This window comes from Theobroma cacao, chromosome 4, assembly GCF_053813885.1.
Source record: "Theobroma cacao isolate CCN51 chromosome 4, ASM5381388v1, whole genome shotgun sequence".
Lineage (NCBI taxonomy): Eukaryota > Viridiplantae > Streptophyta > Magnoliopsida > Malvales > Malvaceae > Theobroma > Theobroma cacao.
Genome location: NC_142642.1, coordinates 8,772,378 through 8,844,466, shown reverse-complemented (window position 1 = coordinate 8,844,466; position 72,089 = coordinate 8,772,378). Strand labels below are relative to the sequence as shown.

The following is a 72,089-nucleotide window of genomic DNA, read 5'->3' as shown; positions in this document are numbered from 1 at the left end:
CCCCCGTAAAAGTGAAAAATTACATTTTTGTCCAAAAAACTGAAAAATTGCCCATAGACATATTTTTCATCCCTTATACTCATACCATTCTCCAATTTGTCAAATTTGATCTAAATTCTCTCAAAATCTCAAATTTTGTCCGCGGGTGGTGAAATTACGATTTTGCCCCTACACTCCAGAAATCACCAGAATTAAACTTTTTCACTTCCTATCACTAAATTATACTCCAAATAGTTAATCTTGGTCAAAAATTTCACTCCATGATCAAATTATTATCTTAGGTGCTAAAATGACGATTTTGCCCCTAAACATCCAAATTTCCAATTTTACCCTAAATGAACCCTCGAACTCCGAACAATCATTTTTTTAGTCATTCCTAGACTATAAAATATTAAATTTTATCCTACAATTTCTATTTGAACTAGTTCGAGGTTAAATCAACTCAAGTGTACCGTTAGGTACGATACCGGGTTTCGTCTTTTCTTATGTGCTTTCCTAGCATAATAACATGCTACTCAGTGCATGTATGTCATGACATGTATTTATAGGGTCGGATTTTACAGGTATGTTTAAGATTATATGTCCTAAAGGAAAAGAGTAGGATTGTGAAACTGTGGGATGTAATTGAACTAAAGTATGGTTGTAAATATTGTGTTTGGAAACTTTAAAATATGGTTAAATTTAAGTGATTTGGAATGGTTAGGTGGTAGTTAAATTAACAATGTGCTTGAGTGTTTGGAACCGGTTATGCATGGTTGCATGAGATTATTATTGATAAAAGTTTGTGAGTTTCTTAACCATGTCTTGTGGGGTATGAATGTTGATGGGATGGAGGCACAAAGTGCCCTGATATTAGGTGAAGATAATTGACATAATATACATCACTAGAAGTGATGGTGAAAATAGGGAAAGAATAAATTCTTAAGCTTTGAAATAATGATGGGAGCATAAGGAGGATGATTAAGATGGACAAATTTTATGATCATTTTAAGTTGAAATTGTTGAATTACATGAGTTGCAAGATGATAAGGACAATAAGTTGTGAATATTAAAGGAATCGTGGAACACTAGAAATGATGAATAATTATGTGTGGTAGTGTGTAATTGAAAATTTCTTGTGCCATATGAAAAGGATGTTTTAAGTGAGACTTGTTTGATTAATCACTATGCTAAGAGATAAAATAAGCTTAAAAGGGTTAACTGAACCTAGTGTATGTGATAAGTAAAGGAATACAAACGGATAGGAAATTGTGATAAGGGCTTAAAGAGAAGCCATATGGTTGAGAAAGATTGACTTAATAATTTTAAAGGTAAGAGAACTTCCTTGTGGAAGAAATTTTTTACAGCTGCACTGCTGTAGTACCAACTATCCGGTGCCATGACGCTAAGAATATCTCATGTATTAGATGCATGAGCAAGGTGTGGAAAGTATGGAAAATAAATATACAAGTTAAATTCAGGTCGTTGACCTTGGTATTGAATGTTGTTATGTGGAGATTTAAACGATTAAGTGAACGATACATGACTTGAAAGTTTTCCTTATTGATTTATATATCATGGCATGTAAGAAAAAAGGGAGTTAGAAAGTTACTAAGATATTCTGCAATGTGATGAACTATGAGGAATATTGAGTGGACTAAAGATGCACTCAAAGATATAAAGAAACACTAATACCAATTGAGGAAATTGAGAATGAAGGAAATTGGGGTTGGCATAACAACATAATGAACTTATAGTATCGTTGGGAAGATATACAATTTTATTATGATATAGTCGAAGAGAAAGAGACTGGTGATAAGACAAGGTTAATTATGTGGCGTATTAAAATCTAAGAATATAATCTGAGGTATGAACAAAAGTAAATACTATTAAATTTCTTGGAGGATGAGTACATGCTTACAGATCAAATTGTTTAAAGGACTAATGAGTAAATAAGTGACCAAGAAATCGAAACTGCATAAGAAGTTTTAAAAGGACTATGACCAATTATATGTGCCAAGGATGATGACTGATATTACTTCGGTGTATTTTATATGCACATTGATATAACGTGGTAGTTGGAACTTGCTACCAAGCCTAATGATTAAACCATGGGTTATGTAGTTATAGACTGAGAGATATAAGTTGAGGTGGACATTCATAAAGTAATACTCAAGAAGAATTTGCTATGAATCTTATAGAAATAAGTTTTGAATTGTGTAGTTACAAGAGGAAAGAAGCAAGTTGGAAATGGATAATTGTAGTGATATTGAGAAGCACTTAGGTATAATCTTGTTTCGCATTCTGCAATCATGGGTACTAATCGAACAGTGGTTAACATTACTTAAGTATAATTCCCATGTCCAATAAGGAAATGTGGAACTTAAAATTTTCAAGGTTTAAAGGATAAAGCATAAGTTATGAGGTTACTTGGTGTGAGATTGAAATTGGATATTGGCGATGATGTCGAAGGATATTTAAGTAAAATCTATATTAAGTTTTTATAAATATCAAAGTTGACTGTGTAGACACTAAAGAAAAGTACTGGTATATTGAAGCAAAGGAATAGTATAAGATGATTGAAGGTAATCTCGATAATGAAGTTGGTGAATGAGAATCCTCTAGTGTGGAAATTGGAATTCAAAAATGCAAGAGGTGCACACAACTCCAATGAATCTAAATCTTAAATGACTAACTAATATCGAAATGAATAAAGACATATATGATGGAAGTACAGAAGGTAAATGAGAAACGAAGGTGACTTTTAGGAATTGTTATATTGCTTAAGATGCAATGATGTATTAAAGAAAATGAACTGAAGGGTCAATAAGATTGTAAAGCATACTTGGATACCAAAATATAATTGAATGAAAATATTTTTTAGTGATGAAATGTGGATAATGACACTGTGATATAATGATACATGGTATAATGAAACTTATACATATGATCGAAAATGATAAGAAAGGATTTAAGCATGTAAATTATGTGAAATTATGCATAGGCATAATGTGGGTTCATATGGATTACATGAGAAATGACCTATGGTAAGATGTAAGATGGATGAAACCTTAACTGTCCAAGAAGTAATTTGGAAATTGATTATGATCTAATGTTCGTGGACTAAATATAATCTTTAGAAGTGAACTAGAAGGATAAACTAAAAATGTCAGAATTGAGAAAAAGTAAAAAGGAAATCCAATCCGAATATAGTTGACAAAGACTTCTATATATGGTGATGAATATTGACACATAAATGAATATATGTATGTAGATGTGGAATTGCATGTGCAACCGATGGAAGTGAAGAATTATTTTTAGTAATTTGAGTTTCGAACACAATATGTCTAACAAGTTGTGTAAATGGTACAATGACAAAAGATATCATAAGAAAAATTTACCTATATGGGTATAAAGAGAATTCCGGAACATTAGTCAAGATGGAATCATATGATTGAGATGCAAGAATTAATGAAGTGCTATTTCATAATTACATTAAATTCTTTATGCGGTGATAGAGCTATGGATGGAGAATAAATTACGATAATATTATAATGCGAGAATTTGATGGGATTGAGTAAGGAAGATGAAACGTAATTTTGTCCAGGATGGTCAAAAAGTTCTAAGTCATAATGATGAGGATATATTTTAAGACATGAAAGACAAAAATTAATGAAAAGAATTTAATGGTGAATGAAAGAAGTACAATTAAAGATAAAGATTGACAAGTGAATTGTTTTTCCATACAATTTGAACTATATTAAATTAAGAATGAGGTAGAAGTGTGAATCTGTGAATGTGTAATTAACGAAAATATGGAGAAGAATGAAGTTGCATAAGTGCAAGATAAATAGGAAGTATATGGGGATAATTGAAGGCTTTAATTTTCCCCAACATTGACAAAACGTACAAGAACGAATATGGCATGTTTATAATGTTGTAAGCTATCTAATATGGTACAGGAATGAAGTGAATGAATGAATGTTGAGAAGTTAGAAAAGGGAACGAAGTAATAAAATGGTGATTAGGTATGCGTAAGTAAGTATAATATGTGATCGAAATTGGAATTATTGAGATAGAGTTATGGTTCAAATTTAATGATGAAGATAAAGACATGCTCGACATCTTAATAATAACCAATAATGATTGTGGGAGGTACCACCAATTTGATTCTAATAGATGATAATTGTCACGACCCGAAACTCCCATCGAGCCCGTGACAACCGTCGCGACGTCTCAATCAATGTTCATTACCTGGAATGTCAACCGGAACCCCGCAAGGCTTTAATATCAGCTTCTCATTTCCCCTGTGGGTAACTGTTGCCAAATACCACATTCTAAAAGATTTTAAACTGTTTCTAACCTAAACAAATAAAATAATAATTTTCGTCTCACAAGGGTATTTTCGTCATTTATCCCAAAAATCTCAAAATCAGTTAAAAATATAGTATGTAAGTGGAAAACACATATTTCATAATCAAAAATAATTTTGGATGTCCAAAACATTCGTTTAAAATGAAATTATGATTGTTAGAATAAAATAAAATATTAAATAAAATATTCAATTTTCACATTAAACAATATTTTAACACTACATAAATAATTTTTACAACATAAAAGTAAAATAAATTCCTACATACCGTAATGCAGATAACCAAAGTATAGAATTTAATTTACAGTGACACGTGGGCCCACAAATAACCAAAAGTATCAAAAGAAATGAACCTACAATTTTTAGATGTGGCAAGTTCAACTATAATCCTCGCTGATATCAGTTATCTACAATCTATTCTGAGCTTGATATGGGTGGAAAGGAGGGTGTGAGATTATAAAATCTCAGTCAGTAAACAAACATCACTCAAAATATCTAAAGTCGAGTAAAAGGAGACTATTAAAACATTTCATCAAACTATAATTTATCATCTTTCAACTTATTTCAACCAAATGAAATTAATTTATTTAAAGCAAGTAATCAGTATGGCTTATGAATTTCTTAAAAAGCCTGGCTCATGCAAAAAATTGTTATCATACTTAGTTATCTAGGATACCTTGGCCGAGGGCTATCCCAACTGAGTCCGCAAAGGCTATTAGAAAGTCATGTTTTTCTTCTGAAAACATAGCCGTTCCTTAACGTTGGCCGAGTTTCCTTTCACGTGGTGGTTTGGCGTGAAGTGAACTCTAAAAGTTATACCTCGGGAGTTACCCTACTCGCCTTTCCAACTGATGTAAAAATATAACAGGATTCCGTACCCTTCTAATAGGCTAGTTCACAGAACCCAGCCCACTGCAGCAGGTCAAAACCACCATACAATAAAATTTTGATAGCATGACAGGGCTAATATATTACTACCCAGCCTGCAAGGCTAAAATAAAGCAATCCATACAATTCATAAAAAACACAGCCCAGCCAGTCATGCCAATACAATAACATAAGCCATTAATTCAATTTTAAATTTACAACATATCGTGGTCTCGAATTACTCTATTTTCAAAATCGTTATTTCGTTTCAAGACAATTTATAAAATATTTTCATTTAAACTCTTTTTTTAAAAAAAAAACATAAAAATTTACCATTTGAGCTTATTTTCATAAAATTCACCAAAACTGAATAAAAACATACTTTAGATAATTAAAATGATGGTAAGGTTACTCACTGTTTCCAAAAACTAAATTCGGGTACTCTAACTATTACTCCTTGGGTGCGATTTCTTTGCCCTTGCTAGAGGATTCGCCACCTTGACAAATTGCACAATTAAAAGGTTTACTACTTTGGTACTAAACCAAAATAAACTAATTTATACTACTAATGCATGATACGAAGTGCAAAATGTCTAAATTTTGCCTAAACGCGGTGTTAGCCTATTTCGATCTTTTACCCGATAAATCGATATACGCGTCCGTTTAAACTCCAAATTAACTTTTTTCAATTTCTATACCTCAATTGCACCCAAATTGACTTAATGTCCCTCAGTGTGGTGCAAATTATCAATCCCAATAGTAAATTACAAAAATACCCCTAGTGGGTAAAAATTCGTATTTTTGCTCAGAAAATTCCCATTATTTTTCTAGGCTTATAATTCATCATTATTCATCATAATTCCTCAAATCAACATCAAGATCAGCAGCCAATATTCCCGTAGAAAATTCGGCATAATGGGTTTCAATGGGAGAAAATTATATCTCTAGCTTATTTTTGCTATATTTCAATATAACCCAACTAAAATCACTTAATTCAATTAAAATCAACCAAAACTCAAGCTCAAAACTCATCCATGGAGGTTTGGCCAGCATGGGTGTCCATACCCACTTTCTAATTTTGCATGGAAATGAGAAAAAATGCATGGGTAGTGAAAATCCCAAGGAAAATCAATGAAATTTACCTTTTTAATGCTTGATTTCTCTTGATTTTCCCCAAAATTTTCAGCTAGGGTTCTTATTTTTTTCCCCTTTTCTGTCCTGGTTTGGACGGCTTGAAGAAGATGAGAATTCTAGAATTTTTTACCTTTTTAAAGGCTAAAATAATATAATATTATTTTATTCATATTTTTTGTTTTATTAATTCCTTAAATTCTAGCCATCCATTTGTTTCCAAATTTTCACCATACACTTGTCCCACATATCCATAGCTTAGATAAAATTCTCAGACTTATCCAAAGTCTTGGTGGAGTAATTTTTTTAAAATTTACACTTTTGCCCCCGTAAAAGTGAAAAATTACATTTTTACCCCAAAAACTGAAAAATTGCCCATAGACATATTTTTCATCCCTTATACTCATATCATTCTCCAATTTGTCAAATTTTATCTAAATTCTCTCAAAATCTCAAATTTTATCCGAGGGTGGTAAAATTACGATTTTACCCTTACACTCTAGAAATCACCGAAATTAAACTTTTTCACTGCCAAACCCTCAAATTATACTCCAATAAGTCAAATGGGGCCAAAAAATCTTTTCTAAAAATTCTTATTGTGTCCCTAGGTGGCAAATGACCATTTTACCCCTAGATAGAGAAAATTTCGATTTGACTCCAAATTGATCCTCGAACTCCAAATCACCATATTAAATCATTCTGGGACTTTAATATTCTTAATTTCATTATAAATTCTCTATTTGATTAAGTTCGAGGCTTAAATTAACTTAATTGTACCATTTGGTACATTGTCGTCTTTTAACGATTTTTCTTTCGGGGCCTTCCAAGTATGCAAGCATATTGTCAATCATATGAATGACATGGCAAGTATTTTATAAGGTCGGGCTTGACAACACTACCCCCCTTAAAATAAAATTTTGACCTCAAAACTTCATGTACTGAACTTAGAGAAAATGTGGGCGTATTGTTTTCTCATCTAATGCTTGACTTCTTATGTCTTCCCCTTTGTAGGGAATTTCGATTTGTTCACCTCATTTACCTCCAATTCAACTCGAGTACTTCACTTATGTCTATTATTATCCTTTAAAATCATATCAACAATAACCTTCACAATTATGATATCTTATATCGAGACACCAAGCATGCTTCTATTACTATCATTAAAACTTGAAGCATAGCTCCATCCCAATCATATCGATTTCGGTCGCATTTTATACCTATTTAGGTATACCAATCACTATCTTATTACTTCATTCCATATTAAATTTCTCAACTTTCATTCAATCATTCCATCCTCATAAACTATTGTGTAGTTTACAATATCATTAGCACGCCATACTCATTCCTGTACATATCCTCAGTGTTCGGGAAAATTAATGGCTTTAATTATTTCCACATACTTCATGTTTACTTTGCATTTAGGAAATTTCAATCTTCTTAATCCTATTAATCCATCTCATAAGGCTTAATCGTACTATAGATTATATTCCCTTAACTATTTCTCCAAAATTCCTTAAGTCACCATAAATCATCTTCTGATAAGATTCTTAATCGTTACATTATCTATACAACTCATCAAATATATTGAGTTTAAATCTTGAACCACTAAAACCATTATTCATTTTAGTTGGGTACATCACTACTCCACACATACATATACATGTACATTCAAATGTCTATATTCCTCATTATGTATACGGGTCTCTGTTTTCAAATGCCTTCAGACTAATTTCTCTTTGTTCATTCCCATCCATAATCAAGATTCAATAGAATAATCTTCATAATTTATACAAATTCTCATCATGCCTGTGCATAGTTCCTCATCATTTATATACTTATATTCTCTTCTTATCGTTTCCAATTATATGCTTAAGTTTCCTTGTACTGTATATCATTGCATCACAATGTCATCTCCATTGAATTATAATCTATTATGTGTGTATGTTTTATAATCCCATTGGTATCTCAAAGATTTATCTTGACTTGATCATTGCATCTTATGCAATACTACAATTCCTAAAAGTCATCCTTATTCCTCGATTATCCTTCATGTCTCCTATATATATTGTATCCTTATTGCATTCCGATATTGATTTGTCACTTAAAACTCAGATTCATTTGAATCATGTATGCCTCAAGCATTTTCGAATTCCAATTCCCATAATATATTAAGAAAGTTTCATTATCTGACTTCATTATCAAGGTTAACTTCTATCATCCTTTATTCCACTCTTTCATATGAATATAACATCATTCTTCCTTAACTAATTTACAAATTATACTTGAAATTATAAGACTTGAAACTAAATTCTCCTTAAGTACTTTTTAATGTTAATACTTATACCACTCTCAGCTTATAGCTTCCTTTTTATAACTACATAATTTAGTGCTTGCTTTCACAAGATCCATGACAAGACTTCTCTTGAGTATTTCCTTAGGGATATTTATTTTAAATTTATGTCTCACAACATATGATCATTTAACCCGTAACTTAGCCATTTGGCTCCTTAGCAAGTTTCAAAGTCACGCATCTTATGCTCATCATGTATAACTTATAATTCTTTCTCAAGGGCGTTTAAACGTTCTTGAAACACTTAATCACTTATTTACTCTTTTATACACCAAGTATATCATTTCCGTAAAGGCATGCCCAACTACTCATGCTTCAATTTATCTCTATGGGTTTCTAGCATGTCACCTAGTTTACTTGTGTTGTTACTAGTCCTTTCCTTTCAACAAGGTCAAGACAAGATCAGTATATTCTCATAACAATATTCTATATAAACTCATTTGCTATATCATTATTGAAATCTTTATTTACATTTTCCTCACTTGGTATTGACATCTCTTATTAGTATCTCATACATTCACCTAACCTTTCGCTCGCTTCCTCTTTAGTCTTTAACAAGACTTAATCTCTTGTCTTCTTTAATTCTTAAGATTTGACTTCAGTTATCATATTATTCATCTTAACACTCCACATGTTAATTTATTTTTATGTAGCCATCTCAAAAATTCTCTAACTTTTCTTTCTCTTACATGCCAATATATATAAGGCAATAAAAAAAAACTCTGCAATTTCACTCATCATCTTTATCTTAATACTTCCCAATGCACTTAAGACTCCAAACAACAAAGCTTAGCATGAAAACCAATTACCGTTCTTCAACTCGTGAGTTTCATCTTCATGCCACTCTCAATTTGCTCTTGCTTTCTAGCCATTAGGGGTTCTTAACGTGACAGCGTTTGATAATCAGTACTGTGGCGCTGCAATGATTTGAATTCACTTTATCTTAGCAACTCTTCCACCTTTAAAGCTACTACCTCAATTATTCACAATCGTGTGGCTTCCCTCTGAGTCTATACCACAATTAGCAAGACTAACTTTCTATCACAAGTGTACGATCAAAACATTGATTTAACGTATTTATTTTGCCACTAACATTCATATATCTTTACCATAACATTTAATACAAGTTTGCTTATGTAAAGCCCGACCTTATAAAATACTATTCATGACATACATGTGATGATAGCATGATTGCATGCTAGGAGAGTCCCGAAAAATTTACAAAAGTCGGTATTGTACCTAGAGGTACAACAAAGTTTATTTAATCCTCGAACTAGATCAAATAGGAATTTTAAGGTGAGATTAAGAGTTTCACAGTTCATGGATGACTTAAAATGGTAATTTGGAGTTTGAGGATCAATTTGGAGTCAAATCGGAATTTTCACTAACTAGGGGCAAAATGGTCATTTGCCACCTGGGGACAAAATGAGAATTTTAGAAAAGATTGTTTTGACCCCATTTGACTTATTAGAGTATAATTTGACTTATTGAAGTATGATTTGAGGTTTAGAAGTGAAAAATTTTAATTTTAGTATAATTTGAAGTATAGGGGTAAAATGGTAATTTTGCCACCTCAGGGGCAAAATTGTAATTTTCCACCACCAGGATATTTTTTCCAGCACATGGTCTTCCTTGTCTTCATCTTTGACCCTTGACTAAACATGTGGTGGAAATAAAATGTTTAAATTTTTAAAATTTTAAAAACGGGCCAATGACAAGATGCCATGTGTCATGCCTTTATTAATTTATTATTTTCCTTTTTAAAAGGCACAAAATCAGCCCATCTTCCACCCCATGGCCGGCCAAACCAGCAAGAAGAGAGAGAAAACAAAAACAAAACCCTAGAGAGAGAAAATCAAAGAAAAAGTGCGAATTTTCAAGGAAATTAAGTGAAAAAGGTGAGTTTTTTCTATTAAGCTTGAGTTTTCTTATTCCCAAGCATTTCTCTTTATTTTCAATGATTAAATTACATGTTTTCATGATGAATTCAATTCTGAAAAAATGGGTTAGGAGAGAGAAAGTTGTTGGATTTATTTGATTTTAATTTATGTTAGTGTTTTTAGTTAGTTTAGCATATTTAGAAACAAAACAACAAGAAAAGAATTTATTTTCTCCCCCAACCATTAATGGCTGAATTTACCATGTAATGAGTGAGGATGAGTTTGATTTTATTCTAGGAGAATTGGTTAAGGAATGATGAATTATGAGCCTAGAAAAATAATGGGAATTTTCGGAGCAAAAATACGAATTTTTACCCACTAGGGGTATTTTCGTAATTTGTTGTTGGGACTGATAATTTGCACCACACTGAGGGACATTAAGTTAATTTGTGTGCAATTGAGGTATAGAAACTGAAAAGAATTAAATTGGAGTTTAAACGGACCCGTTAGGAATTTAATCGGGTGATAAGATGAATTAGGCCAATACCGGGTTTAAATAGTTACCAGTGCATTTTTGCATTCCATATCATGCATTGGTAATCTAAATTAGTTTAATTTTGATTTAGTACCAACTTGGTGAAACTCTCGATTTTGTATTGTGTCAAGGTGGTGAGTCCTCCGATAAAGGCAAGGAAATTGCATCCGATGACCAGTAGACAGAGTGCTTCGAAAGTCTGCATTCTAGACATTGTGAGTAAACTTACTGTCATTTTAATTATCTAGGGTGGTTTTTAAATGCTTTCATGAATTCTATGGAAAAAGGAATTTAAAAAGATAAATTTTCATGTTTTATGAATAAATGAGTTTCAATGAAATTAAATTATAAATTGTTTTGAAATTAATAGTGATTTTGAAAAATAGAGTACACGGAGACTGTTAATTGTGACAATTTGATTGTTTAAATTAACTGGCTTATGATAAATCGAGCATGATTGGCTAGTTGGCAATTGTATTGAAATGCGAATTGTTTGGTTACCTTGGAAAACTACGAATTACAAAATTGCCATATCATGTTATTGAGTTTTATTATATGGTGGATTATATATTAATTAATCACTGCAGTATGGGGTTTCTGTGGACCAGCCTTTTAGAGGGGCACGGTAAACCCCATTATATTCTTACCTCGAACGGAGAGGCGCGTAGGGTATCTCCTGGGGTAAAGTTTAGGGTTCACTTCACGCTAAACCACCACGTGAGGGGGAACTCAGCCAACGCCAAGGAACGGCTATGTTTTCAAAACAAAAACATGATTTATGTGAAATGTGAATTTTAATAGCCTTGGCGGTCTCGGTAGGATGCCTCGGCCAAGGTGTCCCCGAGAATGGATTTATGGCACAAGCCTAGATTTTTATGAGATTCATAAGCCTCTTTACGTGTTTTGAACAAACTGTGTTCTAATGCTATAACCCAGTTTATGATGATTTACTTTATTGTCTCCATGTACTCAACTCTAGATGTTTATGATGATGTTTGTTTACTCATTGGGATTTTATAATCTCACCACCCTCCTTTCCACCCATTTCAGGTTCAGTATAGACTGTAGATAGCTGATCTCATTGAGGACTACAGTGGGATCTGCATTTTCCAAACCGTAGGTTCACAGTCCTCTTTACTTTTGTTTATTCGGGGGCACTCTTGTTATTGTAAATTAAATTAAATATTTTGGCTTACTGTATTTAAGTATGTATAAATTTATTTAACTTTTACGTTATAAAAATTATTCACGTATAACTCTGTAAATATTGTTTTATAAGAAAATAGAATATTTTACTTAATATTTCTTTTATTTTCTTATTATATTCAAATAACCATAATTTCGTTTTAAATGAAGATTTTAGACTTTTAAACTCATTTTGAATATGAATTATGTGTTTTGTACTTGTATATTACGTTTTAGCCAATTTTAAAATTTTTGAGAAAAATGACCAAAATACCCTTATGAGACGAAAAATTAATATTTTATTTGTTTAAAGTTGGAAACAGCTTAAAATATTTTAGAACACGATATTTGACAATGGTTGCTCACAAGGGAACAGAGAAACTGATAGTAAAGCCTTGCGGGGTTTCGGGTTGACATTCCGGGCAATAAGTGTCTATCGGGACACCGCGGCGGTTGTCACGGGCTCGAGGGGAGTACCGGGTTGTGACAATTCGATTGGTATCAGAGCTTTTGGTTTTCAAGATCAAAGGTTTTAGTTTTAAAGTTGTTTTAAATATTTACAATATCAGTGTGGCCCCGGATTAAGTTAAGTTAGGTTAGGTTGAATAGAATGCATGCATTTGCATATAGAGCCTAAGGTTACCTAAACTTGCTCGTATTTTTTTTATAGATTATAATGCCTCCTCGACGCGGACGCCCACCTCTCACTAGATCGGTTGGGAGGGGAAGAGGTCGTTCCCAACGTCATCAGCCAGATACAGTAGAGGAGGAATCAGCTGCATCTACCATTCGGGCAGCACCTGCTGCTGAGCAGGCCGATAGTCCTCCACATCCTCCATCTCCTCAGCCACCTACTGGTATTCCCGCCATGCCTACTGAGGCAGCACAAGCATTGGCAGCTTTCTTTGCAGCAATAGCTGGTCAAGCTCAGACTGGTCAAGTTCCACCTGTAGTGCCTCCAGCTACTCCTTTAGTTCCACCACCAATACAGGATGTATCCATTTCCAAGAAGCTGAAGGAGGCTAGGCAATTGGGTTGTGTATCTTTCACTGGTGAGTTGGATGCCACTGTGGCAAAGGACTGGATTAATCAGGTGTCCGAGACTCTTTCTAATATCGGATTAGATGATGACATGAAGCTGATGGTGGCTACGAGATTATTAGAGAATAGGGCTCGTACTTGGTGGAATTCGGTGAAGTCCCGTTCCGCTACTCCTCAGACATGGTCCGATTTTCTCAGGGAATTCGATGGTTAGTATTTCACTTATTTCCATCAAAAAGAAAAGAAGAGAGAATTTCTGAGTTTGAAACAGGGAAATCTAACTGTAGAGGAGTACGAGACTCGTTTTAACGAGTTGATGTTATATGTGCCGGATCTGGTGAAATCTGAGCAGGATCAGGCCAGCTATTTCGAGGAAGGGCTCCGTAATGAGATCAGAGAGCGAATGACAGTGATTGGTAGGGAGCCACATAAGGAGGTGGTACAGATGGCTTTACGGGCTGAGAAGCTCGCGACTGAGAATAGAAGGATTCGGACTGAGTTTGCAAAAATGAGGAATCCTGGTATGTCTTCTAGTCAGCCAGTAAAAAGAGGTAAGGACTCAGCGACTTCAAGGAGCACTACTTCTGTTTTCGTGACATCTCCTCGACCTCCATTTCCACCATCACAGCAGACACCTTCGAGGTTTAGCAGATCTGCTATGACTGGTTCTGGGAAGAGTCTCGGAGGTTCTGACAGATGCAGAAATTGTGGGAATTATCATAGTGGGCTATGTAGAGGGCCAACAAGATGTTTCCAATGTGGACAGATGGGTCACATTAGGAGTAATTGCCCACAGTTAGGACGAGCCACTGTAGCTGCATCATCTCCACCAGCTAGCACAGATATACAGAGGAGAGATTCTTCTGGGTTACCACCGAGACAGGGAGTAGCCATACGGTCTGGTGTGGAGAGTAATACCCCGTCACATCCGCCTTCGAGACCACAGACTCGTACCGCGACAAGAGTTTTTACTGTGACAGAAGATGAGGCACGAGTCCGACTTGGAGCAGTGACAGGTACTATGTCTTTATTTGATAAAGATGCTTATGTTTTGATAGATTCTGGCTCAGATAGATCTTATGTGAGTACGACATTTGCATCAATTACTGATAGAAACCTGTCACCATTAGAGGAAGAAATTGTAGTGCATACCCGTCTAGGAGAACAGTTGATTAGAAATACTTGTTATAGAGACTGTGGGGTAAGGGTAGGTGAGGAAGAATTTAGGGGTGACTTAATTCCTCTAGAGATCTTGGATTTTGATTTAATATTAGGTATGGACTGGTTAACTGCACATCGGGCGAACGTGGATTGTTTCCGAAAAGAAGTTGTTCTTCGGAATTCGGAGGGAGCAGAGATTGTGTTTGTAGGAGAACGTCGAGTATTACCATCTTGTGTAATCTCGGCCATCAAAGCTTCAAAATTAGTGCAAAAAGGGTATCCGACTTATTTGGCATACGTGATCGATACTTCAAAAGGGAACCTAAGTTAGAGGATGTCCCAATAGTAAGTGAGTTTCTTGATGTATTTCCTGATGATTTACCGGAAATACCTCCTAATCGAGAGCTTGAGTTCCCTATTGATTTACTTCCGAGTACCGCACCTATTTCTATTCCTCCATATAGAATCGCTCCAGCAGAGTTGAAGGAAGTAAAAGCCCAGTTGCAAGATTTGGTGGATAAAGGTTTCATTCGCCCTAGCATTTCTCCTTGGGGAGCACCAGTCCTATTTGTAAAGAAGAAAGATGGCACTCTTCGATTGTGTATTGATTACCGTCAGCTGAACCGAGTGACCATCAAGAATAAATACCCTTTACCCTGGATAGATGATCTTTTTGATCAATTACGAGGTGCTATGGTATTCTCTAAGATTGATTTGAGATCTGGGTACTATCAGTTGAGGATTAAGGAGCAAGATGTACCTAAGACTGCCTTCAGGACGCGTTATGGGCATTATGAGTTTCTGGTGATGCCGTTTGGTTTGACTAATGCCCCGACAGTTTTTATGGATCTTATGAATAGGGTGTTCCATCCATACTTGGATAAGTTTGTGATAGTATTCATCGATGACATCCTGGTTTATTCGAAGAATGATGATGAACATGTTGCCCATTTGCGCATTGTGTTGCAAACTTTGCGCGAGAGACAACTCTATGCCAAGTTCTCTAAATGTGAATTCTGGTTGAAGGAAGTGGTTTTCTTGGGACATGTGGTGTCCGGAGCTGGAATTTATGTCGATCCCAAGAAGATTGAGGCAATCTTGCAATGGGAGCAACCGAGAACGGTAACTGAGATTCGTAGTTTCCTTGGCTTAGCCGGTTATTACCGGAGATTTGTTCAGGGATTTTCTTTGATAGTAGCTCCTCTGACTCGTTTGACTCGTAAAGGAGTTAAGTATGGGTGGGATGATGTTTGTGAGAATCGATTTCAGGAGCTAAAGAACAGGTTAACCTCTGCTCCCGTTTTAACACTTCCTGTTAGTGGAAAAGAATTTGTGGTATACAACGATGCATCTAAGTTGGGATTAGGGTGTGTGTTGATGCAGGATGAGAAAGTAATAGCTTATGCTTCCCGACAGTTGAAGAGGCACGAGACGAATTACCCTACTCATGACTTGGAGTTAGCAGCAGTAGTATTCGCATTGAAGATTTGGAGACATTATTTATATGGTGAGCGTTGTCGGATTTTTTCTGATCATAAAAGTTTGAAGTATTTGCTCACCCAGAAAGAGCTTAACTTGAGACAGAGACGATGGTTGGAGTTGATTAAGGATTATGACTTAGTGATTGATTATCATCCGGGAAAAGCAAATGTTGTAGCGGATGCTTTAAGTCGTAAATCCTCATCGTCGTTAGCAACACTTCGGAGTTCTTATTTTCCGATGTTACTTGAGATGAAATCTCTAGGGATCTAGTTGAATAATGGTGAGGATGGAACCCTACTTGCTAGTTTCGTCGTGAGACCTTCATTGTTGAATCAGATCAGAGAATTGCAGAAATCTGATGATTGGTTGAAACAGGAAGTTCAAAAGCTGCAAGATGGAAAAGCTAGTGAGTTTAGACTCAGCGATGATGGTACTTTGATGTTTAGAGACCGAATTTGTGTCCCTAAGGATGATCAGTTGAGACGAGCTATTTTGGAGGAAGCTCATTCTTCCGCCTACGCTTTACATCCCGGAAGCACCAAGATGTATCGGACTATTAAAGAAAGTTATTGGTGGCCGGGTACGAAACGAGACATAGCAGAGTTTGTAGCGAAATGTCTCACATGCCAACAGATCAAGGCGGAGCATCAAAAACCGTCAGGTACTCTTCAACCTTTATCGATTCCTGAATGGAAGTGGGAGCATGTGACTATGGACTTTGTATTGGGTTTGCCGCGGACACAAAGTGGGAAGGATGCTATTTGGGTGATTGTGGATAGATTGACTAAGTCCGCCCATTTCTTGGCTATCCATAGCACGTATTCTATTGAGAGGCTGACAAGACTTTATATAGATGAGATTGTGAGATTACACGGAGTCCCAGTTTCTATTGTGTCAGATCGAGACCCTCGATTCACTTCTCGATTTTGGCCGAAATTTCAGGAAGCTCTTGGAACTAAATTGAGATTTAGTACTGCCTTTCATCCACTGACAGATGGTCAATCTGAGAGAACTATTCAGACCTTGGAGGATATGTTACGGGCTTGTGTCATTGACTTTATTGGGAGTTGGGACAAACACTTGCCATTGGTGGAGTTTGCTTGTAATAACAGTTTTCAGTCTAGTATTGGGATGGCACCATACGAGGCTTTGTATGGAAGGAAATGCCGAACTCCGCTCTGTTGGGATGAAGTAGGTGAGAGGAAATTGGTGAATGTGGAATTGATTGATTTGACAAACGATAAGGTCAAAGTTATCCGAGAGCGATTAAAGACAGCTCAAGATAGGCAGAAGAATTATTCGGATAAACGAAGGAAAGATTTGGAGTTTGAAGTCGACGATAAAGTTTTTCTTAAAGTTTCTCCTTGGAAAGGTAATAATTTGAAATTTCCAAGTATTAAATCTTATTTGATTATACTATTGTGATAATTTGTGGTATTTATTGGATGATGAAAGGTGTGATTCGATTCGCGAAGAGGGGAAAGCTCAATCCAAGATACATTGGACCTTTTCGTATCATTGAAAGGATTGGGCCAGTGGCTTACAGACTTGAATTACCCCCAGAGTTAGATCGAATTCATAATGTCTTCCATGTCTCGATGTTGAAAAAGTATGTTCCCGATCCCTCTCACATTTTAGAGACACCTCCCATTGAGTTGCATGAGGATTTGAAGTTCGAGGTGCAGCCTGTACGTATTCTAGATCGAAAGGATCGAGTGCTAAGGAACAAGAGCATTCCAATGGTGAAAGTATTGTGGAAGAATGCTCGAATGGAGGAGATGACGTGGGAAGTCGAGAGCCAGATGAGAAACCAATATCCACATCTTTTATTCGAATCAGGTAAGTGAAATTTTGAGGTCAAAATTTTATTTTAAGGGGGGTAGTGCTGTAAAGCCCGACCTTATAAAATACTATTCATGACATACATGTGATGATAGCATGATTGCATGCTAGGAGAGTCCCGAAAAATTTACAAAAGTCGGTATTGTACCTAGAGGTACAACAAAGTTTATTTAATCCTCGAACTAGATCAAATAGGAATTTTAAGGTGAGATTAAGAGTTTCACAATTCATGGAAGACTTAAAATGGTAATTTGGAGTTTGAGGATCAATTTGGAGTCAAATCGGAATTTTCACTAACTAGGGGCAAAATGGTCATTTGCCACCTGGGGACAAAATGAGAATTTTAGAAAAGATTTTTTTGACCCCATTTGACTTATTAGAGTATAATTTGACTTATTGAAGTATGATTTGAGGTTTAGAAGTGAAAAATTTTAATTTTAGTATAATTTGGAGTATAGGGGTAAAATGGTAATTTTGCCACCTCAGGGGCAAAATTGTAATTTTCCACCACCAGGATATTTTTTCCAGCACATGGTCTTCCTTGTCTTTATCTTTGACCCTTGACTAAACATGTGGTGGAGATAAAATGTTTAAATTTTTAAAATTTTAAAAACGGGCCAATGACAAGATGCCATGTGTCATGCCTTTATTAATTTATTATTTTCCTTTTTAAAAGGCACAAAATCAGCCCATCTTCCACCCCATGGCCGGCCAAACCAGCAAGAAGAGAGAGAAAACAAAAACAAAACCCTAGAGAGAGAAAATCAAAGAAAAAGTGTGAATTTTCAAGGAAATTAAGTGAAAAATGTGAGTTTTTTCTATTAAGCTTGAGTTTTCTTATTCCCAAGCATTTCTCTTTATTTTCCATGATTAAATTACATGTTTTCATGATGAATTCAATTCTGAAAAAATGGGTTAGGAGAGAGAAAGTTGTTGGATTTATTTGATTTTAATTTATGTTAGTGTTTTTAGTTAGTTTAGCATATTTAGAAACAAAACAACAAGAAAAGAATTTATTTTCTCCCCCAACCATTAATGGCTGAATTTACCATGTAGTGAGTGAGGATGAGTTTGATTTTATTCTAGGAGAATTGGTTAAGGAATGATGAATTATGAGCCTAGAAAAATAATGGGAATTTTCGGAGCAAAAATACGAATTTTTACCCACTAGGGGTATTTTCGTAATTTGTTGTTGGGACTGATAATTTGCACCACACTGAGGGACATTAAGTTAATTTGGGTGCAATTGAGGTATAGAAACTGAAAACAATTAAATTGGAGTTTAAACGGACCCGTTAAGAATTTAATCGGGTGATAAGACGAATTAGGCCAATACCGGGTTTAAATAGTTACCAGTGCATTTTTGCATTCCATATCATGCATTGGTAATCTAAATTAGTTTAATTTTGATTTAGTACCAACTTGGTGAAACTCTCGATTTTGTATTGTGTCAAGGTGGTGAGTCGTCCGATAAAGGCAAGGAAATTGCATCCGAGGACCAGTAGACAGAGTGCTTCGAAAGTCTGCATTCTAGACATTGTGAGTAAACTTACTGTCATTTTAATTATCTAGGGTGGTTTTAAATGCTTTCATGAATTCTATGGAAAAAAGAATTTAAAAAGATAAATTTTCATGTTTTATGAATAAATGAGTTTCAATGAAATTAAATTATAAATTGTTTTGAAATTAATAGTGATTTTGAAAAATAGAGTACACAGAGACTGTTAATTGTGGCAATTTGATTGTTTAAATTAACTGGCTTATGATAAATCGAGCATGATTGGCTAGTTGGCAATTTTATTGAAATGCGAATTGTTTGGTTACCTTGAAAAACTACGAATTACAAAATTACCATATCATGTTATTGAGTTTTATTATATGGTGGATTATATATTAATTAATCACTGCAGTAGGGGGTTTTTGTGGACCAGCCTTTTAGAGGGGCACGGTAAACCCCATTATATTCTTACCTCGAACGGAGAGGCGCGTAGGGTATCTCCTGGGGTAAAGTTTAGGGTTCACTTCACGCTAAACCACCACGTGAGGGGGAACTCAGCCAACGCCAAGGAACGACTATGTTTTCAAAACAAAAACATGATTTATGTGAAATGTGAATTTTAATAGCCTTGGCGGTCTCGGTAGGATGCCTCGACCAAGGTGTCCCCGAGAATGGATTTATGGCACAAGCCTAGATTTTTATGAGATTCATAAGCCTCTTTACGTGTTTTGAACAAAATGTGTTCTAATGCTATAACCCAGTTTATGATGATTTACTTTATTGTCTCCATGTACTCAACTCTAGATGTTTATGATGATGTTTGTTTACTCATTGGGATTTTATAATCTCACCACCCTCCTTTCCACCTATTTCAGGTTCAGTATAGACTGTAGATAGCTGATCTCATCGAGGACTACAGTGGGATCTGCATTTTCCAAACCGTAGGTTCACAGTCCTCTTTACTTTTGTTTATTCGGGGGCACTCTTGTTATTGTAAATTAAATTAAATATTTTGACTTACTGTATTTAAGTATGTATAAATTTATTTAACTTTTACGTTATAAAAATTATTCACGTATAACTCTATAAATATTGTTTTATAAGAAAATAGAATATTTTACTTAATATTTCTTTTATTTTCTTATTATATTCAAATAACCATAATTTCGTTTTAAATGAAAATTTTAGACTTTTAAACTCATTTTGAATATGAATTGTGTGTTTTGTACTTGTATATTACGTTTTAGTCAGTTTTAAAATTTTTGAGAAAAATGACCAAAATACCCTTGTGAGACGAAAAATTAATATTTTATTTGTTTAAAGTTGGAAACAGCTTAAAATATTTTAGAACACGATATTTGACAATGGTTGCTCACAAGGGAACAGAGAAACTGATAGTAAAGCCTTGCGGGGTTTCGGGTTGACATTCCGGGCAATAAGTGTCTATCGGGACACCGCGGCGGTTGTCACGGGCCCGAGGGGAGTACCGGGTCGTGACAGCTTAAACAAAAATCTCCAAATTTATTCATAGCTACATGTATCTCAAATTGCTCATCACTTATCATCAGTCAATAAATCCTACTCGAAAATACCCTTTCCTTATTGTATAGTGATTTCACCATATAGCATCACTGCACTATGTTCCTCCATTCTACTATCACGCATACTCCATAGAAATTAATTAAAAGATTTACGTACCTTAACTAATGCTAATTCCATTTAATCATATCTTAAATATTTCAAACTTGTAAATTACAACTCCAAATGTATGTCCATATATTGATAATCTTTATATATTTCATGATCATGAAAACTACAATTTACAAACTAGCTTTCTATCATATGTACTTTATTAGAGCACTAATTTCGACATATTTAATCTACCCTTGGTGGTATGTCAAAATCATCCCTGTCTCGGTTGCAATCTAGAGGAATCTCTCCTCTGCATATCCGTATGAGCTAGTGGAGATGGAGCAACTACCATAGCCTGTCCTAACTGTAGGCAATCTCTCCTAATGTGACCCGGTTGATCACAACAAAAACATCGTGCAGGCTCTCTGCACAGCCCAACATGATAATTCCCACAATTTCTGCATCTACGTGAACTTCCTAAAACAGAGGAGTCTTTGCCCCTTTTTGGTGGCTGACTAGAAGATACACTCAGATTTCTCTTTTTTGCTAACTCAGCTCGCAAACTCCTATTTTCATTCACAAGCTTCTCAGCTCTTAAAGCCATTCGCACCACCTCTTTAGCCACGGTTGCGTCCGACTCACCCATAAAAGAAACACAACTATGTTGCCTAGCCTCTTTAAGCTTCTTAGAATCAGAAACATCCAACACTGGTGGTGGGACAGGAGGTGGGGGTGGTGGTACTGAAGGAGCAGCTGGAGGAACTATAGGAAGAGCTTGACCAGCCTGAGCCTGGCCAACAATAGCAGTAAAGAAGGCTACCAATGCCTAAACTGCCTCAAGAGGCATGGCAGGAATACTAGTAAGTGGCGGAGAAGGTGGAGGATGTTAAGGAGTCTCGGTCTGTTTAGTAGTAGGTGGTGCCCGAATGGTGGATGCAGTTGATTCCTCCTCTATTGCACCTAACTAATGACGTTGGAAACGACCTCTTCCCTTCCCAGTTGATCTAGTGAGAGGTGGGTGTTCGCGTCGAGGAGACATAATAATCTATAAGAGGGAACAAAGTGAGTTTAGGCAACCTAAGGCTCTATATGCTTATGCATGTATTTTATTCAACTTAACATAACTTAACTCGGGGCCACACTGACACTTTAAATTTTTAAAACAGTTTTAAAATAACTTTAAACCCAAAAACTCAAATCTTTAAAACCAAAAGCTCTGATGCCAATTTAATTGTCACGACCCGAAATTCTCATCGAGCCCGTGACAACCGCCGCGACATCTTGATCGACATTCATTACCCGAAATGTCAACCGGAATCACGTAAGGCTTTAATATCAGCTTCTCATTTCCCTTGTGGGTAACTGTTTCCAAATGCCACATTCTAAAAGATTTTAAATTGTTTCCAACTTAAACAAATAAAATAATAATTTTCGTCTCACAGGGGTATTTTGGTCATTTATCCCAAAAATCTCAAAATCAATTAAAAATAGAGTATGTAAGTGGAAAACACATATTTCATAATCAAAAATAATTTTGGATGTCTAAAACATTCGTTTAAAATGAAATTATGACTGTTAGAATAAAATAAAAATATTAAATAAAATATTCAATTTTCACATAAAATAATATTTTAAGAACACTGCATAAATAAATTTTACAGTGTAAAAGCAAAATAAATTCCTACATACTGTAATGCAGATAACCAAAGTATAGAATTTAATTACAGTGACACGTGGGCCCACGAATGACCAAAAGTATCAAAAGAAATGAACTTACAGTTTTTGGATGTGGCAAGTTCAATTGTAACCCTCGCCGATATTAGTTATCTACAATCTATTCTGAGATTGAAATGGGTGGAAAGGAGGGTGGTGAGATTATAAAATCCTAGTGAGTAAACAAACATCACTCAAATTATCTAAAGTCGAGTAAAAAGAGACTATTAAAACATTTCATCAAACTGTAATTTATCATCTTTCAACTTATTTCAACCAAATGAGATCAATTTATTTAAAGCAAGTAATCAGTATGGCTTATGAATTTCTTAAAAAGCTTGGCTCATGCCAAAAATTATTATCATACTCAGTTATCTAGGATACCTTGACCGAGGGCTATCCCAATTGAGTCCGCCAAGGCTATTAGAAAGTTATGTTTTTATTCTGAAAACATAGTCGTTTCTTGGCGTTGGTCGAGTTCCCCTTCACGTGGTGCTTTGGCGTGAAGTGAACTCTAAAAGTTATACCTCGAGAGTTACCCTACTCGCCTCTCCAACCAAGGTAAAAATATAACAGGATTCCGTGCCCCTCTAATAGGCTAGTTCACAGAACCCAGCCCACTACAGCAGGTCAAACCCACCATACAATAAAATTTTGATAGCATGACAAGGCTAATACATTACTACCCAGCCTGCAAGGGTAAAATAAAGCAATCCATACAATTCATAAAAAACACAGCCCAACCAGTCATGCCAATACAATAACATAAGCCATTAATTCAATTTTAAATTTACAACATATTAGTGGTCTCCAATTACTCTATTTTCAAAATCGTTATTTCGTTTCAAGACAATTTATCAAATATTTTCATTTAAACTTATTTTTTTTTACAAAACATAAAAATTTACCATTTAAGCTCATTTTCATAAAATTCACCAAAACCGAATAAAAACACACTTTAGATAATTAAAATGATGATAAGGTTACTCACTGTTTTCGAAAACTAAATTCGAGTACTCCAACTATTACTCCTCGGGTGCGATTTCTCTACCTTTGCTAGAGGATTCGTCACCTTGACAAATTGCACAATTAAGAGGTTTACTACTTTGGTACTAAACCAAAATAAACTAATTTATACTACTAATGCATGATATGAAGTGCAAAATGTCTAAATTTTGCCTAAACGCGATGTTAGCCTATTTCGATCTTTTATCCGATAAATCGATATACGCGTCCGTTTAAACTCCAAATTAATTTTTTTAGTTTTTATACCTCAATTGCACCCAAATTGACTGAATGTCCCTTAGTGTGGTGCAAATTATCAGTCCTGATAGTAAATTACAAAAATACCCCTAGTGGGTAAAAATTCATATTTTTGCTCCGAAAATTCCCATTATTTTTCTAGGCTCATAATTCATCATTATTCATCATAATTCCTCAAATCAATATCAAGATCAGCAGCCAATATTCCCCTGGAAATTTGGCATAATGGGTTTCAATGGGAGAAATTATATTTCTAGCTTATTTTTGCTATATTTCAATATAACGTAACTAAAATCACTGAATTCAATTAAAATCAACTAAAAATCAAGCTCAAAACTCATCCATGGAGGTTTGGCCAGCATGGGTGTCCATACCCACTTTCTAATTTGGCATGGAAATGAGAAAAAAAGCATGGGTAGTGAAAATCACAAGGAAAATCAATGAAATTTACCTTTTTAATGCTTGATTTCTTGATTTCTCTTGATTTTTCCAAAATTTTTCAGCTAGGGTTCTTATTTCTTTTCCCCCTTTTCTCTCCTGGTTTGGACAGCTTGAAGAAGATGAGAATTCTGGAAATTTTGACCTTTTTAAAGGCTAAAATAATATAATATTATTTTATTTATTTTATTTTGTTTTATTAATTCCTTAAATTCTAGCCATCCATTTGTTTCCAAATTTTCACCATATACTTTTCCCACATATCCATAGCTTAGATAAAATTCTCAGACTTATCCAAAGTCTTGGTGGAGTAATTTTTTTGAAATTTACACTTTTACCCCCGTAAAAGTCAAAAATTATATTTTTGCCCCAAAAACTGAAAAATTGCCCATAGACATATTTTTCATCCCTTATACTCATACCATTCTCCAATTTGTCAAATTTGATCTAAATTCTCTCACAATCTCAAATTTTGTTCGCGGGTGGTAAAATTACGATTTTTTCCCTACACTATAAAAATCACCAAAATTAAACTTTTTCACTGCCAAACCCTCAAATTATACTCCAATAAGTTAAATGGGGCCAAAAAATCTTTTTTAAAAATTTCCATTGTGTCCCTAAGTGGCCAATGATCATTTTGCCCCTAAATAGTGAAAATTTCAATTTGACTCCAAATTGATCCTCGAACTCCAAATCACCATATTAAACCATTTTGGGACTTTAATGTTCTTAATTTCATTTTAAATTCTCTATTTGATCTAGTTCGAGGCTTAAATTAACTTAATTGTACCATTGGTACATTGTCGTCTTTTAATGATTTTTCTTTTAGGGCTTTCCAAGTATGCAAGCATATTGTCAATCATATGAATGACATGGCAAGTATTTTATAAGGTTGGGCTTGATAATAATAGACATAAATGAAGTATTCTGATTGAACTGAAGGCAAACGAGATGGATAAATCAAAATTCCCTATAAGGAAAGGAATGAAATAGGAGCCTAGAGTGGAATTAATGACCCAACATTAAGGTGAATTCGGGGACGAATTCTATTTAAGTGGGGGAGATTGTAACACCCCGTACCCTCGTATAGTAGTCAATGTAACCGTCCCGATAAAACAAAAGGCTAATTGGTATGAAATTATGTGCTAAAGAGCGATAAAAGGTGAAAAGAATGCTCAAGAGTAAAATATTTCGCACGTTGGGTAAATAAAGAATAAAAATTAAAAGTAGTTTGTATGAAATTTGAGTGGTGCAATGGTGGTCAAATGTTGGAAGAATAAAGTGGGGTGAAAGTGGTTAGGATGGGACCATGGAAGAATAAAAAAATGAGGAAAGTTTAACATTAAGAAAATGAGCACACCTCGGGAATCTGCCCATGAGGAAGATAGAAAAGAAGAAATAAACGGCAAAATAAGGAAAAAGGTAATTAAAAGCTAGTTTTTGAAGAGGTGGGGCTCCGACCAAGTAAGGAAGGCATAGAAAAGAATATTGACAAGTGTCAAATTGTTATGTTGGCCCCCCCACATCAAGAAACATCCAAATGATAAATTTTCTTGTCTTCATGCAATAAGAACCTCACCTTTAGTCATAAGAAAATGAGGAAAGTCAACTTGAAAGAATTGAAAAGAAAGAAAAGAAAAATAAGAAGGAAAGATAAGAATGGGGCAAGTCGCCCATGTGATTAAAAACAAGAAAAAGGAAAAGGAAAGTGTAAAACCCGACCCTATAAACACATGTCATGACATGCATGCACTGAGTAGCATGTTATTACGTTAGGAAAGTTCCTAAGAATAGACGAAACCCGATATTCTACCTAACGGTACACTTGAGTTGATTTAACCTCGAACTAGTTCAAATAGGAATCGTAGGATGAAATTTAATATTTTACAGTCTAGGAGTAACTAAAAATGATTGTTTGGAGTTCAAGGGTTCATTTGGGAAAAAATTGGGAATTTTAATGTTCAGGGGCAAAATCGTCATTTTTCCACCTAAGATAATAATTTGATCATGGAGTGAAAGTTTTGACCAAGATTAACTATTTGGAGTATAATTTAATGATAGGAACTGAAAAATTTCAATTCCGGCAATTTTCAGAACATAGGGGCAAAATAGTAATTTTATCGTTTTGGGGTGAAAACCGTAATTTTCACCACCCAAAACTTGTCAAAATCATAGGATTTATTTATTTTTGGTATGAATAACTATGGTACGTTAAGTGGTGAAAAATTGAAGTTTAAAGAATGAAATTTTAAAAACGGACCAATGGAAAAGTGACACATGGCATTTTTTAATGGTTAATATTATTTTAAAGAAACATCAGCACATTTAAACCCCATATTAAGTACTGGCCGGCCATAAGGGAAGAACAAGAGAGAAAATAGAGAGGAAAGGAAGAAAAGGGAAAAACAAAGGAAAACTACAAAAATTCAAAGGGAAAATCACGTTTTTCGACCGTTTACGCGTTTAACGGTAAGATTTTTTGACTTTAGCTTGATTTCTACCTTTCTTAGGCCTTTGCTTCCATTTAGCATGCTTGAGGAGAGAGATCAAAAAGTGATATCAAGAGCTGGACGAAATTCAAGGGGGAGGAATTTGAAATTTTTATGTTTTGAATTTTAGTTAAATTGATAGTTTTAGTTAGTTAAATGTGTATAGAAATCAAATTGGGCAAGAAAACATGAAATTTTCACAATACCCACCCTTGGCTGAATGTTCAATGATGTACAATGATGATGAACTGATTTTTATTCTAAGAGAAATGAAGAGAAAATGATGAAAAATGGTTAAATGTGATAGAAAAACAAAGTGGAAGATTTACCGAACTAATGTCCCATTTTTGGCCGAATTTCTCCAAAGAGGAAAGTGAGCTGATTTTGGTGATTTTAGTGAATTATTGGCTGATATTTAATGGTTAGAAATGTTGGAGAGAAAATGGGACAATTTAGAGCTAAAATGGAGCGCGTTAGCAATTTATCAGGTAAAGTGCCAAAAATAGGTTAATACCGCGTTTAAGCCGTTTTAGGCTATTGCATTTCATACCATGCATTAGTATAGGATTTAAGTCAATCATATAGAGATTCAACATCAATGTGGTGAATTGGGTAAATTTTGCAATGTGTTTAGGAGGAAAGCCTTACGGTAAAGGCAAGAAAGTCGTACCCGACGAACAATGATCGGGGCACCTAAAAAATCAGTTAATTTGTACAAACGGTGAGTAAACCTATTATTATTGTAAATTATCTAGAGTTTATTTTTAAATGATATTTATGGATATTATGAAATGAAAATGAGATTAAAATGGGATTTTTGATGTTTTAGAAATAAATGTGACAAATAAAAATATATTGTGTGGATTATGAAATTGAATAATTGGAGGCTGCCAATTATTTTGAAATATATATTTTCCTATGAATGGCTTATGATATATGAGTATATGTGGCTATATTTTATAATTGTATTGGGAATTTATGTAAGCTGTCTTTTACTATGCAGGTTGGGTAAATAAATAAAAGCCACATTATACTGTCAAAATTTTATTAAAATTGGTGGGTTTAGTCACTACAATGACGGGTTTCCATGGACTACCTATTAGAGGGGCACGGTAAACTCGGTTATATAGTTACTTCGTTAGTAGAGGCGAGGAAGGTAACTCCCGGGGTAGTGTTAGAGCTCACTTCACGTCGAACCCCCACGTGAATGTGTAACTTGACCAACGCCAATGAACGACTTGTTTTAAAAATAAAAATGTGTTTCACATGTAAATATCTTAACAACCTTGGCAGATTCGGTTAGATGCCTCGGCCAAGGTATCCCCGAGGATTAGTTTTGGCTTGAGCCTTGTTTTTAATAAAAGTCAGAAGCCTTAACAATTGTTTTGGTAAATTACAAATATTTTATGGTTTAAGGAATAAATGGAAAACCTTATGAAATGGTTTGTGATTTGTTGTTTAAACTTGCTTCCATTTTACTCGCCTTTAGATATTTATGATAATGTCTGTTTACTCATTAGGATTGCAAAATCTCACCCACCTCCTTTCCAAACATTTCAGGTTTGTGGTAGCTTGCAGATACTCGATTTTGTCAAGGATTCTAGTTGACCCCTCTATCTCACAAACAGTAGGTTACTATCACCAACGCTTAATGTATTTACGGGCCACTTGTCATTGAAATTATTATTGTACATTATAACTTTGTAAATTATTGTATGTATGAATTTATTTTACTTTCACGTTACAAAAGATTTTTATACGTGTTTCTATAAATATTGTTTTATATAAAAATGCTATATTTTTGTCTTTGATTTACTTGAGCCAAAAACGATTGGAAATTGTTTAAAACTGATATGTAAGCCTTGCGGGGTTTCGATTGGTATTTCGGGTAATGAGTATCAAACGAGACATCATGGCGGTTGTCATGGGCTAGAGGGAGGTTTCGAGTCGTGACAATTCTATTAGTATCAAAGCTTTCAATTTAGAAGCTTATGATTTTGAAAGAAGTTTTTGATTTTTAAAGTTCTTGGATTTGAAGTTATTTTAAAATAATTTACAATGTCAATGTGGCCTAGTTAAGATTAGTTAGTTGCATATAGTTGCATATAGAACGTTAAGTCATCTAAACCAATTTCGTTCTTTTTATAGATCATTATGCCTCCTCAATGTAAGCTACCACCTATCACTAGATCTACCGGTAGAGGAAGAGGTCGCCTTAGACAGAGTCGGCTGGATTCCATAGAAGAGGAGTCGGCTGCGTCTTCTTTTAGAGCACCAGTACCACCACCTCCTATTCCACCTAAGACACCGGATGTCTCCATTTCTAAGAAATTGAAGGAAGCTAGACAGCTAGGTTGCGTCTCGTTTACTGGTGAGTTGGATGCGACCGCAGCTAGGGATTGGGTTATTCAGGTATCGAAGACACTGGGAGATATGGGATTAGATGATGAGATGAAATTGAAGGTGGCTACACGGTTACTTGAGAAGAGAGCTCGTACTTGGTGGAATTCAGTAAAGTCTCGCTCTCCTATACCACTGACTTGGACGAATTTCCTCCAAGAGTTCGATGGTCAGTACTACACCTATTTCCATCAGAAAGAGAACAAGAGAGAATTTCTGAGTTTGAAACAAGGGAACATGACCATTGATGAGTATGAAACTCGTTTTAATGAGTTGATGCTTTTTGTACCTGAGTTGGTGAGATTAGAACAAGACCAGGTAAACTACTTTGAGGAAGGACTTCGTAATGAGATACGGGAGCATATGATAGTGACTGGCAAGGAGTCGTATAAGGAAGTTGTGCAAATGGCCTTATGGGCTGAGAAGCTTGCCATTGAAAATAGACGGATCCGAGCTGAGTTCGCAAAGAGAAGGAATCCGCCTATGTTCTCGGGTCAGTCTGCAAAGAAAGGCAGAGATTTGACATCTACTGCAAGAAGAACTACCTCAGCATTTGTGGCATCCACTAGACCTCCATCTCAACAGTCGCAACCGAGATCTTCTAGATTTGATCGGCTAGTGATGAGTAGTCAAGGGAGGACTTTAGAAAGATTGGACAGATGTCGTAATTGCGAAGGATTTCATGTTGGGTCATGTAGAAAGCTTGTAACGTGTTTTCAATGCGGCCAATAGGGGCATATCAAGAGAGATTATCCTCAGTTGAGACGAGGTACAGTAGCTACTTCTACTCTTCCGACTCATCCTAGTATACCGCAGAGAGACACTTCGGGATCACAGTCCAAACAGGGCCCAGTAATATAGTCAGGCATGGGGAGTAATACCCTAGAGTAGCCATCTTCCAGACCGCAGCCTCATATTTCGACCAGGGTTTTTGCAGTGATTGAGGATGAAGCCCGGGTTCGACCTAGCACAGTGACAGATACTATGATTGTGTTTGATAGAGATGCACATGTTTTGATAGATTCGGGCTTCGATAGATCATATGTGAGCATATCATTTGCATCATTCTCAAATAAGAACCTATCACCATTAGAGGAAGAGATTGTAGAGCATACTCCTCTAGGCGAGCAGTTAGTAAGAAATACGTATTATAGAGACTGTGGTATTAAAGTTGGGGAAGAAGAATTTATGGGTGATTTAATCCCTTTGGAGATTCGAGACTTTGATTTGATCTTGGGTATGGATTGGTTGTCCACTCATTGAGCAAAGGTGGATTGTTTTTAAGAAAGAAGTGATTCTCCAGAGTTTAGAGGGAGCAGAAGTTGTATTTACGGGGGAGCATGAAGTATTACCGTATTGTGTAATCTCGGCCCTTAAAGCTTTGAAATTGGTGCGAAAGGGATATCCGGCATGCTTGGCTCACGTGATTGATATATCGAGGGAGGAATCTAAGTTAGAGAATGTTCTCGTAGTAAGTGAGTTCCCTGATGTATTTTCTGATGAATTACCAGGACTTCCTCCCGATCGTGAGTTAGAATTCACCATTGACTTACTTTCGAGTACTGCCCTTATCTCTATTCCTCCATATAGAATGGCTCCGGCAGAGTTGAAGGAGTTGAAAGTACAATTGCAAGAGTTAGTGGACAAGGGTTTTATACGCCCTAGTATATCTCCGTGGGGAGCACCGATTTTATTTGTGAAAAAGAAAGACGGTACACTTCGATTATGTATAGATTACCGACAGCTTAACAAAATGACCATTAAGAACAAGTATCCGTTACCGAGGATTGATGATCTTTTCGATCAATTACAAGGAGCTATATTGTTTTCTAAGGTTGATCTGAGGTTTGGGTATCATCAGTTGAGGATTAAAGAATAGGATGTACCCAAGACAGTGTTCAGGACTCGGTACGGTCATTATGAGTTATTGGTCATGCCTTTCGGGTTAACTAACGCACCGACAGCTATTATGGATCTCATGAACAGGGTGTTCCACCCTTACTTGGACAAGTTTGTTATTGTGTTCATTGATGACATCCTGGTTTACTCGAGAGATAATGATGAGCACGCTGCCCACTTACGTATAGTATTACAGACTTTGCGGGAAAGACAATCCTATGCAAAGTTTTTGAAGTGTGAGTTTTGGTTACAAGAAGAGGTATTCTTAGGACACGTAGTATCGGGAGCTGGAATATATGTTGATCCCATGAAGATAGAGGCAATTTTACAATGGGAGCAACCTAAGAAGGTGATTGAGATTCATAGTTTCCTCGGATTAGCCAGTTATTATCGGAGGTTTGTTCAAGGGTTTTCCTTAATAGCAGCTCCTTTGACCCGTCTAACTCGTAAGGGAGTTAAGTTTGAGTGGGATGATGTTTGTGAGAATCGATTTCAAAAGCTAAAGAACTGGTTAACCTCCGCTCCCGTTTTAACACTTCCTACGAGTGGTAAGGGATTTGTGATGTACAATGATGCATCTAAGTTGAGGTTAGGGTGTGTGTTGATGCAGGATGAGAAAGTAATAGCTTATGCTTCCCGGAAGTTGAAGAAGCATGAAGTAAATTACCCTACCCATGATTTAGAGTTAACAGCAATGGTGTTTGCTTTAAAAATCTGGAGGCATTACTTGTATGGTGAGCATTGTCGGATATTTACGAATCACAAGAGTTTAAAATATTCGCTCACTCAGAAGGAGCTTAATTTGAGACAAAGGCGATGGTTGGAGTTGATAAAAGATTATGACTTGGTGATAGACTATCATCTAGGAAAGGTGAACGTTGTAGCTGATGCCTTAAGTTGTAAGTCTTCATCGTCTTTAGCAGCACTCAGAGTTATTATTTTCCAGCATTATTAGAGATGAAATCTCTTGGGGTCTAGTTAAGAAATGGTGAGGATGGATCCTTATTGGCAAGCTTCATTGTGCGACCTTCGTTACTTAATCAGATCGAGGACATCTAGAGGTTTGATGATGAGTTAAGAAAAGAAATTTAAAAACTGACCGATGGGGGAGTTAGTGAGTTCAAATTTGGAGAGGATTATGCCTTGATGTTTAGAAATCGAGTTTGTGTTCCTGAGGGAAAGTAGTTGAGATAGGCGATCATGGAAGAAGCCCATTCATCTGCCTATGCATTACATTCCGGAAGCACCAAGATGTATAGGACTATCAGGGAGAATTATTTGTGGCCGGGTATGAAGCGAGACATAGTAGAATTCGTAACAAAGTGTCTCATATGTCAGCAAGTTAAGGCGGAGCATCAGAGGCCAGCAGGTACACTTCAATCTTTACTTATTCCCAAGTGGAAATGGGAGCATGTAACTATGGATTTTGTTTTGGGATTACCGCGGACACAGAGGGGAAAGGATGCAATCTGGGTGATCGTAGATCGGTTGACTAAGTCCGCTCACTTTTTAGCGATCCATAGTACATACTTTATTGAGAAGCTGGCTCAACTCTATATAGATGAGATTGTAAGGCTACATGGAGTTCCCGATTCTATAGTGTCAGACCGAGATCCTCAATTCACTTCTCGATTCTGGCCAAAATTTCAAGAAGTTCTCGGAACCAAATTGAAATTTAGCACTGCTTTTCACCCATAGACGGATGGTCAGTCAGAGAGGACTATCCAAACTATGGAGGATATGTTGAGGGCTTGTGTCATGGATTTTCTTGGGAGTTGGGATAGACACTTGCCGTTAGTGGAATTTGCTTACAACAACAGTTTCCAGTCTAGCATTGGTATGGCACCGTACGAAGCTTTATATGGAAGGAAATGTCGTACTCCACTTTATTAGATTGAAGTGGGTAAAAGAACGTTAGCTAGTGTGGAATTGATCGATCTAACTAATGACAAGATCAAGGTTATACGAAAGAGGCTAAAGGTAGCCCAGGATAGGCAGAAGAGCTATGCAGATAAACGGAGAAAAGACTTGGAGTTTGAAATCGATGATAGAGTTTTTCTTAAGGTTTCTCCTTGGAAAGGTAATAATTTGAATGCTTTGTGGTATTAAGTTTTATTTGATTATATTATTATGGTAAATTATTCGATAATGAAAGGTGTGATTCGATTCGCGAAGCGGGGAAAGCTTAACCCGAGGTATATTGGACCATTCCGAGTCATTGAGAAAATTGGACCAGTGGCTTATCGGTTAGAACTACCTCCGAAGTTAGATTGGATCCATAACATTTTCCATATCTCCATGCTTAAGAAATATGTACCAGATCCCTCTCACATCCTCGAAGCACCTCCGATCGAGTTGCATGACGATTTGAAGTTCGAGATGCAACCTATGAGTATCTTGGATCGAAAGGATCGAGTATTGAGGAACAAGAGTATTTCAATGGTCAAAGTGTTGTGGAAAAGTGCTCGAATTGAGGAAATGACATGGGAAGTAGAGCATCAGATGAGGAACCAATACTCGCATTTATTTGTCGAATCTGGTAAGTGAAATTTTGAGGTCAAAATTTTATTTTAAGGGGGGTAGAATTGTAAAACCCGACTCTATAAACACATGTCATGACATGCATGCACTGAGTAGCATGTTATTACGTTAGGAAAGTTCCTAAGAATAGACGAAACCCGGTATTATACCTAGAAGTACACTTGAGTTGATTTAACCTCGAACTAGTTCAAATAAGAATCGTAGGATGAAATTTAATATTTTACAGTCTAGGAATGAGTAAAAATGATTTTTTGGAGTTCGAGGGTTCATTTAGGGAAAAATTGAAAATTTTGATGTTCAGGGACAAAATCGTCATTTTGCCACCTAAGATAATAATTTGATCATGGAGTGAAATTTTTGACCAAGATTAACTATTTTGAGTATAATTTAATAATAGGAAGTGAAATTTTCAATTTCGGTAATTTTCGAAACATAGGGGCAAAATGATAATTTTATCGTCCCGGGGTCAAAACCGTAATTTTCACCACCCAAAACTTGTCAAAATCATAGGATTTATTTATTTTTGGTATGAATAACTATGGTATGTTAAGTGGTGAAAAATTGAAGTTTAAAGGATGAAATTTTAAAAACGGACCAATGGGAAAGTGACACATGTCATTTTTTTAATGGTTTAATATTATTTTAATGAAAAGTCAGCCCATTTAAATCCCATATTAAGTGCCGGCCGGCCATAAGGAAAGAACAAGAGAGAAAATAGAGAGGAGAGGAAGAAAAGAGAAAAACAAAGGAAAACTAGAAAATTCAAAGGGAAAATCGTGTTTTTCGACCGTTTACACGTCTAACGGTAAGATTTTTCGACTTTAGCTTGATTTCTACCTTTCTTATACCTTTGTTTCCATTTAGCATGCTTGAAAAGAGAGATCAAAAAGTGATATCAAGGGCTGGACGAAATTCAAGGGGCAGGAATTTGAAATTTTTTTGTTTTGATTTTTAGTTAAATTGATAGTTTTAGTTAGTTAAATGTGTATAGAAATCAAATTGGGCAAGAAAACATGAAATTTTCACAATACCCACCCTTGGCTGAATGTTCAATGATGTACAATGATGATGAACTGATTTTTATTCTAAGAGAAATGAAGAGAAAATGATGAAAAATAGTTAAATGTGATAGAAAAACAAAGTGGAAGATTTACCGAATTAATGTCCCATTTTTGGCCGAATTTCTCCAAGGAGGAAAGTGAGCTGATTTTGGTGATTTTAGTGAATTATTGGCTGATATTTAATGGTTAGAAATGTTAGAGAGAAAATGGGACAACTTAGAGCTAAAATGGAACGCGTTAGCAATTTATCGGGTAAAGTGCCAAAAATATGTTAATACCGCGTTTAAGCCGTTTTAGGCTATTGCATTTCATACCATGCATTAGTATAGGATTTAAGTCAATCATATAGAGATTTAACATCAATGTGGTGAATTGGGTAAATTTTGCAATGTGTTTAGGAGGAGAGCCTTCCGGTAAAGGCAAGGAAGTCGTACTCAACGAACAGTAATCGGGGCACCTAAAAAATCAGTTAATTTGTACAAACGGTGAGTAAACTTATTATTATTGTAAATTATCTAGAGTTTATTTTTAAATGATATTTATGGATTTTATGAAATGAAAATGTGATTAAAATGGGATTTTCGATGTTTTAGAAATAAATGTGACAAATAAAAATATATTGTGTTGATTATGAAATTGAGTAATTGGAGGCTGCCAATTATTTTGAAATATATATTTTCCTATGAATGGCTTATGATATATGAGTATATGTGGCTATATTTTATAATTGCATTGGGAATTTATGTAAGCTGTCTTTTACTATGTAGGCTGGGTAAATAAATAAAAGTCACGTTATACTGTCGAAATTTTATTAAAATTGGTGGGTTTAGTCACTGCAGTGACTGGTTTCTGTGGACTACCTATTAGAGGGGCATGGTAAACTCGGTTATATAGTTACTCCGGTAGTAGAGGCGAGGAAGGTAACTCCCGGGGTAGTGTTAGAGCTCACTTCACGTCGAACCCCCACGTGAATGTGTAACTCGGCCAACGCCAAGGAATGGCTTGTTTTAAAAATAAAAATGTGTTTCACATGTAAATATCTTAACAACCTTGGCAGACTCGGTTAGATGCCTCGGCCAAGGTATCCCCGAGGATTAGTTTTGGCTTGAGCCTTGTTTTTAATAAAAGTCAGAAGCCTTAACAATTATTTTGGTAAATTACAAATATTTTATGGTTTAAAGAATAAATGGAAAACGTTATGAAATGCTTTGTGATTTGTTGTTTAAACTTGCCTCCATTTTACTCACTTTTAGATATTTATGATAATGTCTGTTTACTCATTAGGTTTGCAAAATCTCACCCACCTCCTTTCCAAACATTTCAGGTCTGTGGTAGCTTGTAGATACCCGATTTTGTCGAGGATTCCAGCTGACCCCTCTATCTCACAGACAGTAGGTTACTATCACCAACACTTAGTGTATTTACGGGCCACTTGTCATTGTAATTATTATTGTACATTATAACTTTGTAAATTATTGTATGTATAAATTTATTTTACTTTCATGTTATAAAAGATTTTTATACGTGTTTCTATAAATATTGTTTTATATAAAAATGCTATATTTTTGTCTTTGATTTACTTCAGCCGAAAATGACTGAAAATTGTTTAAAACTGATATGTAAGCCTTGCGGGGTTTCGATTGGTATTCCGGGTAATGAGTATCAATTGAAACGTCACGGTGGTTGTCATGGGCTCGAGGAAAGTTCCGGGTCGTGATAGAAAGAGATGGGACAAGTTGGCTTTCCCTAAAATTTGCAGCACATCAATATAAAAATTTATTGTCTTTCTTATTTCCTTACATCAGCCATTTAAGGAGACAAAGAAAAAAGGAGAAAGAGCCAAATTGTGAGAGAGAAAGGAAGAAGTGCTGCCGGCTTGTGAGTGAGGAAGAAAGGAGGGGCTGGTGTTGGTATGAAAGAGCCGGCCAAAACCAAGGAGAAAAGCCGTGGAAGAAAGGAAAGACAGAAAATATATATGTACAAAATTGGAGAGGTAAGAGTTAAATTTTTTTTTTTTAGTTCCGGTTTGGGTATTTTCTAAAGGGAAAAGGTTTGATTTTTTGGAGCTGGTAGAGGAAGTGAGAGCTTGGGTTCTTTGGGTAGCAGTGAGGAGATCCGATTTAGGCAAACAAAAAGACAGAAAGTTAGGTTTTTGTGGTGACCGGAGGGGAAAGGAAGTCTACTGTAGAGAAAGAACGGGTGAGAGAGTATAAAAATGGAATTTTCATTTTAGTGAAACGGTAACATAAATGGAAGAAGAGGGAAAGAAAAGAAAGAAAAGTAAGAGCAGAAGAGAAAAAGAAAAGAGCTCCAAAACAGCACTGTTCCAAAAGGAGTAAAATCACTCCCTTAGTCTTCTGGTGGGCTGCAATAGATTATTTGGGTCATTGCTTGAGCCAAGTGAGGAAGTGTGTAAATGAGAAAAGGTTCTCTGTGGTGACGTATCGGAGGAGATAATGGGTGATTGGTGACTAGGAATAATTATATACATGCACGAGTTAATAGCAAGGTAACGTCCCGCTATTGTGAGATGAGTAGGAGTTGTCAATTTTAAAATTTTCATAATAGTATAAATGTATGTATATTTTATTTTAGATGCAAAATTGTGGATAACATGTGCTGGTAGAAATTTTAAGGAAATGTGAATGCAAATTATTTTCAAAAAATTGTTTTGAATATATAGCTATAAATTATATGTAAAGTGTTTTGAAAATCAGGAAACAAGCCCTTCGCACTATTTTGCCTCAAAATCTGTGCCTTACATTTGTGCAATGTGCATTCATGGTTATATTGCTTATTCACCAAGCAAATTATTGTTTTGAAATTCATGCATAAATATATTTTGAGAAAATGATAGATTTTATCATACCCTGTGTTGAATGCTCTGGAAATAATTTTGAGACGAGCTTTTAAGGACATAACACAATTTTAAAATGGTTTTACAAACCGAGAGATTTGAGAGTAGGTCGGTTGTCACTTCGGTTAAGTGTGACACTCGTGCACGAGTGAGCTCTAGCTAGAGAACCTTTGGGTCACCGACGGGCTGTTAGGCGTGGCGGGAACCACAACTTGTGATATATATATGCATGGCTAGGCCATAAGATGATTACGCAGTTGCAACCGCTTGATTCTTTGATGTTGGCCAACATCGTTGAGATTGCCATAGCATGTGGGATCTAGTGGAGCAAGGCTCTCGGAGGTTATTACGTGGTATCAGGACCACGGATGTTATATGATTTCCTACACAAGACCAAAATCTCTTTGGGTTTTCTGACTCTTATTTCTTGCATGGTGAAAACGAAATTATACGATTTTCTGCAGCTCCCCCTGGTTCTACTGTTATATGAATTTTACCCTCACGTGCGAGGCGATTTGCAAACTGTGTATAAACCTGGTTACTATTTGGTTTCATGGGAGCTTGCCCAACTTTATTGATTTGATTTTAGTATTACATGAGATAATTTTGACTACATAGATCTTTTACGAACACGAGGTTTAAAATGATATTTTACTGATTTAGTTTGAAAATGGTTATTAACCTTCTCGCGGCATAAAAGTTTACTTACTTGATTTGATATACATTATGGTTGATTACAACTTGTAAGAAATTTTCGATATTTTCTTATATATATATGAGGCACAAATCTCCGTTTGAATTAAATATTTTTATCTACTCTTCCAGTTTTTATTATTCAAAATCTCTACCTTATTGCTTGTTTCCCGTCTACGCCCTACTCACGAAGCCGATGATCACTGAGTTTGTGAGACTCACACCCATTTTGTTTCCCCTTTTGCAAATAGGGATCAACATAGCGCGTAATCATCGGCGTGTTCAGTCTACTGAGGATAGGTAAAGGCATCTCTTAGCCACTTCGAGTCGCTCAGCTGTCTAGGGTCGAGTTATATAAAATTTCTAAATGTTACAAGTATTGTTAATTCATGAATATGCATTGTTGAAAACTTTGTGGTTGACATTTAATTGTTATTATGTGAAATGGAATATCAGTATGTATAATCATTGTTATTATTAATCACATACGTACATGAGAGCATATTTAATGAATGTCTCGAGAATTTCAGTAGGCTTGTTTAGGACTTGGTAGGATTTCTCGGAGGTCTCGAACGCCGATAGCAACCGAGGTGGGGTCGTTACACCCATCCATCAAGTCATGGCCTTAAGTGTGCTCAACAAACCATGATCGGTGGATTAGGTAAGTAATTGAGGTTACCAATTGTATCTTTATACAACTCTTAGATCAGCTAGGTGACAACACATTGCCTAAGCACATCATATATATTTCGCCTAGCCTTTGCCTCTAGTTTCATAACAATCAAGTTTCCAAGCATTCAGATTTTATGAAACTAGTTGAGTAAGACCCACCAATAACTCAAACATACTCGTGTAAAAGTGTGACCTTGAGTGTGCTCAACATGTCTCCGATTAAAAGAGCAGCCAGGTTATCTTGCTATATGGTGGAAGGCAACTTGCTCATGCGTGGCATGTGACTCAATATATAATGAAGGATTTTGTTTTCGCCTTTATTAGGGTCTCATCTTTGCATGCATAGCATTTATTAAATCGCATAAAATAAATCTATCACATGTATACTACTTTGCATTGCATAGCATTTATTAAATTGCATAAAATAAATCTATCACATGCACACTACTTTGGATGATTATGGACTTTAACTATACTAATTTCCTTGAGCCATCAAAGGAAACTAGCTTGGTCAAACCTAGGGGATTACATATAAGAATCTTCAAAATTTGCTTGTAATCTCCTTGTCCTTCTTGGCGCCTTGGATCTCCATCGTCAATTTTTCTAAAATTCAATTCCTAATCTACCCTAATTCTAATTACATTTGAATGTAGAAACCTCGAGTTACATTCGAGGGGAGTAAAATAAGGAAAGAATTTTACAAATTGAGATAAAGAGATAAGGCAAGACATGCAAGCCCTATTTCAAAAATACAAAAAATATACATTCAACCATAGCATAATCATATTGGGCCTAAGTCCACAATCATCCACATATATTCATCAATATGAATAAAATTTGAAGACATGTCTCATTCAAATTGTTAATCATATGAGGTATTTGAGATTGGCAATTTTCAACATTTGAATTTTGCCAATTTCAAATTTTTGGGTAACCATTTAATTCTATATATATGGACACTTCTTTCATATATGGTAAGTATTACTAATCAAAATTAGTAATTTATCCATTCCTAATCTACTTAGGATTAGAATTAAATTTTTATTACAAATTACAAATTAAAACATTTTTAATTTGTGCTCCTAAACATTTTACACAACCTATTATTAATCTCATTTAATTAAAGATTGAATGTCTATTATTACCTAATCTTATTAGAAAATAACTTAGACAAATTAATCTTTAAATTTAATGTCAAATTAGAATTATCTTTGTCAAACCCTGTTCTATAAAATAATTATGACGCCATTTACATGCTCAATAGAATGTTTACATATTTAGGAAGTTTGAGAAATCGGTAAAAGACGATATTACCCCTAATGGTATCATTAAGTCGATTAAGCCTCGAACTACTTCAAATAGGAATTTTAAGGTGAAATTGAGAGTTTCACAGTCGAGGGATGACTCAAAATGGTAATTCGGAGTTCGATGATCAATTTGGAGTCAAATTAAAATTTTCACTATCTAAGGGCAAAATGGTCATTTTCCACCTGAGAACAAAATGAAAATTTTGAGAAAATATTTTTTGGCCCCATTTGACTAATTGGAGTATGATTTGAGGTTTAGAAGTGAAAAATTTTAATTCCGGTATAATTTGGAGTATAGGGGCGAAATAGTAATTTTACCATCCTAGGGGCAAAACGGTAAATTTTCACCTCGACACTTGTCAATACCAAGGAATTTTATTCATCATGGAAATGGATAAACATGAGAAATGTGTGGTGGAGAATTAAAGAATTAAAAGTCAAATATTTAAAAAAATAGACCAACAAGAAAATGACAAGTGTCAAGCTTAGAATATATTATTATTTAGCTTAAAAATCAGCATAAATCAGCCTATTTTCTCTCCAAATATTTGGCCAAGCAAGGAAAAGAAGGAAACAAAGGAAGAACAAACCCTAGGTGGAGAATTTCAAGAGAAAAAGTGTGGAAAATCAAGGAAAACAAGTGAAAAAGGTAAGATTTTTCAATTTAAACTTGAAATCTATTTTCCTTAAGCATTTCTCCTTTTCATGGTTAAATTACATGTTTTCATGATGAATTCATGGTTGGTCAAAAAGGGTATGGAGAGAGAAAGATGTTGGATTGAATTGATTTTAAGATATGTTAGTGTTTTTAGTTAGTTTAGCATATTTAGAAACAAAACAACAAGAAAAGAATCCATTTTCCCCATGAACCTTCAATGGCGGAACCCTATGTGAAGTGTAGAAGTAATGAATTGATTTTGTGATCAAGTGAATTGGTTGAAAAATTGATGAAATGATGATTTATGGTGAGAAAATGGAATGGGAAAATTTTTAGTGATAGTGCACCACAATGGCCGAAATTTTCAAGAAGAATTGTGAGGGTTGTTAGGCTGAATTTTAGATTATTGGAATTGTATTTATTGAATTGAAATATTAGAAATCAAATGGAGCAATTTGGAGCCAAATCGGACACAATTGTCATTTAATCGTGTAATAGGCCGAATTAGGTCAGCATCGTATTTAAGCGGTAGTCGGATAAGTTGCATATCATATCATGCATATACACCGAGCCTGAATTGATTTATAATGGTCAAGCATTAATGTGGTGAATTATGTATTGTACATTGTGGATAGGTGGTGAGCAAATTACACCGGTAAAAGTACAAAGATTGTGCTTAAAGACTGGGATTAGGAGTACATCGACTCCTAGAATTGTGAGTAAACTTATTATCATCTTAATTATCTAGAGTAGTTTTATTTAATTGTGTGATTTTATAGAAAATAGATTTAAATGGTAAATTGCTATGTTTTAGGAGAAATTGTGATTTTATAAAATGATTTTATAAATTTTCTGAAAAATTGAACATTGGTTTTGAAAATAGAGTAATTGGAGACTACCTGCTTATGTTATAAATTGTGTTTTAAATTATATGGCTTATAGCAATATGTGAGCATGAATGGCAAAGTTGGTATTTGTATCAAAATTATATATACTATGTATTCAACCTTGAGAGGCTAGATTGTAATAAATTACCATGTCATACGGATAAAGATTTTATAAATCAGGTGGTTGATAAAATAATCCATAATCCCTGCAGTGGAGGTTCTGTGGACCAGCTTAAGAGAGGGGGCACAGAATCAGATAGACCTTACCTCGATCGAAGAGCCGTGTGAAAGGTGTCTTTGGAGGTAAAGATTTGAGTGCACTTCACGTGGACCACCGCGTGAGAGTGAGACTCAGCCAACGCCAAGGCATGGCTAGAATTTCGGATGTAAAGACATTTAACCGCCTTGGTGGTCTCGGTCAGATGCCTAGGCCAAGGCATCCTCGGGAATGATTTTAACAGGAGCCAAGTTTTGTGAGATATATAAGCCATGTTGATTAATTGAGTAAACTGAATATTCATGTTATGAAACATATATTGGAAAAGAATATTTTAATTCATCTTCATTTACTCGCCTTTAGATAGTTTAGATGTTGTTTGTTTACTCACTGGGATTTTATAATCTCACCACCCTCATTTCCTCACATTTCAGGCTCGGGGAATTCCAAAGTTAGCTGACTTTGACAAGGACCTTCATTTGGACTTGAATCGGCAAAAGCTGTAGGTTTTCAGCTTCCGATGCATTTTGGTTAGATGTGGGCCCACGTGTCACCGTAAAAGTAATTTTATGCTTTAGTTATTTGCTTTATAGTATATATGAATATAATTAACTTTTACGCTATAAGAATTATTTACCGATAGCTTTATAAAAATTATTTTACAAGAAAATAGTTTATTTTATTGAATATTTTTATTATATTCAAATGAACGTTTTAGATACTTAATTTATTTTTAAATCACTAAATATATATTTTCTGCTTACCTACTACATTTTTAGCAAGTTTTGAGATTTTCGACGAAAAATGACGAAAAGGCCCCTGTGAGCCAGAAAACAATATGCTATGTTCTGATTTGAAAATGACTCGTAATCCTTCGAATTACGATATTTGATAACTATTACTTACCGAGAAAGTGCGAAAGCTGATACAAGAGCCTCGTGAGGTTTTGATCGGCATTTGGGGTGAAGAATGTCTATCGAGGCTTCGTGGTGGTTGTCACAGGCCCGATAGGGAGTTCTGGGTCATGACAATCTTTTTATAAGAAGTCAATTCAAAATAAAATTTGTCTATAAATATTAAGACTCCCATTACTCCTAGGAATCTAATTCCTAAATTAATGTAATCTTAAATTATTTAAATTTTGACACTCTTAAATTAAGGAATCACATTTCATAATTTATGAAATAAATTATCAATCTTTACAGAACATATTCCATAAATATTTAATTGGCTAATGAAGATATTTAATTGATCTTTTATTGGTGTAAAATTTTGACAAATTCTATGTCTTAACCAAGGCAGCAACAGTTTTGACTCCACCAACTCAGTTTTATGAAGGCTTAATTCTAGGGATTTAAATCCTTAAAATTCTTGGCAACAATTTGGATAATTTATGGAACCTTTGCATAAAAAAAAAATCCTCAGCCAATTGGTGCAACTAATTGCACAAATTTAGGTCTTTATTGGTTGCCAAGCCAAACAAAACTATGACTGTCTCTGTTGCAAACAGCAACTATTTTAGCCACGTTTTGGTAACTTTACCTCTACCATTAGCCACACATAATCACCCATCTTGGAACATTTCCAATGTGCATTGATCTTGTAATTTTTTTTGCATTTTATGAAGCACTTAAGCCTCACTTTTATGACTGAAAATGGACCAATACCAAGGCTGGACAGAATCGAATTCTACCATTTAAATCACACCATAATGTCATGAGATCGAATCTTTATTTGTTAAATTAATTTGTGCATCTCATGCGCTTGTTAATCTGCAATATTTTGATATTAAAATGAGATTAATATTATGACAAATAAATTTTAAAATTTACAATTAAAATCTATCTAGAAATCAAAATAACTAGAAGAAATTGTAAAATTTTAAAGCTTACTAATTTGTGTAGAACAAAACCCGAACACCTCATATTCCTTTTCAACAAGACATTAACAAAAATAGACATAAACATGTGTTAAAATCGAACTAAGGAAGGCTCTGATACCACTGATGGGTTTAGCTATGGATGGCATGCTCAAAATACGCAGCGAAAAGAAAATTAAAAACTTTATAACTAAATAACAAAACATGCCTCCACCCACGTATCACGTTGGTGATATTTAACACATAAAGGCACAAAATAAATTATTGTTTAGAAAGTTACCTTGCCATGTAATTTCGTAATCACGATGGCACTTTCCGAAGCAATCCCACGAACACCACAAGGAGCAAAAACCCTAGCCAATCAAGTGCTTGACCTCAAATGGTAGTACACACGATTGCACTTGAGCCTTCAACAAAGAAAGGAGTTTTTAACTATACTTTGTGCTAGCAAAGAGGACAACAATTGTCCTTTTCTTCTTTTACACAATCTTAGCTGAACCTTTCTCGAAAATTGCTTCATAAGCAATTTTCTCTTTCACACAAAGGGAGTGGTGGCAAAGAAAGAAAACGTTTCTCTTTTTCAGACAAAAACTACATTTTCTTCAATTGTGAAAAACTCTCTTATGGAAAATAGTTAAAAGGTGACTTATATAGTTAGGTTAAAATAACTTCAATTTTATAATTAAGCCCTCAATATTATAACACATTTAATAGTGGGCCCATTACTTAATTAAACTCTTTTAATTAAGTCCTTGAAAAATAAAATCAAAATTAATTTCCTTTATATTTTGCAATCAAGGCCTTATAATTATAACTATTTATAATTATGCCTAAAACTTAATTAAACTCTTTTAATTAAGTTTATAGAAGTTAAATACCTAGCATGTGATTGAAGTCTAACTTAAATTATCACTCTCCCAATTTAATTCAAATGCAATCATTGTGTGTGACTTATTAGGTTTCCAACATGTTGGCAATGAAATTGATTAATGACTTAATTGATTAATATAAATTTCAATCAATTAATCTATAATCAATTCCATAGACCAAGATTGGCATTTAGCAATACATCATGGCCACCCAATTGTTGGGATAGTCAAAGGGTTCTTTGACAACCTTTCAATGTACAGTCTATCAGTGTAATTCATTCTCTCATCATATATCCCGGAGATGATAAGAGCTTGGTATAGTGTCTACTCTTTTTGACCTCCATATTTGTTCCTGTAATTATAGCATTAGCTTTATAGAGAGTTATGAAACCTTTTTCATAATCTCCATGTCGCCTTGACCAAGGACTTCAATAAGCTAATGTTAACCAAGAATTGATAAAATATGTCCTCTAAAACACTTGAGGTGATGATTCCTATCTTGACCACTCATTTGCCTTCACATGCTTCATACTATACCCAAAAGAATCCTGTTTTGGCGTCCTTGGTTAGGCACCCATAGGGATGAAATCAAAATATAGCACTCCACATATAAGACAACCTGGTGTCTCAAGTCTAGGGAGTATTTACACGACTGACACATGAGAAGTGTTGCATAGACACTAGAGTGTATTACCAAATGCACTTCTCATGGCGGGTCATGTTCAGTGAACTTGCTCTCCCAAGCAAGCACCTATATTCTAGTTCCAAGTACCTCTATACTTCAATCTATGAGATCGATTGCTTACTTCCAAAGTAAGGAACATAGAATATACTAGTCTCTAAGCATCATTGATGTCTAGTCTCAATGATACATTGACCAGGAACATTTTGAGATTACGCTTTAATGTATAGGAATCTCATAACTACCACCTATTACAATTTCCTTGCAAGGCACATTAATCTCATGGACTTCATCCAATTAGACTTATAACTCATTATAATTGATGTCTTATTGATGAAGGAAAACCTCTAATCATTCAACATGAATGATACTGTTTCATGATTGGAATCAAGCCTTAACCAATCCCAATTGGATGTAGGGCTCATCTCAACAGGAGGTACCAGGAATTTAAGAAAGAAAGGAAGCAGAAATGAACCAGGGGAATTTAGGAATATCAACTATTACTTTTTTTTTTCTTGCTGTCTTTGCCCTGCTGACAATTGAACACTTTAGCTAATCTTGTCTTTATTTTTTGTGTGAAAAATGGAATGCTGATACGGTTATATTCTGGTTATTGACATATTGATGATTGAATGCTTAAATCTGTCAATAAATTTCTGTCATTTAAGTTTCTGCTGTTATCTCAATTTACTTAATGATACTGATTTTGGGCTGATAGTATAGCATTGAGAATGAAATATGTTTGTGAATATGTATGGATAATAAGTATGATATATTTGTTGAACATTGATTGGCATAAGAAAAATCTGATAATAATATGCTGATGACAGACAGTAAACTAAAACACTGATAATATTCTGTCAACTTGTTATCTGCTATTAATCATTCTACAGGACAACATAAATACTCTGAATATGTAATGTCATTAGCTGTATGACATGAATTAAACTTACTGGAATAAATAAGCAAAATATGCACACACTAAGGGGGAGCATATATTTAGAGGGAGCAATTCCCATTTTCTACAAAATTAAAAAGAATAAAAGGACATTGTACTATTAATCAAGGAGTGTTTTGTCATCATCAAAAAGGGAGAGATTGTTGGCTCCATTAGTTTTTGATGATAATAAAACATTCCCATTCATTTGTGTCTAATATTTCTACCTAAATGTGCAAGACAAAAAGTCATATGGAAATAATAAATCAACCTTTCAAATATGTATATCAAAAATCATGAAAATGAAGAAAAACGATTAATCAACAAAAAGGAAGGTCTTTAGTTAAATAATGAAGAATGTTTGTTGACTAAAATTTAAATTGGACAAATTGCAGGTTGAAGAGTATTGAGAAATAGAACCGACTTAGTCGACCAATATGTGAGTTAGTCGACTAAATACTCTTTGCCAAAATCTAGACTTTAAGACAGAACCAACTTAGTCGACCAAGAAATGAGTTAGTCGACTAAATGCTCTTTGCAAGAATCTGAGACCAGAAGACAGAACCAACTTAGTCCACCAAGAAGAAAGTTAGTCAACTAAGAGCTTTCTGTCTGCAATTTGAACTAGAGCACTAAAAGACAGATTAACGGTTAGAAACAACTCTCAACTGTTTTCAACGGTCATAAACTGCCAAACTGCCATTAGAGTTGTTTCTCCATGTATAAAAGCGTCTTCCAATGGTTAGAAATCAGTTCTTTGGAAGTTTTGGAAGAGATTTGAATCATATAGAGCTGAAAAACCAGAAAATCTCCTCTGCACCTTTTGGTACGTAAACGCCAATCTTTTGTATTTGTATTCTACATTCAACCTTGTATCATTTAGATCAACCTTATGATCATAGGTAGTTTCTTTTATTTCGCTTCCTGTATTCTTAGAGTGAGGGAGTCACTCTAAGTGGTTGTTTCAAGCTAGGTTTGCTTGAATGTGTTAAGGTTCTAACTTAGCTTCGAAAAGTTAGGTGTTGGGTTTTAGTTTAGCTCGTGAAAAACTATTGTGAAAGGTTTTGGCTAAGCTTGGTAAAAGCCATTGTAAAGCTTGGTGAAAGCTTGTGAATTTCACCGTTCTTAGTGGATTGATTGGAAAATCCTTGGTTGAACAATCAAGGTAGTGGATGTAGGTCTTGGACCAAACCACTATAAATTCCTGCGCTGTGAGACCTTGTCAAGCTCGATTAAAAGACGGTATTGTACCGAGTGGTACAACTAAGTTAAATCGAGCCTTGAACTAGTTCAAATAGAAATTCTAAGAGGAACTTGAAAATTTTAAAACCAACAGAATGGCTTAGAATAGTGATTTGGAGTTCAAGGTCCAATTTGGAGTCCATCAGAAAATTGACCAATTAGGGACAAAACGGTCATTTTACCTTTTGATGATAAAATGGAGATTTTTAGCCAAGATTTGATCACATTTGACCAAGAATAATTATATGAAATATAATTATGATTATTGGAATATAAAATGATGTTTAGTAGTGAACAATTGTGATTCTCGGTATTTATGGAGCAGAAGGGCAAAATGGTAATTTTTCCACTAGAGGACTAAACAAAAATTTTTTTTTAAACAATTTTTGCCCCATTTGGTTAATATTGATCAATATTAGTGTTATTTTAGGTTGAAAAGTAGAAATAATGAGATTCTGGTACATTTCGGAGTAAAAGGGCAAAATAGTAATTTTTTCGCCCCAGGGGCAAATCAGTAAATTTTTCACCCAGCACTTGTCAAGACCAAGGGATTTTAATTGTGGTAGGATTGGATAAATACCAGAATATTTGTGGTGGAAAATTAAGAAGAAAAAGTCAAAAAGTTAAAAAATTGGGCCAATAAGCATGTGACACATGGCATGCTTGATTATTTTATTATTTTCTATAGAAATCAGCCCATTAAATCCCCAATTCCCTCACCATATTCGGCCTAGGCATCCAGCAACAAGAATAAAGGAAGAACAAAAGGAAAAACAAGAAAACCTAGGTGGAAATTCAAAGAAAAAGTGAAGAAATCAAGGAAACAAGCTAGGTAAGTTAAAATTTCTTTAATTCTCCTTGATACCTAGCTTACCCATGCTTTTGTTCTTGTTTTCCATGGTTGAAAATTGAGTTATCATGATGAATTCAATTCTGAAAAATGGGTATGGAAGAGGAATTGTTGTTGGAATAATTTGATTTTAGACTATGTTAGTGTTTAGGGATAGTTAAGCATGGTTATGAATAAAAACACAAAAGAAATATTCAATTTCTCTAGGGTTCCTTGTTGGTCGAACCATGAGGGCTGAATATCAATGGGGGATTTTTTTTATTTCAAGGAAAATGGCATGGAAAATGATGAAGTAAGGTGAAATGGTTATGTAGAAAAAAATTCGATGCTAGTAGACCAAATGACCAAATTTTTTCTATAAGGAATTGTGAGGGTTCTAATGCTGAATTTGGCTTTATTTAAATGTATGTGGTAAATTAGAGGAGAAATGAATTAATTGGAGGTGATTTGGACACAATCGTCGATTAATCGGGTGATCGGTCGAATTTAATCGATACCGTGATTAAGCGATAATCGGACATATTTTTGCATTTACATATCAAGCATTAGTAGTTTAAATTAATTTATATCAATTTAGGGACAATATAGTAAATTCCTCGACTTTGTTATTTGTCAAGGTGGTGAGACGTCCGGAAAAGGCAAAGGAATTGCGCTTGAGGACTATTAGTCAGAGTTCACCCGGAATCCGGATTTTTGACACCTGTGAGTGGACTGCCTATCAAAATTGTTTTGGGAATATGACTGTTTTGAACAAAGTGCTTGAATGATTTTATGCAATTTTTCATGAAAATGAATGCCTTGGGAACAAGCTTTTGAGAAAAGGTTTATGTTATGAAATGTGGTTATTATGGATTTCTATGTGGCTGCATTATGTTGATATACATATATGCTTGAATATAATGTTGTGTAATTATGTTGACTCGACTATGTGCGAGTAGGGAGTGCGCATAAGTCGAGGATTACCCGGTTATGTGCGAGTAGGGAGTACGCATAACCCGGTGATGACCCGGTTATGTGCGAGTAGGGAGTGCGCATAACCGGGTGATGACCCAGCCATGTGCGAGTAGGGAGTGCACATGAGCTGGTGATGATGATGATGAGCTGGTGACGATGATGATGGGTTGGTGAGATGATGATGATGGGTATATATATATATACATATGTAAATGTGTGTGTTATAGCAAATTGATGGACAATGATTTATGGTTGTAATGTATGTGAAATTTGACACATTATACTTTGAGAATTTTCATGAATTTTATGTTGATTTTATTAGTTTAGCAGGATGGCTTTCTGTTGAGTGAGAAAATGTTTCTCTTGTTGCTCTGTTTTCATTGCAGCGAAATTCATGCTCGCTGTAGCGAGAAACTCTCGGGTTTGGAGGGGTTTTAAATAGGAATGAACTAAATTGTATTGTTTTGAAACAAGTGCATCATGATTTTAAATTCTCCCTAATTGTTGCTTGTTCCCTTCCTTGTTCACTCACTGAGTATTGTACTCACGTTTTATAAAAATTCATGTTTTCAGATCAGGTGACTGTTGGACCCTAGATCGAGGAGTCCCCGTAGTGCATATCCTGGGTATGTGTCTGGCATTCAATAGTAATCCCTTTTATTGTAAATGTCTCCGCTGGAAGTCATGGGTCCTTTTGTATTGTGAAAACAATCTAACAATATGAATATGTGTATGCAATGTAAATTGCTAAATACATGACTGGTATAGTGCATGTATATTATTATCGATAATGCCATTGTGTTTTGGCTATGTTCACACCCGAGAAAAGGTGTGTGTGTATGCATGATATGATAAATTTGTTAAGCAAAGGTAAATGGATAGGCTTGCTTGGGCTTAGTGAGCTATGCTCATTGAGCTCATGCGCCGATCATTGCCTGGGAAATTGGGTCGTGACAATTGTCTACTCTGTTTTTATTTTCATTATTTTTCAAATTAGTTCCTCATCTTGCTAAGAGCCAAAAAGTACTATTCACCCCCCTCTATCACATTTATTTAGGACCAACAAGTACAAACCCATTATGTTAGCCAACGTATGGCTTGTGAATATTATGTATGAATTATATGCCTAGGGGCAACTTATATGTATTTGAACTTGAATTAGTTATAAATATGTTTGATGTGAAACCTATGGCTATTTGTTATATGATTAGAAGTGATTTAAATTTTTTAGGCTTACTTGGGTCTCGCGGACCTTGCTTGCTAGACTCATGCGTCGATCACGGCTCTCCAGCTTGAGTCATGATAATACTCGTTTAGGTCCTTACACCGGTTATAATCTTTCCAGAAAATAGAATATAACATATATCTTTTGGAGGGTTGATGTCTCAATGTTGGTTTTAATGAGTTCCTACTATAGAGCTCCCAAAGTTCAAATGCACTTAACAGTTGTATAGTCCATTAAGTAGTACAAACTTAGTAATCTAACGGTTTAATAGAGTGGTAGGATGACTTCACCATGTGTGAGTGGGAGTTGTTGGATATTTTGAGATGCGCTCATGATGGTCTTCTTATTTCGATAGGACTATACTGAACCGTTTTATCTTGGTAAATTAAGAATTATTGCATGATAACTATCTGCTGGTTTAAAGTTACCAAACTACCAAATAAAAGGGGGGCTTATAAATCCATATGAGGCCTTTCACCAAAATAACGATTATAGTTACCTAGAAAAAATAACGTGAAAACAAAACTCTCCCTATTGTCGGGCCAAGGTTTTTGTGTTGTGAAAAGTGTGGTTTCTAGTCAATTTTGTAGTAGTTTCCCACCACAAGTTTTTGGAGATTAATAGGCTCATAAAACATTTTAGAATCAAGGTCATGAAGTCACTCTATATTAGTCTTGAGAAGATAAAAGATTGGTACGCACAAATTTTATCTGAAAAATGATTATTCTTTATTTTTTTAATATGTAATTTTTCCTACATCATGTTTTGATAATGGGTAAATTACACTTACACGTTACACTTTATGTGGTTTCAACTTTTTTTTGACATAATACTTGTGTTTTTTTTGTCGTTAATTTTATCCATAGTAAAATTATGAAAACATTCTTAAGTGTGAACAAATAAGATGCTTCTTATATTGATGATATTTTAATAATTTTAGTTGGTGAAATTAATAAGATAATCAGCATCGGAACAAAATCTAATCATAGGGTGAAAAAAAAATCACAAGATACTACGTGAAGTTTACTCATTGATAACTTTATATCTTTGTCTTTATTTACAAAATTTTATTATAATATCCCTTGATTGATCTATTCACATTCTAATTTTACGGCTTTGTTGTATTATATCTTAATTTATTTTTAATGGAGAGGATCTGTATGTGAAGAAAGGGATCGGATAAAAAGATGATTACAGAGGGCATGTACTATGATGCAAAACAATATTGTAATGGAGTTCTTTTCACATGTTAGAGAGAGGGACTAATCACTTCAATATTAACTTTGGTAAAAAAGAAGAGGCATTTAAAATCTACTATTGCAATACTGCATTGATTGACTGAATGTAAAAATTAAAACTGGAAACAAGTCAATCCAAGTTAAAGGTGTTTAAAACAGCCTTTATTCTTTGAACCGTAGAGCTGATTAGAGTATTCACAGTTGCAACCGATTGCACGCTTAGCTCCATTGACGATGAAGGGCTGCAGGCCATTATCTGGTAGGCTACCGTAAGAAGTGAACCACTAGACCTGGTAGAGTTTGCACCAACTCCAAGCTCGGAACGACCGTCACCTGAGACTATGAAACCTGATGGAAGTATGGGTATGTTTGAAGAATCCCCACCATTTATAGCTGTGTGCATGGCCGCAATTCCCATTGGAGCATAGACTACCATGGATCCCAGAGACTCTGTGCAACTCATCTCTTGAAGCATCAAGATGTTACCGGAAGGGACAGAAGGCTGCTTCACAACAGACCATTAACCTTTAGAATTAGACTAGAAATTTATGAAGAATACAATTAAAATAATTAAAAGGTAATGATTTATATATGTATATATTCAATTGTTTAAAAAAATCTTGGCAATATGTCATCTTATGTATGGATATGCATAAAAGAAGGAAAGGAGAATTTTACCGTAATTATAGATATACAATTCCCTGGAGTATTTCCAGTTGAGATGTTTGCCATCTCTTTTACACGATTTCCATGGCAGAGAACATCCCACTGGTAAATATTGAAAATCAAATGCCATAAATGTAAATATTAGGACAGAATATAAGTTGTCAACAAAAAATAATAATGGTTAAATGAAGAAGGTTCATTGCACGTATCAACCTGGAATCGGACTTTCTCATCATTGAGCAAGTTAAAGACACTTTGGCATGGTAGTGGAAGCCAAAGAGAGGTAGCAGCACTAACAATCATTCCTCTGGGTTGGCCTGGTTCTATGCTCTGGCGAACAGAAACTCGAACCCCACTATTGTTCTCCTCTGATAATTGAGGGAAATCCAATTCGCCTGACATGTTCAAGATTGAACAAAAGCTTTTGACCATCCTATGGGCAAGCCTCATAATGCTCCTCCTACCTTCTGGTAAACTAATCACTGAATCATAGACAGATAATATAATGGATAAAAAGCATACATAAAAGAACAACATTTCTTCAGAAGGATATCTGATAAAGAATACCTCCTCCCAAGTCATGGATGTGTTCAGTTTCCCCATTTGAGACTGATAATCTCTCACACATTCTTTGAAGAGTAATAACCCAACGTTCAGCTCCATATGCCGAACTACCACATATGAGGTCTCTGTAGAGACGATGAGTGTGTATTTTGTCATCCACTTCCACATGTTCTACCCACGTGACCTACAATTTATGCATTCAGTCAAATTATTACACATACCTCCGTTGAGATAATCCATTTAAAAAAATGCATTTCAGTAATCTTTCTTTTTATTAGTGGAAAGGCGATTCCAACTTATCTTTGAATCAAATGCTCATGTCCGCTTGAGCAAGGGTTTAAATGATTGGAAGGAACATGAAAATCATGGAAACTACCCACGCAAGCTATATTTGTGATAATCACATAGCACGCATTTAATTTTGAATGAGCTATGCACATTTATTTTGTTGCTGGTAGAGAATGAATACAACTTGCAATTAGTAAGCTAACATGGGGTGTGGTTAATTCTACTAGAATTCAGTATGACACATGCATTCTTTTTTCGTGTACATTTTAGTCTTATGAGGCACAATCCTGCTTTATCAGAATTCTCTTTCAAATGTTATGCAACGAAATATTATGAAGCGTAGATGCTCTAGCGATAGAAAAACCCACCTTCGAACACCCATTTGGCATTTCTTGAATCATACATCCAGAAGGGAACTTCCAAGAGTGGGAAGTCTCTTTGAAGAAGCAGTAGGAATAGGAGACATCCACCAGAACCCACAACCCAGTCTCAATTTGTTTGCAATGGCGGAGGAAGTAGAATTCTCGAGGCGCAACAAAAGGAGAAAGGATGTGCATTCGTTCATACATCTGCAGTTTGTAATTGAGATTGTGTAAGTTATTGAAGAAAAAGGCTAAAAAGCAATTAAAAATTAACAATCATACGAGATTTACCAGTTGTAAGGAAACATTCTTGTTTCCGACCATCCTTGTTTCAAGTAGTTGAATTGTCTTGGCTTTGGTAACAATTGTTGGAAAAAGATCCACCCACTTATCCTGCATATTCAAACAGCTAATGTTCAAGGATTACATTTCACAGCAATTAATTTTCAAGAAGGAAGGTTCTCTCATTGCTTACCGCATCTAGGAACATATCAACTAGTTGTGCTGCATTCATTGTTACCAATGCTGAATCTTTTGAAGACTCAATTCGAGCACTAGGACTTCTCAAGCGAGTGGCCCTTGGAAATGTTTTTTGGTAGCTTTCGCGTTGAATAGCATACCTTCCATCTGATGGGGACTTGGCCCACAAAGGCTCATTCACTTGCAAAAGCCTAATCAACTCATCCATGGCACTGGCAGCAGTTTCAGACATTAGTGCTTTCTCCACATCTGTAACTCCATTAAACTGGTAGGGCAATGCCATGTTGTCCCAATGTTTCGGATCAAGATAATTATAAAGGGGTAGATGTCCCATCCCTTGCGTCGTGAAATTAGCAGGTGGTAAAGGCAGTGATGATGTTGGAATATATATCATTAGTGACTCACTTTGCGAAATTGCTTTCCCTGTATATTTGGCTAGAATGTTGGAGACATTCTCATGCTGCAAGAACGTTTTCCATTACATGTCAGTTGAAACAAGGCCCCCCCTTTATAAAAACAAGTTCTAATTAATCTAGTATTGAATTCTTGCCTCCTCTTTCAATTGGGCGTTTTCTAGCTTCAATTTTTGCAGGCAACGTTGGCGTTCTTCTTCTCCAATTGGTGGACCGCCACAAGCTGGGCAAATCACCATTTTCAATGCCTCTAACATTGCGAAATTTTCACATTTCATCCTTTCATTCTCAGCTCGTAAAGCAGAGTTATCAGCCCGTTCATGTTGAGACTAGTAAAGATATGAAAAGATTTAGCCATCCCATATATATTGAGGTCAAAGAACATGACAACACAATTTTTTTTTTATTGAAAGAAAGAAAGAAAGAAAACAAAAATAGCCATCGCTAATAGCCAATCCACCTTTGTCTGAGTCCTTTTGTTTTGAAACCAAAACTTGATCTGCTTAGGTTCTAGACCCAGTTGATTGCTTAATTGTCGTCGCTGGTTGTCATCCGGGTGAGGGCATTCCTTGAAATATCTTCATTGTAGCAGTAGAAACCCTTGTATTAGTGTTTCATATGAAAAACCAAAGCGTGGGGAAGGCAATGTTTTATAACAATAAACATAATAAGATCAAGAACAGAAGCAAATCTTCAAAGTTTAACAATCAAAAATTGTTCTGGACTTCTAGTAATAGAACATCTTACATTTGTTAGAGAATCTCCGAAAAGAGAAATTGGATCATGCAGAGGCACAAAATAATAAACTCAAAAAAGGATTACGGCATAAAAGGGCCTTTTGGACGAAGGATACAGCATAAATTAATTCACATCAAATAAAGAAAAAGAAAGGTCAATTGAGATCAAAATAAGCAATTTACTAGAATTGCGAGGGAATAGCTGAAAAGTGTGGGATATGATGTAGATAGGCAGTATATGGTCCTTACGCTTCCAGGGTACTAATTTGGTGAGCAGTGTGGCGATGGAACGACTTCATTCCATTGCCAGAATCGGAGGCTTCTTGTTGGTTGCCAGAACTCCCACTACTCCCCATCACAGGATCCATTCTCACTGTCTATGCTCTATGCTTATACCACCAAAACCTATATAATGCATTCTATGGTGTGCATAAATGTACAATCTGTTTTTCTGATATCTTGCTATATATGCAAGATAATTAGCATATATATACATAGCTACAATCTTCAGGTCAATTCCAAATAAGGATATCCAGTAAATACCAAAACTAACCCATCCAACTTAAACAATATCTTAGTTTGGATTTTCTCTTTTTCAATAATGGATTGGAGGATTTATTGTTTATTTCTGTGAACATAAAAACCTTGTACTACATTGCCGGATTTAATGGCTAAAACCTTGCGAAAAAGGTAGGCCAAAACTGAGGCCAACAGGACATGCAATAGAGAAAAACTGTGAACTTTCACCTAGATACAAGATACTTATAGGCTTAAATATACAGATTTCACTAGTGAATAGAGTTTAACTTGTTAGAACAAAATCGCTATTAAATAAGTAATGAACTATATGCACATTCTCTTACGTAGATATTATAAAGCTACTACGTTAATAATGAGTTTGATATTGGCTATGATTATTGGGTCCACCGTATAGAAACTAAATCTTCATTAGAATTTGCAAGAATTTTCCCGAGTTTCTTCTCGGCATAAAGTGTCATAAACTCAGAAAGAAAGTGATATCAAGGAATGAAAGTACTCTAGATGAAAAGAAAAAAACAGGGAGGGTAGAAATTGATATAAACAAGGTTCTACATTCATCAATTCACAACCATATACAATATTTATATTAGTCATGCATGATTAACACCTGTTAAACATTAAGGCAAGTGTTAATACAACCTTCATGCATTACAACATGTCACAAACAGCAACATTTTCAACTTTAATAGCCAGTACAATAAAGTAAAATACATGAACAAGTCCACATGTTGATTCATGCAAGCTTTTAACGTTAACATTCCTCCTTAAAGCTTGCATCATAAACACACATCTTGGTTCTTAGAAATTCAAACCTCGCTTTAGGCAAACTCTTAGTCATGATATCTGCTACTTAATCCATAGAAGAACAATGTTCCAGGATGACTCGACCATTTCTTTTGATAACTCTACGTTATAGAGTTATTTTGTCATTTTTTGAACATTAAAATTGACTAAGTCTTTGAGTTTTGATTTTAATTTGTGTCGTTTTAGTAGTTTATTTTAAGTTTTATTTTAAATACTTAGGTAAGTTGATTTTAGTTGATTTTACGTTGATTAGGTCTCTTTTAGTAAGAATAGGAATGTGCTTTCATTGCTTTTGAAGGTGCTCAAACGAACAAGATCTAATTGGAGCAGAAAAACGAAGTTCGGATTCAACACAAAATGTTGGGTGCCATGGCCATGGAAGAATGGGCACTGCAGCTCCGTGAAGAATGAGAAACACAGCCACAAAAAAAGAGAAGTTGGCACTGTGGCGCCATAAGGAAGAAATGAAATATATATATATATAGCAAAGTGTTAGCATAAGCCCTACAAGCCAATCTGTGATTGCATGGGAACTGTAATTTTGAGATATTTATATATGACTTTTTGTTATTCATAATAACATTGAGGTAGTTCTTTATCCATAAGTTTGTGATTTAATTACTTTTTTAACTTTTGTAGATAAAGCCTATAGAACTATATATGCCTTGCAAAGGAATTGTATTAAGATACAATTATGAGATCTTTATGCATCAAAGCATTGTTCTTAAAAGTTCCTAATCATTGTATTATTGAGACAGGGCATCAATAATGCTCAAATATCGACACATGTTATATTTCTTACTTATGAAATAAGCAATCGCTCTCATAGGTTGAAGTATAGAAATACTTGAAACTAGCATGTGGGTGCTTGCCCTGGGAAAGTGAGTTTACTAAACATAACCCACCATGAGAAGTGCATTTGGTACCTCACTCAAGTGTCTATGCAATACTTCTCATGTGTTAGTTTTGTAACTACTCCTTGGACTTGAGACACAAGGTTGTCTTGTATGTTGAGTACTACACTTTGATTTCATCTTTACGAGTGCCTAACCAAGGATGCCAAAATTTGGGTATAGTATGAAGCATATTAAGGCAAATGAGTGGTCAAGATAGGAATCATCACCCCAACTGATTCAAGAAGAAATATCTCATTAGTTCTTGGTTGACATTAGCTTAATAAAATCCTTAGTCAATGTGATTAGGAGATTATGAAATGAGTTTTATAAGTCTCCATAAAGCTAATAATCTAACTGCAAGAACAAATATGGAGGTCAATAAGAGTAGGCACTACACCAAACTCTTATCATCGCTAAGATATATGATGAGGGAATGAATTTCACTGAAAACTATACACTAAAAGGTTGTCAAAGAATCCTTTGACTCTTCTAATAATTGGGTTGTCATGATGCATTGCTAGATGCCAATCATGGTCTATGAAATTGAATTAGTTAATTTAAAATTGAATATGATTCACCTAAATTAATTAATTAATAATGATATAATTCAATTCGATTGCCAACATGTTAGGAACCTAATGGGTCACACACAAAGGTTGCAATTTGGATTAATTAAGAGTGTTATGATTTAAGTTAGACTTAAATCAAATTCTAGGTTTTAACTACTAAGGACCTAATTAAAAGAGTTTAATTGGGTATTGGTTAAATATTATAATTGTTATAATATTAAGGACTTATTTTGCAAATTTTAATAAGTTAAACCTAGATATAAATATCACATTATAGCCACTCTTTTCTACAAAGAGAAAAATAAAAAAAGAAAAACAAAAGAAAAAAAAAAGTTTTTCTCTTGAGTGCCACCACTCTTAAGAAATGTTTTTTTTGAAAACTTTTCCTTTGATTCTTTGCTAGAAATCAAAGAAGAAACAAGGACAAATTGTTATCCACTTGCTAGCACAAGCCCGTGGCATAAGCTTTCTCATTGAGAAGGATCCATTGCAATTGTGTGTGCAACAATGGAGGCCAAGTGATTGAGCGACTAGGATTCTTTCACACAAAAAGTGTTCACATTTTGTCACCAAAAGGAATCCATTTGATTGCGATATCACTTGGAAAGGTAAAACTTTTTCTGATTTTATAAGGTGCTTAACTTTGCATTAAACAACTAAGGTGATCCAAAGGTAAGAGGCATGGTTTTTATTTTATTTTAATTTTTTTGTTATTCTGTTGCATTGATACTCTAATCATGCCGTTCCTAGCAGTGGTATCAGAGCCTCCCTTGGCTCATTTTAATGCAAAGGTATGTCTTGTTATTGTTTAATTCCAATTCTAATTGGATGTGAGGTATTTGGAAGAAAGCACGTAAGTGTTAAATTTCAATTATGTTTTAAAGTAGTTTATCACATATTTGAGTTTTGATTTTTAATACTTATTTGTTTCAGCAACTAATCTAGTTTAAGTGTCTCAATTTTGCAAAAAAATATGTGCATGAGATGCACAAAAGAGTTTGGCAAGAAAATGATTCAAATTCATGGGAAACAAGATGTGGTTTGGTGATAGAATTGGATTTTGTCCAGATTTGCATATGGTTTGATTTTCAGTTTTAATAGGGGTCTAAAAGCCTTTAAAAATTCTAAAAAAATTTGGAAGTAATCTACATTAAATTTTTTCAATATGATTACTTACCAGCTGAAAACAGTGAAGGAAAGGCCGTGAAACCGTGGGTGAAACTATTGCTGCCAGCAGTAGTTTCAGGTCACGATTTTGGCTGAGAAGTCATCTTTAAAAAGTCCTAAAATTGTGTAATTGTTGTACATTTTTGGATAAATTTTGAAGTTTGAATATGTTCAAAAGATGGCTGAAAACATTACTGAAATAAAGGGATTTAATCCCTTGATTTATGCCACCATAATGCCACATATGTAACCCAAAAACTGCAATTATATACAAAATACATATGTTATTCTTTTTTGGGGTTTTGACCAGCTAAATCAAGTTCAAAAATTATGAAATTTTAATATGGAAAGGGTCCATATGTTAGTTGAGCATGGTTAAAATTTGGGTATTAAAATCCTTGATTTGGTGCCACATCAAGCCACAAAATCGTGACTGGTAAGTGCTGCAAGAATTTTGTGAAGTCATGGTTTTAGGGATTTTAGTGTCCATATTTGAGCCTAAATTGGTGCAATTAAAACACTAATTCATTAAACAATATCTTATGGAAAAATTCTAGAAAGAAAAATTTTGATATATTTAAATTAGGGAATTTGATTCCTTAAAATAAAGATATCAGAATTTAATTAATCACATCCATAAATTTAGGAATTTGATTCCTACAAATATGGGAGTGTGATAAATATGGACAAAATAAATATCATGAATTAATTTCCTTCTTTTAAGAAGTGAAATTCAAATAGGACACTTAAATATAATTAAAGATAATGTTGTTTTAAATATTATATTTAAATTATCTAATGAGATTAGATAATTGAAGACACATAATCTTTAATTTAAAAAGATTAGTAAAAGTTACTTAAAACATTTAAACATTATAAATTATAAATGTTTTAATTTGTAATAATATTTTAATTCTAATTTTAATGAGATTAGGAATGGATAATATTACTAATACTGATTAGGAAAGACTTTCCATATATGGAAAACTATTTCCATACATGGAATTAAAAAATGAACTTGAAATTAGTTGCACATTAATTTCGGATGCCTCGTATGATTAACAATTAGAATAAGACATAGTTTTTATTTTATGTTCATGTGGATTGATGAATGTGGATGATTATGGACTAGGCCTAATATGATTGTGTTGGTCCCAAATAAATGTGCTAGAGGGGGGGTGAATAGCACTTTTTGGCTCTTAGCAAGATGAAGAACTAATTTGAAAAGCAATGAAAATAAAAACAGAGTAGACAATGCGCAGGAATTTAGAGTGGTTTGGTCGAAGACTTACATCCACTACCTTGATTATTCAACCAAGGATTTTCCAAATCAATCCACTATAAAAGGTGAAATTCACAAGCTTTCACCAAGTTTTTCGATGGCTTTTACCAAGCTTAGCCAAAACCTTTCACAATAGTTTTTACCGGGATCAACTAAAACCCAACACCTAACTTTTCAAGGCTAAGTTAGAACCTATACCCAATCAAGCAATCTTAGCTTGAATCAATCCCTTAGAGTGACTCGCTCACTCTAAGAATACAAGAAGATAAGTAAAATAAGTGTACCTATGATCACAAGGTTGATCTAAGTGGTACAAATAAAGTGCAGATCACAATTACAAAGATGAGAGTTGAGTGCAATAAATGAGTAGCAGCTGTTTTCTGGTTTTTCAGCTTTTTTGTGTGTTCTTGGAAGCCTTCTATTTCTTTCTAGCCGTTGGAACCTTCTTTGATTGGAAAATCAGCTCTGATGTGAGTTAGACAGTTTTTGACCGTTGGGAACAATTTGATAACAATTCTGGCCGTTAATCTGTCTTCTAGTGCACAATTCAAAATTTCTTGCAGAATGCTCTTAGTTGACTAACTGATATCTTGGTTGACTAAGTCGTCTCTGTCTTCTGTTCCTAGTTTCTGGCAGTGTGCACTTATTTCACTAACTCATTCCTTGGTCGACTAAGTTGGTTCTGTTTCACAACACTCTTCAACTTGCCAACTTTTGATCTTAGCTGACTAACTCTTCATTAATCGACTAAGGGGCTTCTGTTTTGTTAATTAATTATGACTTTCTTATTCCTATGCTCTTTGATATGTGCATTTGAATGATTGATTATTTATTTGCATACAATTTTTGTCCTGCACACTCAAGTAGAAATATTAGACACAAATGAATGGGAATATTTTATTATCATCAAAAACTAATGGAGCCAACAGATTGTGGATGTATGGTTAAATTTTATCATGGCATTTATTTATTAAATAAGGTCTATGCACTCTACTTTTCTCTTGATTTTCAGGGATTGTAAAATTCTTTCCTCATCTAACTCCCCTCGGATGTACCACAAGGTTTTTTTACAAAAATGTAATTAGTTACATATAAGTGTAGAATTAGGATTAGTTTAGGAGTTATTTTACAATTCGAAAATGAAAACCTAAAGGTGCCATGAAGATACAAGAAGGAAGATTACAATATGTTGTATGTTATCCTTTAGGTTTGACATAGCTAATTTCCTTTGATGGCTCAAGGAATTGGTATAGATAAAGTCCATAATCGTCCAAAGTAGAATGCATACGATTGATTTATTTTATTCCATTTAATAAATGTTATGTGGTGCAAAGTAGTATGCGTAAGATAGATTTATTTATGCAATTAATAAACACTATGCATGCAAAGATGAGACCTTAACTAAGTCAAAAAAAAGAAAATCCTTGATAAATATTGAGTCACATGCCATGCCTGATTAAGTTGCCTTCCACCATATAGCAAGATAACTTGGCTGCTCTTTTAATTGGAGACTTGTTGAGCATACTCAAGGTCACTTTTACATGAGCATGTTTGAGTTATTTGTGGGTTTTACTCAACTAGTTTCATAAAATCCAGATGCTTGGAAACTTGATTATTTGGAAACTAAAGGCAATGGCTAAATGAAACATATATGATATGTTGAGGTAATGTGTTGTCACCTAGTCGATCTAGGAGTTGTATAGAGATTCAATTGGTAAGCTCAGTTACCTCTCTAATCCACCTATCATGGTTTGTTGAGCACACTCAAGGTCATGATTAGAATGGATAGGGATCTTAGCCTACTAAGAGAATCCTTGTAGAGATCTCTCGAGGTGATATGGAGGGTTATCATCTTAAAGAAAATAGTGGGAGCAATCAATTTAAGATTTATTATCTCATCTTAATTAATTATAATACATGATTACTCATAAACTTTCTTTAAATGTCTAGGTTGTTAGAATGCGAATACACATTACTTTGTGCAGCATACTTGATGTCATCATGAAATTTGGGCCAAAATGTTTGGACTAGTATATCAAGTTGAGAAACGTTCTCAAATATCTATTAACAATAGATGTCATTAAGGAAGATATCTTTACCTTTTTGACAAGGTTAAAGAATGGGAAATTGCTAAAAGTTTCACCATTAACCATGTATATGATTGAAGTAAATTTGTCTACTATTTATACATTTCATGGGTATAAGATACTAGATATGGGTCACACTTATGCAATGACATGAAGGTTCTGGAAACGAGTAGAAGATTAATGAAGGGATAGGTGGTCCTAAGAGTAAGAAATGAAGCAACGGTTGTTGCATCGGCTGTGGGGACAATTACCATACCTTGACCTTCTGGGTTGATATTGGAATTAAGAGATTGCTACTATGTTCTTTCCATATCTGGAAATATCATATCTGTGTCATACTTGGCATTTTATGATGATATTGAATTTTGCATTAAGGGCAATTGTTGTTCTTTCTTGAATGAAGAGATGCATTATGGTGCAGGACACATTTGAACAGTCATTATATTCTTGATCCTAAGAGACCCATACTCAATATGGAGGTAAAGAAAGCAAAGAAAGATGATCCAAAACTATCATACATCTAACACTATAGGCTTGGACACATCAATGAGACTCGCTTAACCAAGTTACACAAACAAGGTTATATTGATCCATTTAATTATGAATCTTATGGAACATGTGAATGTTGTCTCCTTGGTAAGATGACCAAGTCCCCTTTCACCAATAAGGGTGAACGAGCTGGGGTGTTACTAGGACTTGTACATTCGGATGTATGTGGTCCTATTAATACTAGTGCTAGAAGAGGATACTCTTACTTCATCACCTTCACAGATGACTAGTGCCACTATGGTTATGTATATTTGATGAAATATAAATTTGTATCCTTTGACAAGTTCAAAGAATACAAAGTGGAGGTTGAGAAACAAACAGGGAAGAGTATTCTCACTTTTAGATCTGATCGAGGAGGAGAATATCTTAGCTAAGAGTTTCAAGATTATTTAAAAGAGAATGGGATTCTTGCACAATGGACTCCTCTAAGGACTCCACAGCACAATAGGGTGTTTGAGAGAAGGAATCAAACATTATTGGACATGGTTCGATCCATGACGAGTCATGTAGATATTCCTATATCTTTCTAGGGATATGCCTTAGAAACTGCTACTCGCATACTGAACCAGGTTCCTACCAAATCAGTTGATATGACACCATATAAGATATGGAGTGGGAAAAGGCCCAACTTGTCTGATGCCAAGATTTGGGGATGTACTGCTTATGTGAAGCGTACAATGTTTGATAAGCTAGAAGCGAGATCAGACAAATGTAAATTTGTGGGATATCCTAAAGAAACACACAGATATTATTTTTATAATCCCATTGAGCAAAAGGTGTTTGTCTTAAGGCATGCCACTTTCCTTGTAAAAGAGTTCTTAAATGAAACGGCTAGTGGGAGTAAAGTTGTACTTGAAGAAGTTCGAGACCCACAAATCAACATTCCATTGGAACTTGAGCTTGAGATTGTGACATCTAATGTACAACCACAATCTCAAGAGGCACAACCATTCAAAATGTATAATAGAATACATCAAGCTCTAGAGAGATATGGATTTCTCTTTGAAAGGGACACATTTGTCACAACCCAAATTTTGAGCCATGACCCGCGCTTGGACTCAATGGACATAGCCCACTAAGCCCAAGCAAGCCTATCTATGTGATTCTATTCATCGATTTCATCATTCATAACTACAACTGTATTTCATAATTCTTAACAACAAGTATTTCAATACTATACTATAGAAACCATATATTCACATTTATATGATTTAAAATAATGTCGTTCGTGCCATCTCTTGTGGCAACATTAATCAACATAAACATCTATTGCTTAAGATATATATATCTTAACAATTTACATCAGGGTATGTATGTTCAAACAAAAGAGGACTTTCGACTTCTAGCAGAGTGACCTTGGCAAATGTATAGCTATTGAATGTCGAGATACCTACCAAGGAGATGAACTACATGGACACCTCGACCTAGGTTCCAACTGCTTCTTGATCTGGAAACATGAAGCTGAAAACAGTGAGTATAAACCTAGTGAGTGAACATAGGAAGGGAACAAGCAAACGATAAGGAAAGTTTAAAAATCATGATGCAGTTACATTAAAAAACAATGCAATTTAGTTTAATTCTTATTAAAACCCTTCATTTAAACCCTTAGTTTTTTAATCACTTGATGATGAAGGATCCATGAACAACAAAGAATTTGGAGAGTGAAAACTTTAGTAGCATTCAAGCAAGTCAAGCGAAATAGATTGATCCTCGACGCAGCGGAAAGGCATTCTCGCTGCAGTAGAAATCGGGGCTAGTGTAAACCTTTATTACTCGAGAGTTTCTCGCTGCAACTGAATGCATTCTCGCTGCAGCGAGAAACAGGCCACTTGAGTAAAAAGGATCTTTCTGCAATAAAAGTCCATTTTTGTGCTGCAATAAAAACAATTTGCAAGTAATTAGCAATTTTCAAGATTCATCATGCGGGATTCAACATAAAATACAATCACATATTATAATCATAAACTTTCTATCACATATACATACATAAACATATATAAACATGTACAGCACCCCGCCTGACTCAGCTCATGTGCACTCCCTACACGCACAAGGCAATATCATCATCATGTGCTCTCCTTACTCACACATTTCCATATCATCATCATGCGCTATCCTTACTCGCACATTTCAATATCATCATCATCATCATGTGTACTCCCTATTGACACATTTCAATCTCATCACACAATGATACCATCCAAGGCATAACATATATATATATATAAACATAACATAGAACACATGGATTCATCACATCACATTACATATTTCACAACGTTAAATTGTTCCATTAAGGGCTTGTTCCCATGCATTTTTAAAGAAAGTCAAATAACATGTTTCATTTGTTTCCATCAAACTCATAAACCCTAACCCCAAAACATTTAATGTAAGTGCACTCACCAGTCTTTGTTGATGTTTTGGTGGGCTCTAACTTCAACTAATGTTTCGAATGGAGGTGTGGGATTTCGTTGGAACCTATCACACACAACAACATCGCCATCAACCCAGCTTGGCATTAATACCATTCCAAAAACTATTTCCTAAATCAAGTTCTACTAGTCATTCCTAACTAGCTTCCAACTACTATTAATGGCTATTATTTGCACTACTCTAGTCACACTAAAAATGAATAAACAACCTCAACAATAAAACACTCAAATCTAATTACTAGACATTATCAACAACTAAAGAGATTAACCCTAACTCATACTCACCTTGATGGTTTTTGTAGTTGAATTCTCTTTCAAAATTCTTCAAGCTAATAAGGGAAATAACTCTCTCTCTTTTTTTACACGTCTAGCTAGTAAGTGAATGTACTAAAGAGAGACTTTGGAAAGCTGTTGAGTTGTAAAAGTGGAAGAGCATGAAAAACCCTATGAAAGGGTGTAGAAAAACATAAGAAAAGAAGCTAATTTGGGAAAGTTATAAAAGTTTCAAGGGAGACTTCCATGGAAGGTGCGAAAAAACATGGAATGGAGAGGAGGATGGGAGGAAGAAGAAAAAGAGAGGCTACTAGAAAACTGAAGAAAAGTTGTTGGCGATTAGATATTTATAGTTAAAGTTTATCCAATTTTCATACAATTTACAATAATGCCCTTAATAAGGCCACTTGTCTTCCTTCGTTCCTTTATACAATCTTTTTACTCCTTTGACACTGAGACAAAGTACATAATAGTCTAAAAGTACTCGAGTTCATGAAAACTTAAAAATTTAGGTTCGAGGTGTAAAATGACCATTTTACCCCTACTATGGAAATTATCAATATTTCTATCTTTTCATTTACTTTACCATCATTCATCTATTCTTTAGGCCTACTTAGACCTTAATAACATTAGAAAGCAACTTCCAGGAGCTCACCATGAGAAATGATGAAGTTACCCTTGGTCCATGTTATTGCGTCTATCTAGTAATGGGTCTATAGAGGTTGAGGTCTCACAACATTGCCCATACATGATGAGCCTACAACCTATGAAGAGGTGATGTTGGACATCGATTCTGAGAAATGGCTAGAAGCCATGAAATCTGAAATGGATGCCATGGATACCAACCAAGTATGGACTTTAGTGGATCCACCTAAAGGGATAAAACCCATTGGGTGCAAGTTGGTCTTTAAGAGAAAGATCGATGTAGATGGTAAGGTGCAGACCATTAAAGCTAGACTGATAGTAAAAGGTTACAAACAAAGACAAGGTATTGACTTTGAAGAAACCTTTTCACTAGTTGCTATGCTTAAATCCATTAGTATTTTGCTTGCAATTGCTACATACCATGATTATGAAATATGGTAAATGGATGTAAAACCTGCATTCCTTAATGGAAGCTTGCAAGAGGAAGGGTACATGACACAATCTGAAGGTTTTATATCCAATGCTAATGCTAACACGATGTGTTAGCTTCAAAAGTCCTTTTATGGACTTAAGCAAGCTTCTTAGAGTTGGAACATTCATTTTGATGAAGCTGTAAAAGGGTTTGACTTCATAAAAAATGAGGATGAACCATGTGTCTATAAAAAAGCTAGTGGGAATGCCATAATTTTCCTAGTGCTCTATGTTGATGACATATTGCACATAGGAAATGATATACCAGTGTTGCAATCTACGAAAATTTAGCTATCCAAACACTTCTCCATGAAGGATTTGGGAAAAGTAACCTACATTCTGGGAATAAAGATCTATAGAGATAGATCTAAAGAGTTGCTAGGTCTCTCTCTATCACAACCCAAATTCCTGGGCCATGACCGGTGCATGGGCCCAATAGGCATAACCCACTAAGCCTAAGCAAGCCTTTTTATGCAATTCCGATTATCATTCCCATCCATCATCTTTGAAATGAAGTGTTGTAACTCTCAAAAGTAAATGTTCCAGTAATATTTTATAACAACTGAATATTCATATTTATATTATATCAAAGTACTGTCATCATCAATCCAACATGTACATACTCATTTATAACATGACTCTTAGTAGTTTACATTACATATACATGTTCACAAGTAATAGACTTGAGACGGTCAGCGGAGTGACTCTGGGTGAAGATACAGCTACTAAGATGCCATAGTACCTACCAAGAAGACGAGCATATGTGTGCGACTCAATCTAGGTCCCAACTGCCTCTAAATTTGAAAACATGAATTTTAAAAACGTGAGTACGAAACTCAGTGAGTGAACATAAGAAGGGAACAAGCAATCAATAGGAAGAATTTGGAAATCATGATGCACTTGTTTCAAAAACAATGCAATTGATTTAATTTGTTACTAAAAACCCCTCATTTCAAACTTTGATTAATAACCTCATAGTGTTGCAACAACCCATGATCAATCCACGAAGTTAAATGGGTGAAAAATATGTCAAAAACCGAATAGGGTAGCATGTAGGACAGAATGTTTCTCGTTGCAACGAAGTTCATTCTTGCTGTAGCGAGAAACAGTATCAGTTTGCATGTGTTTCAATTTTTCTTGCATATCTTCGGTTACAGAAGTCAAATTGACTTGATTTTTGGACCATTAGAAAGCTAAGAGGTAGAGATACAACTTTTATGTTTACCACTTTTCCCAGTTTGGATGGAAGGTGGTCAAAATCTTCATCAAAGTGAAAGCAATGCACCAAAACCTGAGAGTTTCTCGCTGCAGCGAGAATGCATTCTCACTGAAGCGAGATTCAGGGTAGATGACAATTAAAGGGTTTTAACATGCCACAAAATCCATCACTAACATATTGCACATCGAAGTGAACACATTGACAATAATCAAGTTATCAACATTTAAAACAATCACATGTTATAATCATAAACTTGCTATCCCATATACATATATAAACATATATCAACAAGTACACCCCCCCCACTTCATTAATCATCATGTACACCATCCCATCATCATCAGCTCATGTGCACTCCCCACTCGTACATGGCTGGGTCATCATCGGCTTATGCGCACTCCCACTCGCACATAGCCAGGTCATCATCGGCTTATGCACACTCCTACTCGCACATAACCGGGTCATCATCGGCGTATGCACACTCCTACTCGCACATAGCCAGGTCATCATTGGTGTATGCGCACTCCTACTCGCACATAGCCGGGTCTACATCAACATAAAAAAGAAACACCCAATGCATATTATACATATCATCATATTGTGATAACACATAAACCATTTATATAGCACATTTTCACAAGATAAAAATACTTCACCAAAGACTTGTTCCCCATGTAAATTTTTAAAGAAAAGCTAGATAAATCATTCAAATGTTTCATACAAAACACAATTATATTTCCCAAAATGATTTTGAAACGCAAGTTCACTCACCGATATTATTTGAGCCTTTAGACGATCCTAACTTCCCTAATTGTCCAAATGGGATGATGGGGCTTCGTTGGAACCTATCATCACATTAGCATCACCAATTTGTCAATTCACATACTTATAAAGTCTAAAGTTTTCTCTCAGCTAGCTTCCAATTGCCATTTAAATGGCTATCTATCTTCACTACCTTAATCACTCTAAAATGAGTGGATAACCTCAACTACAACATTCACAAGTCTACTTACTAATCATTCCCATGACAAAAAAATAAATTCTAATTCACTACTTACCTTGGTAGCTTGTAACTTTGAAATTCTTTCCAATAAATTTTCTAAGCTATTATGGGAGTTTTCTTTCTCTTTCTCTCTCTAAACACCTAGCTAGTGAGAGAAAGTATAAAAGTGAGATTTTTTTCAAGGGTTTTGAAGTAAAAGAGTGAAAGAGCACAAGGGTTCTATGAAAAGGTGCACAAAGGCATGAAAATTGGAGCTAGAGAGAGAAAGTTATGAAGTTTTCATACCATGCTTCCATGGAGGTGCAAACAAACATGAGATGGAAGGAGGAAGAAGAAGAAGCTGTTGGAAGGAGAAGATATTTATAGCTCAAACTGTCATGACCCGGCACTCCCTTCGAGGCCGTGACAATCGCCGTGAAGTCTCGGTAAATATTCATTACCTAGTATGTCAATCAAAACCTCGCGAGGCTCTTGCATCAGTTTTCCACTTCCCTTGTGAGCAATAGTTACTAAATATCGAGTTTTAAGAGAATATAAACTATATTAGATCGAAAACAGTCAAAATAAAATTTTGACCACGTAGGGGTATTTTGGTCATTTTTACCTAAAAATTTCGAAACCTGATAAAAATATAACGTATGGTAGAAAGATATCCATTTCCATTTAAAAATAAATTTTTGTAATCTAAATAATCCATTTGGAGTGAAAAGTTGGCTAATTAGACTAAATAAAAATATTCGATAATATATTCCATTTTCTTATTATAAAACAATTTTTATAGAACTATGCATAAATAATTTTTGTAGCGTGAAAACAAAATAAATTCATACACATAGTAATATAGTAAACTAGGTATTCAAAATTATCCTACAGTGGCATATGGACCCCGAGATAACCAAAAGTGTGCTAGAATGTAGACCTACGATTTCCAAGGAAGTAAGTCCAAAAGAGATCCTTGATGAAATCGACTGCCTACAGATTATCCTAAACCTGAAATGGTTAAAAAAAAGAAAGGGTGAGTTTCATAAACTCAGTGAGTAAACAAAGTCTGTCATTAATATCTAAAGCTGAGTAAATGGAGATAGTTAACTTTTCATCATACCATAATCCACAACATTTTGTACTTGTTTCAAATCATATATATAAAACAACATATTTCATTATAATACACATCTCGACTTATAATTTTCTTAAAAACTTGGCTCGTGCCAAAAATCATACTCGGTGATACCTTGGCTGAGGCATTCAACTGGGTCCACCAAGGTTATTAAGTTAACAACTACTCATAAAAACATAATTTAGCCATCCCTTAGCGTTGACAGAGTTCATCCTCAAGTGGTGGTTCAACGTAAAGTGAACTCTATCGTACCTTAGGAGATATCCTCCGAGCTTCTCATATTAACGTAAATATAATGGGGTTTATCGTGCCCCTCTAATAGGTTGGTCCACGGAAACCCGCCTACTGCAGTGGCTAATTAAATAACCCACCAATTAATAAAATTTTGACAGCATAACGTGGCTAACATAATACTACCCAGCCTGTCAAAGGAAAACAACAGTTTATATATTTCACAACTCAAAAATTCTGCCACATATGTCATCACGTATCAGTTCATAAATCATCAATTCCAAACATTGGTACGTGAACTTAAATATATAGGCAACATCAAAGGTTGGTCTCCACATACTCTCATTTTCAAAAACATTATTGAATTGTAAAATAATTCATAAACCTTATTCCTTAAATCGATTACTAGTCATAGAACATAAAATTCATTTAGGTTCAATATTCTTAAAATCATAAAAACGATTGTAAAAATATTTTAGATAGATAAGATGAACAGTGGTTACTCACTTTGACGGGAATTTACAACACTCCTAGTCTCGATCCTCGGGTGTAATACCTTTACCCTTATCCGAGGGCTCACCACTTATACATAATGTGCAACAGGAAATTTAATATACTTATGCTAAATCGTCACAAAACTATTCTATGTTCTATATGAATGCATGCAATGAAACAGGAGGTGTTCGGCCTATCGCGCACTATACACTATTTAATCGATCTAAACATCCAATTTGATTCCAATTAATTTATTGCACTCCTAGTACTCCCCAAAATTCCACACACTTCAATAAAAATCTATTGTAAGTGCAATTACCAAAATATCCTTCATTATGGTGCAAATTGCTAACTAACGCGAGTAAAATTTTTCGGTACCCGTTTTCGATTTCTGGTATTCCTAAGCACCAAATACATCTAAATGGCATGAAAAACAACCAAATTAATCATCAATCCTCACCCATAAAATTCAGCCAATGTAGGTTTTATAATGGGCATGTGGATTTCTTGCTTAATTTTCATACTAAATGTAACTAAACACCTAAAAACACTAAATTACTTTGAAATTCAACTAAATTCATCACCAACTTTCTCTCTCTAAATTTAGCCAGCATATTGCCCCTCATGAAAACTTGAATTTAATTCATGGAAAATGGAAAAGAATGCATGGGCAAGATGAATTTCAATTTTAATATTAAAAATCTTACCTTTAGTCACCAATTTCTTGAAAATTCAACAATTTTTCCTTAGTTTTTCCTCCCTAGGGTTTTTCTTTTCTTTTCTTCTCTTTTCTGCATGTGCTGGTCAGCCTTGAAATGCTGAGTGGAAGAGTGTGGGCTGGTTTTTAAATGGCAATATAAAAATATTAAATTT

The 72,089-nt window shown here is 34.9% G+C and overlaps 2 protein-coding genes across 2 annotated transcripts; one reads left to right on the top strand and one right to left on the bottom strand.

Annotated features, from left to right (window-relative positions):
- Window positions 1–12,208: 12,208 nt before the first annotated feature.
- Window positions 12,209–29,990, top strand: LOC148763116 (uncharacterized). Its single transcript, XM_088805740.1, has 3 exons — window positions 12,209–12,230; window positions 12,970–13,443; window positions 29,640–29,990. The coding sequence occupies exons 2-3, from the start codon at window positions 12,976–12,978 to the stop codon at window positions 29,988–29,990; spliced, it is 819 nt and encodes a 272-aa protein (XP_088661866.1). The 5' UTR covers window positions 12,209–12,230; window positions 12,970–12,975.
- Window positions 29,991–52,056: 22,066 nt separating this feature from the next.
- HDG8 (homeodomain GLABROUS 8) lies at window positions 52,057–55,804 on the bottom strand. Its single transcript, XM_018118991.1, has 10 exons — window positions 55,686–55,804; window positions 55,160–55,277; window positions 54,837–55,028; window positions 54,282–54,746; window positions 54,098–54,199; window positions 53,813–54,013; window positions 53,160–53,340; window positions 52,806–53,074; window positions 52,605–52,694; window positions 52,057–52,428 (listed from the first exon to the last, which is right to left on the bottom strand). Exons 1-10 carry the CDS (start codon window positions 55,802–55,804, stop codon window positions 52,057–52,059), a joined length of 2,109 nt encoding a protein of 702 aa, XP_017974480.1.
- Window positions 55,805–72,089: the final 16,285 nt, after the last annotated feature.

Excerpts from the sequence above, each read along its gene's own strand:
- LOC148763116 (XM_088805740.1), top strand. The coding sequence starts at position 12,976 with ATGCCTCCTCGACGCGGACGCCCACCTCTCACTAGATCGGTTGGGAGG. Across the intron at positions 13,444-29,639 it reads ATGATGACATGAAGCTGATG|GAGTCGTATAAGGAAGTTGT; the intron begins GTGGCTACGAGA and ends GTGACTGGCAAG.
- HDG8 (XM_018118991.1), bottom strand. The coding sequence starts at position 55,804 with ATGGATCCTGTGATGGGGAGTAGTGGGAGTTCTGGCAACCAACAAGAA. Across the intron at positions 54,014-54,097 it reads AGAATGTTTCCTTACAACTG|ATGTATGAACGAATGCACAT; the intron begins GTAAATCTCGTA and ends TACAAACTGCAG. Across the intron at positions 53,075-53,159 it reads CATCCATGACTTGGGAGGAG|TGATTAGTTTACCAGAAGGT; the intron begins GTATTCTTTATC and ends TCTATGATTCAG.